The following is a 72,089-nucleotide window of genomic DNA, read 5'->3' as shown; positions in this document are numbered from 1 at the left end:
GTAAGCATAATGGTAAGGGCATGCATTGCTACGAATTAACAAAGGGAACTGCAAGGTATTTGTAATGAGTAATTGCTTTGACCCCGCCAAGTATTTCTAACTGGTCATACCTTTGGGTAAGGGCTTAGGACACAACGAAAAGTGGTTGAACTAGCCTTGGGGTAACAAACCACCTCATGAGTGGTATTATTAGTAATTAAGTGAAATGGTTCTTAGAGCCAAAAATATGTTATGTTATAAAACATGGCTAAAATGAGTTTTGAAGTAAGAGAACATTAAAAATCTTTATGTCCTTAGGGATATAATTAATCTTAATGGGATAACGAGCTAAACGTGTCCACTAATTTTCATTTAAACCTAGAAAAGTCCTCCGGTTTGGAAAAAAGGATTTAAATTGACTAAATTGCCCTCGGATAATGAGTTTAGGTAAAATGCCTAACCAAAAGAAAGCTTTGGAATGCTAAGCTATTGTCCAATGAAACAAACCATAATATCAGTTATGGTTGGGAGTTAATGGGGTAAACACTGATAAGTAGTATAGGAGGTTTGAACTAGAAAGCTCAATGCCTTCTTAACGGGTCGGTTGGGTAAAACTTCAAACTGAAAGAATTTGTGATATTTACGTATAATTGTAGTTGGGGAAAAGAAATTAAGAATAAGAATAAAAAAAAAAGAAATGAAAGTATTGAGCTAAAATGCTTAATGCCTTCTTAACGGGTCGGTTGGGTAAAACGCTAAACCTAACGAAAGAATTGGAAATTCAAGAAACCGGATCCAAATTGTGGATATCGGATTTGAGAATTAAAAGGAAAAGTTAGCAAAGTGCGCATCTCAGCAAAGTGCACACTTCAGCAAAGTGCATATATTAGGAAAACGCACATATTAGTGAAGTGCATGCTTCAGCAAAGTGCAAATATTAGTCGTCGCAACACGCGACGTATGAAGACGTTTCTATCACGATACGTGACAGAACCTTAATTGAAAAAAAAATATCTTTTGTCATTTTTCGATTTGTTGTCAGAAAAGAAATATCAACACTAACCGTTTTTGGTGTTTATGACAGGTTTATAAAAGGGCTGGTACCGGACGGACGATCAAGCACGCGAAGAACCGAACACTCTTAAACCGCCACCTCCTTTGGAACATCTGTTCAAAAAGATAAAATATGCTCACGCGTGACAAAGTTTTCGAATCTAAAAACTTAATGTTTTGGGCTGCAATCTATGTGTAATAAAACGTTATGTTGGCTTGTTTGGGTTATCAATTAACCCAGGCTACTAAGTTCTATGTAAAAAAAGAGCGAAATATGAGACCTAATCATCAGAATATTTAAAATTTTCGGTACAAATGAGACGAGTGTTACAAATTTGAACCTCAGATAAGTTTCCATCACACCTTAAGGTACTCACGGTGGTTCGTGATGGAGGGTGAGTGATGGGTGATGGTCCATGATACACCGCCGCAAGCGGTGCATCACCAGTGAGGGGGAGGTTATAGGCGATGAGTATCACGCTGTGATGGTGTGTGTGGGTTTGACTTTGATGTTGAGGTGTTAAGTTGTGATTGAATGTGATTAACCATTGCAAGTGTGATAGAGTAAAATATGATGTAATGATGTGTCAAATGGTGATTGGAATACCCAAATGGCACTAGACTACAACGAGGTAATGGTGGAGTGGTTGTGGAAAGACTTGGTGTTCCTTGGACCCAGGTGAAGGGCGAATACGAGTGGCGCCGGTTCGTCTTGGATGGGAGACGAGGTTTTACCGATTATTCCACTGTCGTGCCTTCGAGCGGTGGAAGTTGGGTTTCCGCGCATCTGGGATAGCCAATGGGCTGGTGGCGGTCGAGTAGTCGACTTTGGCCACAGCACCCGATGTCACGGTGGTTGACACGTCGTTCCTTGCCGTTCAGAAAAAAAAAAAATCTCATAAATTACCAGAATAATGTCGTGTTTGAATATATCATAAAAACAATTATTGTAACTTGAGTTCCTTATAATTATTTTTTGGGTGCTTGACAGCAATGGTTATGGTTGTGATACTTTTATCTTTCAAAATAATCAAACACGCGAAATTGTGAAGTATATATTAAATTACTTAACAATTTCGTTTTTGTTTGGTTAATCATCAAATTACATCAAAAGATAATTACTTTTGATCCAATCATATTTCAATAATGAAGAATGTTTTCGTCCATTTAAAATGGTCGAATTAGAAAAATCAGATTTACTGAAATTTCATTATGGTTTATTTACTATTGTATAGTCTATAAGTTATATAAAAAAAGAACTGCCTTTAAACTTTAAAATTGTATAGTCTATAAGTTATATAAAATAAGACCTGCCTTTAAACTTTAAAAAAAAAATTATCCAATACTTTCATTACACTTAGTTTGAACATAAAGTGTTGATACGGCAAAACGAATTAATGACAAATAAAGAAATATATTGCCAACTCGTCGTATTTGAAACGTACACACTTTTTAGTGTCTATCTGCCTTTTTTTAAATGAACTTAAACTTCAAGCACGCTACATAGAATATTTGATTTAAGATACCTTAAGTCTAAACTGGGCTCATTTCAAACATTCCAGCAAAAGCTCTAAGCTAATCTCATAAGTAATGTTATAAGCTCAAGTTATGCTACTTTATTATTCTAACCCCGTGTTTTACACAGGTCGAATAAATTTAATTTTACATAATAAGCAGTATAGTTATATCTTTAAAATACTTCGTGTATTGCACGAGTTAAATAAATATTATGTAATCGATTAAAACATATAGTCGTCAAGATATGTATTTGAATGATAAATTCGATGTACTATTTACTTATTAAAAATTTGATTTTTTATTAGGTTCGAAGCATGTGTAGTATATATTATAGAACCAATGAATTATTAGATTATTATTAATAAATAGAAAAAATAAATAAATAATAAATAAATAAGAGAGATACATGAAATTTGTGTAAGATTAAATATATATTATTATAATATTTAATCTTGTAGCCATTATAATCATTTATATTATATAGATCAAAATATATTAATAACCTATTAATAATTAGTTGGTAATTGTTGATTGATCATATTACCCTTATTAACTAATTAGGTTTTTGGTGTATATATAAGAAGATTATTAGAGAGTTTAAGGGTTAGACAATTACAAAAACCCTAATAACACATAACATCAATTCGGCTCTCTCTCCATTTCGAAACCTCCCTTGTTTCGATTTCATCACCATCATAATCTTACACCCTAAGGAGGAACGAGATCATCCTGACAAGTATGTCAAACTCAATGGCTGCATCTCTGACTGGATTCTCTACTGGCCTGTCTGCTGTAACAGGTATGTTATTTATGTTTTCCATTATATTTAAACAGAACTGATCAACAGTTTGTGATTTAATATTATTTTCTTATTTCTGTATCCTATTAAATATTAAATAATAATAGTTTAAAAAAATTATTTAATTGGATCTAATTTAAATGAGAATAAAAATTTATATATTTGTCTGTTTCTACAAAGAAAAAAAATAAAACTTCTTCTATCTCCTATGGAGAAGGAGAAAATACAAATTACATATTATTATTAATTCAAAATTTAATAAAAAAGTTATTATCCTTATCTAAATTATATTTAATTAAACTATTGCTTAATAGGAAAAAAATTGAAAAATATTAATTCAAAGTTTAATAAAAAAGTTATCATCTTATCTAAGTTATATTTAGTTAAATTATTGTTTAATATGGAAAATAAATTGAAAAATAAGATAAGAAAGGCATCAGAAATTGGCATGTGTCAAAAACAAAGATTTTTATTTATTAATATATAAAGATTTATAACTACAACCACATATATAACATAATATATAATATAGGTTAGTTTTAAAGATACATATAATATATGTTATTTATAAAGCATTAGTTATGAAGTTACTTTACCTCACATATACATAATTCTATGTGATTCTGTTGTTTTTATTGTACCTCATTCATTACTTCTCTATATTTTATACTCAGTGTTATGCTTATGGTACAGGCACTAACTAAGGTTACCCCATTTGATTGGTTCTCGCTGACACTGCTCCGTCGACATCGAGCCTGGAAAAGGTGATTTCGATTACGAAAAAACACAACCACCAAATCAGAAAAATACCATGACGACGGTGTAATGGAGGAAGTAATGTCAATAGCGACAGAGAAATAAGTCTGATAACTGTAAATCGAAGATGGAGACGTTGATGAGTGAAGTGTTTAAAATGGTGTGTCTATAAAGAAGGTGTGTGTTACTATTGTATGCATTTATCTCATAATAATATGAGTATCATATTGACATATTGTACCTGCTCAAATCTTCTATTTTCTATCTTCTATATCTAATAAATAAAAATAATGGAGAACATGTAACAACAGCTTGGCTTAAAAACTGGTTTTCCTACCTTTTTCTACTATTACATATTGGATGTCATATGTCGACTTCTTGTGGTTAAATTTAGATTGAAATTTTCCATCTCACACTATTAAATAGTATATTTTTTTTTAATATTTCGTAATAATATGTGTAACACCTCGTAAAAACGTGTCCAATTATGTAAAGACACGTGTTCTAAACTCTAAACATGTAAAAGTTTGGGTTTGAAGGATTAAAGTTGACAAATGATGAAAATATGTATGCGAATGGACTAAAGTGTCAACATGCCAAACTTGTGCCTCTGAATGACCACACACGAAGAATATATTCTTAAACGAGTAATTATTCGGATATAAGAAGCCGTTTGTAAAAGTAATCGAAAGATTATAAACTACAGGGGTTGAACGTGTCAACATGTTAATTCTTACATCTGAGTGACCTTTTAACGAACCCGGGGCTTCGTAATGTTCAAATATACTCTCAAGAATAAGTGATATCAAATTCACGAGGTTTCGAGATCATTATGTATTATTTACGCAAGTTCCCAAGAATAAGGGTTAAAAGCGTCAATGAGCAGAAATTACTGTTTTCGGTGATCGTTTAACGAAACCGGACCTAACGGTGTTTGGATACACTCTCAAGATCCTCTACAAACTACCTACAAGCATTAAAAGTGCCAAAAAATGAAGTTAATTAGTTAAATTAAGTTATAAAGGACCAGGGACTGAAACTGCCAAACCTGAAACATTTTTAACCTGAAAAGAGGTTTGTCGCGAGGTGCATAAACCCTCCCTCCTATCTTACGCGGGCCGCGAGAGAGTGCCCAGCGCAGAAAAACACTGCCAGCTGCAGGTTTCTGCATTTAACTGACTCAAACACCTGAATTTCGATACATGGAGCTTGTTGATGGTTTAATTTACCACCAGGACACCTATGATCATCCGGGAGCATCCCTGTGATGATCTTGAATCTTGCTCCTCAACAATAAATAGGCCCCCTTGGTGCCCTGTTTCATTGCTCATATCAATTTTATCACTTCTTCTCTCATTTCTGGAGATTCCTGATCAAGGAGGCTCTTTCTAAGTTGAAAAGATTAAGCTAGGACCCTTTTATAAGTGTCCTTAGCCCCCCTTTAGTTCAGTTTTGTTATTTAAAAACCGCAAAGTCAAAGTTGTCGTAAAATGGCTATGACCTTCGGTTTAAACTCAAATGGCCCAGCCATTGTTCGAGGCGAATATGGCTATGTGACCATAATTAGGTAGGTTTTAATCCCTTAAAAGGGCACCTCCTAATTTTCTCGTTTGCTTAGTTAATTGTCGGGTCAAACTATTTGATTAAAAAGTCAAACGTGTCAGATTTGTAAATAATAATGAAAACTAATAATGCAGAAGGTATAAACCATATTTTATCACTTAAATAACTGGGTAAATAATATTAGAACATGTCTAAGCATGTTCAACCCGACAATTCTGAGTTTAGGGTCGGTTCGCAACCGAAAGTCGCAAAAGCTTGACTTTTGCTTTGACTTTCAGTTCTGACCCGATTGAGCTTAATTCTTCTATGTTTTAAGCTTCCATTAGGACCATATTATGTTGTAATATAACCCTCCAAAGTTATATTACCAGGTCATTAATATTCTGAATTATATGCTAGTTTCCGTTATTATGCTTATAATTGACCATTATGCCATTTTTATTTAAAATGAGATTTCTGGAATATGTGAACATTCAAATAGGTTAAGTACTGATATGTAAACATGTTTAAATTAATTTGACATTGTTTTCTGGTCTCAAACTGATGTAATGCTAGATATCGTAAAATTGAACTTTTTATTATTTAAATTACGCCTTTGTGCATAATACATGTTCAAACATAGAATTTGACCCAAAACTCATTACCTACTGTTAAGATAACATTTTTAAGAATTTTTGGAGTGTTGGGTCAGATTAGATACTAACCATAACTTAGAGTTCTCGTATAAATTCCTTAATTGACGATAATGCCCTTTTGGCTAATAAAATGTGATTTACATGTGATTAGCATGCCAAACCTTTTTCTACTGATTTGATATGAAATATAAAATATTTTAAACATTCAAGGCTGATCAAAATCTCAGAATCACATAAACATCTTAAATATCGTCAATTATCGACTTTTACGCTAATTAGGAGCATAGTATGGTTTAAAACCATATTTAGCACCTAAGACTTGTTACCTACTGAATTTATAAATAAATTTTAATATTTTTACAGTAGGTATAAGTCATGAACTCAGACTTCCAAATATGTCCTTAAAAGCATATGTGAAATGACTAAAATACCCTTTCGGGGCATAGTTTGGCCATAAATGGTAAATCACACATATGAATGATATCCTACTGTTTTAACATCATAAAATAAATATTTTTACTGGTTTTAGACCAGAATATCAGTTTACTTTAAAACCTCTTTTATAAATCTTAAAATGACCAAAATGCCCTTACGGGACTTAAATTGGTTTTAAATACTTTTTGAGCATATATGTTAACATCCTGCTGATGTATTAACATATTTTAAGCATAATAACATATGAGACTTGTATATGGTTCATTTGGTTACCCATTATGCAATTATGTGTTCGGTTCGGTTTATATAACTAGTTTACATAAATTAGCCGAAATGGATTTAACCTTATCATTAAATCTTCAAAATCCAGAATGTGTTTAGTTTACCCATATTATACAAGTATCCAAACTTGCCGGGTCTAAATCACATTCCATTCCGGTCTCCGCTTAATCTAGCGTTTCGAACCGTAAAGTATCTCTTAACTAATCGGTCCAAGTCTTTGACTTAAATAAAGACCCGTTAGTATCCTAATAGGTTAATAAACCTTCCATACAGATTGAGTAGCTTCGGTAGAAGGTATTTACATAAGGCCTTAGGAAACATACGGCTGCGTAACATCTTTCACATCTAGCTCAGGTAAATACTTTTAACTTATTTTCCCTTATACGGGCTTAGGATACGGTATTATAATAATACCCCTTGGTCGGGTATGAAATAACTTAATCGGATTATGATTAATAAATTTGCATAACCCGTTTTAATCTGTTTTGTTTGATAACATAAACATTGAGGGTTAATACGACCGTGTCCTGGATATCCTCTGCTCATTTCATTTGAAAATGGCCACGACCTATGCACGGGGTGTAGGCATACACCTGACAGATGCAAATGCTAAATAACCCACATATTGGGGATAACTCCTTCGTGGGTTTTATAGTGGTGAGTCGGTTAATCATGACCGACTTCCAAACCGGCCCCATATGTATGACAAACATGTAAAACTGTATACAAGATTTTATTAAAGATTGTCCCAAGTTATAAATGGCTTTTTGCCTTGTGCGCCTAGATCAATTTTTATAACTCTTTTCAAATGAGTCGGTTAATTGTATTTAACAGTGAAAACTGACGTATTTTTCAAAGACTAAGTGACAGGTACCTCTCGAAATTAGGCTAGAGTTACTTGGTGTCAAATAAGAGGAGCTTGCAAATCCTTATATGCCTGAAGTCTGTTATTTCAGTTTTCTTGTACTTGTTTTATGATCCGCCTGTGGATCTCTATTACAACCAGTCTGTATATTCTTTTATTTGGACACTCGGACATTATGGTTTGTAATAGTAATTATCTACCAAGTCTTCCGTTGTGCTATAATATTGTGTATATTGACTATGATGATATTAACTACGTCACGTACTCCCCACCGAGCCCACCGGTAATATGTGGAAATATCGGGGTGTGACAATATGATTGTACCATTTGTTCTATTCTTAAAATTTTTTTTTACAAACTCTTTAAGAAATATATGATTGATTTTTTTAATTAGTAATAATAAAATTGTTCCCTAGTTGTTCTATTCTTTATTTTTTTACAAAGTCTTTGAGAAATTGTAAGACCCATCTCATATACATATAGATATAACGTTTTAAACGAGCGAATTTAAACAAAAAGTTACATGTGCGATAGTATTAAAAACGTAAACTACTATAAGTGATGTGTGCAAAATGCAACATATAAATTACATCAAATGTGACATAAAACTAACCATTTTTTAGTACTAATGTTGGAAAAAGTGTGCTTTTGTCTTCCTTTTGTATTTTCAGGATTAAATGAGCTCAAATGAACAAAATAAGCTGTAACACCCCAAAATTTATTAAGAAGGGAGTAAAATGAATTAAATTAAAAATCCCAACTTGGTTGGTAAAATGTGTGTAAATAATTAGTTAGTAATAGAAATGCTTAAATAAAACAAATACATAACTAGAGTTGGTAATTTGGTAAAGCTTAAAAGTGAAGGTATTAATGAATAACAAAACCCAAACACACACATTCTTGTGCGTGACTGGGATCGAACGAACAAAGGGGGAACAAGGTGAAACCCTTGTTTTGCAAATCCAGTAAATTGAAGTGGAAATTCAAGTGTAATCTGGTGCATGAACTCCGATTTACTCTCATCTAACCTCGATTATTAAAGTGGTAAGTTTAATTTTTCAGAAATCATGATTTGTAGAATGAGGGGTTTAACCCAATCTTGAATTTTTATGTCTAAATGTGAGAAATCTGAGTTAGGGTTACCTTCTAGAACAAGAATCATGTTGATTTTTAGGTTATTTGAAAGATTTTGGTAAAAACCCACTTTGTGAAATTATGGTATGAATAGGAGGATCAAAGTGGTTATAGTCATGTGGAATCTTGAAATATGGTGATGTTGTAATGTTTGAATCTCAGAAATTTATGTAGGATGAAAGAAAGATATGAACATGTATGTATTGTCGTCGAATTATATGATGAACTAGTAGGAATTTATGCCTTATATGCTTGTACCGTATACCTTAATTATGATGCCTACCAAGTGTTTGATGAAATACTTAAGAGATAAATGTACGTGTGATATGGAAAAATGGTTGAACGAATTGATGGACTATATGAATGAATGAATGTTGTAATGTAGGTGTGAAGGAAGAAGGTACAAGCACTAAGAAAACGGAAGACACGCATGATCGAGGTATGTTCCGTTGCATACAAAACCTTACTTAAATTTTGTTAATAATTATGAAGAACAGCCCTTGTTATAATGAATATGGTGATTAGTAAGTGGATAGCAAATCCCTTGCGGATTTGGTTATGCTAACGAAGGTTATGATAAGCTATGCAAGTCGACCGGTTCAAGTTGAAGAAGTCGAGCAAGGATAAGGTACCATCCGTTTAGAACGGGTGGACGTGAATGCAATAACGAATGTATGAAGTTCATTCCGTTATACGGATAGAGCAAAAGATTCATGTTGAAAGCAATTAACCCGATGTTACCGGGTCGTAAGTGGTATGCTTGAATCTTATTATGAGAGTATATGCCATTACCCATTTGATTGGGTAATCGAATGCGTAAAAGAAATGAAAATATGTAAGCAAATGGAACTAAAATGTTAGTATTGTAAATGAAATAGATATTATGACTAACTTTTAAAAGCTTTGTTGTTGAATGTATGTAAATACTTAATTTAGGCGACTTGGCAATTTGGAGCGAGCATATGCACACTTGATGGTTATCAAGCGCTTCCGCTATTACGTATTAATGTTCCGGGTCAAATACTCGTTCATTTTTTTTATAAAACTTTGTTAGTGCTTACACTTTTTTTAACACTTTATGTATGATTCTTAGTCGTGTCTAGATGAACGGGTTGTATACTTGTTGGTTTTGTTGATGGTTAAAACAGGGATATACTCGTCTTATGGACGGGTCATGCCCAAATTTTGTTAAATTAGCGCCCAAATGTTATTGATGTCTTTATGTTTAATTGCGAAAAGCTTGGACAATTTTTAAGAAGAATTATGTTACTAGTGTCCTTTGGTCGTCATTTTATTAAACGAACAAGACGGGCATTACAACTTGGTTTTATGTTCCGTTTTGGGTTTTTGTCAAGGATGTTTTACATTGAAATGGTTTACCATATAAAGCAGGTGTTAATGGTCTATTTACGTACGGGTCATGCCGAAATTTCTAACATCTATTAACCACGTTATGATCTTTTGAGAATGATGAGTTAGGGGCGTAACAAGTTGGTATCAGAGCCAAGGTTTGAGGGATTCGAGCATATGATCTGGTGCTCGAACTCAAACTAATGGCTCGATCGAAAGTGTGCTCGCTCCAAGATCGCCAATGAGGTAACAATTTACGTTTTTGGTAAAATGCTAGTATATGTAAGGTGTTTGGGATATAATATTTAAGTTAATTACGTGAAGGAGTAAATATGGGGGGCCATACGGGGAGTTCCAGGAACCGTATGGCTGAAAAAGAATCCGGGAAATGGTCGAGACAGCCAAAAATTAAGTGCAGCAGCGGTTCAGCTTTCGGGAGGCCGTCGCCGACGGGCTGCCAGCCGTCGCCGACGCCCCCTTGGGCCGACGCCCTAAATTGCTGCTTACGGACAAAGTGGCCGACGCCACATTTCTGGGGCCCGTCACCGACGGGGTGTGAGGCCGTCGCCGACGGCCAGCGGAAATCAAATCCGTTGAAAAATTCTTGTTTTGCATTTTTTTCACATTTCGGGTTTCCGAATGGTCCGAAAGCCTACTAAATGTTTATTTAGGGTCCATAAAAAGGCTAATGAGATATATGTAACCATAATTAGTGATTATGATGGAAAGAAATTCGTAAGAGTCGAAAGTAATGTGTCGAATGACACGAATGAATGATGAGAATTTAAAAGCGAGTAAAGTTTAAATTGTAAGAATGTGAATGAAGTAAATACGGACTAAAGAACTACGATGTATTGAAAGCTTGTGAATATTGATTTAAGTTTCCATACTTCTCAGAAATGGCCGTTTTATGTTCCTGTCAAGTTATAAGAAGATATAATAAGTTATGTAAAGTTATGTAGATCGTCGACGATAAAGTAAAAATTTTAAAATTCGAATGTAACGTATGGAATGGTATGAAATAAATGACGAATGTATAAAGTGGAGTTGGGATTCATATGAAAATTCGGATGAATGTATGCTTTGATAGAATTATGCATTAGAGGCTTGTACCTCGTACATGAATGGTGTGATGCTTACGTGTATTTAAGGATTTGCTGTAGTATGATTAAGAGGCGGATATGTGCTAAATGTGAATCATATGAGCTAATTAGTAAAGGATATGTTGAAATTATGTTATATAGTTGTTTCGAATGAAATTTACTAATTGTAGAATCATGGAACATTAACATGTGAAAATACGTGTTTGTGAATGTATATGTGTATTGTTTAGAAGATCACGTAAATTGTACATGACGTACAATACGAGTATGAGATATGCAGGATATTATTATTATGACCTACCATATTTAGATGTATACATGTTCAAAGGTTTGAAGTGTGTAAACGAGACAGTTGACTTTCTGAAGGTCAACAGTATAGGAATATCATGAGATGGCCGTTAGACACAATTGTTTAAGTAAAGAGTTAATGTGTTACGTACTAGATGAATTAGGTGTTATGATGGATGATAGTTTAGTTGTATGAATTTGAAATGAGATAATTATTAATGAACGTCTCACTTATACGAAAGTACTGATATGCAAGGATGGGAATCCTGTCAATTTACTTGAGTATGGATGGCAAAAAGGGTTAAGAGGAAGTAATAAAGTAAGCATGAACATGGACGCTAAAGGAAGGTGAATTTGTAATCAATTCGAATGTATTTACATAAAGATGTATGCGTGTTAGAATAATTGAAATTAATTGGAACGTATAATAAATGAGAACTTGGTAATGTTAATGAAAGGTATGGAAAGGATAATAGTTCAGATGTTAGCTAAAGGCGTTTTGTAAGTGTGTTCGAATTGAAAGTAAGAACAACCCGTACTACAATACTTATATACAAAAGTACTGGGTGGTGGTTGACCTTAAAAGGTTATATTGTAGAAGTCATTGAATAATAATTACTTACAAATGCTGGAAGTATTACGTAAGAAATACAACGTGTTAAGTAGGATACCCACTAGTAAAAGACATGTTAGAGAACGTAGGTGAATTAACACCTAATGCGGTGAACAAACAAATGGAAATGGTATATTAAAGGATGGTCACTCATGTATTGACCGAAGCTCGAGAAAAACATGGGAATCACCTCACTTATGTCCGGTCAAGCTAGCAAAAAGGGGGCTAACGATTCTTAAAGCAACGGATCAATATAAGAAAGAAAGATAAGAATGAAAAGTTTAAGCTTATGATTGAATGTAAAACAACTTAAGAAAGAAGAGTGGGAACACCACTAGAGATAGGATGTAAAGTGTCGCGCTGAGACGCGCTACATGAATTAGGACATGGAATTAAGTGTTAGAACCCGACACTTGATGTTGAATGTAGAAGATTAATACGAAAACATATCATAAGAAATGACATGGTAAATGATACGACCGAAGAACGAAAGGTACGAATGAAAATGTTTGAATATGAGAAATAGATTCAACCATGTAAGGAATGAAAGGTTGGGTCCGTAAGCAAGCACGGATCAACCAGTAAGAATGAAAGGTAACAAATTAAAAGTTCGAATCCGTAAATGAAGACGGATTAAGCAAATAAAAATAAAAACTAAAAACGAAATTCAAATGAGTCATACGGGTCAAATCGCGATCGCCATTTGAACCCGGTTTTTAATGTTCAATTTGTCAAGTTTGTTATTTGTAGGGGAGCATAATGTATGGGCATGCATTGTCGCAATTTGGAAAGTGATAACCGTCGCAAAGTATGAATAACTAGTCAAGGGATTTGACCCGCGATAGGTATGAATAAAAGATCATATTTTAATAGGAGCTTAGGGCTCAACTAGAGAATGACGTGTCGGAATAGGATAACTGATTCACATAAGTAAGAATGTATCTACAATTAGACTTCCGAAAGGTCAAACGAAGTGAATGAAGTCCTTGCAAGTATGCAAGTATAAAGTACGAACGTATACCTCGATACGACCACAATAAGTAGGGGGTGTTAGTCTGACCTTTCAAGGTCAAACTACGAAAGTTGGCGAAATGACTAATAAAATTAAGGGATAGTATATAAGAAATGGAATGTATGATATATTTTAGCATGTACGTGAGGAAACTGTGAAAGAGACAATAGGCGAACAAACACAATGCAGGACGCAATTATGAAAGGTTGTGTGCTAACTATTTATTTATAGATAAATATGAAGGAATTCTTAGTAAGGTTATAGTTATGAAGCTAGTGGAAGGATGCTCATGAATGAGAGCATATTTCATGAATGAATGAGACCAATTCTGGTACGGAAGGTACACTTAAGGAAGTGGATCGATCCGGCATACGGATAACTGATTTATCCAATAAAGTCAAGATCAGTATAATAAGTAGTTCATGCAAAGAGTTAATAATAAAGTGTTGCGAAGGATTAAAATTTGAGGCTAAACTCAAAAGTTGTAATTAGTTCAAGTAACAGTAGTAACCGTAGAACGATGCTTTATCCTCATAGTAAGCATGAAAAAGTAATTAGGAAGAGGGTAGCTTTGTTTTAAAACTACTAAGTTATTAAATGTTTATAGTATGCGTATAACGATATGCTAAGCCCTCATATGAATAAGAAAGTAATTAGACGAGTGTCAGTAATGGGATGATAGGGTTTTCTCATAGTTACAATAATGAACTATATCGTGTATGATACGTGAGTGGAATGAAATAAATCAATTTATTTTGTTAGCAAATGTATGAATATGTTATGTTGAATTAGAAAGATAGAAACAAGCCGTAAACATAGGCTTGTACGACCAATAGTATACATTTGAAATACATTTCAATGAAAGAACCGCTAGTGATTATGTAAGCTAGGAACACGCATTATAAGGTGAAAACGACACTAATAAGAGCTCTGGATCAGATTCTGACTTATATGCGATTATGAAAGAAATTTACTAGATTTAAGAACGGAGGGACAATGCGTACAAATATGTTTGTGCATAAATGAAACTTTTTGCCAAGATCCTGAATGCATTTAGGTTGTAGTAAGCCTCGTGAATGAATAGATAAAAAAAGTAATGGTAGAATTGGTCTTGTTGAAATGAGAAAGGTTTCGGGGACGAAACCTCTTTTAAGGGGGGTAGACTTGTAACACCCCAAAATTTATTAAGAAGGGAGTAAAATGAATTAAATTAAAAATCCCAACTTGGTTGGTAAAATGTGTGTAAATAATTAGTTAGTAATAGAAATGCTTAAATAAAACAAATACATAACTAGAGGGGGTAATTTGGTAAAGCTTTAAAGTGAAGGAATTAATGAATAGCAAAACCCAAACACACACATTCTTGTGCGTGGCTGGGATCGAACGAACAAAGGGGGAACAAGGTGAAACCCTTGTTTTGCAAATCCAGTAAATTGAAGTGGAAATTCAAGTGTAATCTGGTGCATGAACTCCGATTTACTCTCATCTAACCTCGATTATTAAAGTGGTAAGTTTAATTTTCAGAAATCATGATTTGTAGAATGAGGGGTTCAACCCAATCTTGAATTTTTATGTCTAAATGTGAGAAATCTGAGTTAGGGTTACCTTCTAGAACAAGAATCATGTTGATTTTTAGGTTATTTGAAAGATTTTGGTAAAAACCCACTTTTTGAAATTATGGTATGAATAGGAGGATCAAAGTGGTTATAGTCATGTGGAATCTTGAAATATGGTGATGTTGTAATGTTTGAATCTCAGAAATTTATGTAGGATGAAAGAAAGATATGAACATGTATGTATTGTCGTCGAATTATATGATGAACTAGTAGGAATTTATGCCTTATATGCTTGTACCGTATACCTTAATTATGATGCCTACCAAGTGTTTGATGAAATGCTTAAAAGATAAATGTACGTGTGATATGGAAAAATGGTTGAACGAATTGATGGACTAAATGAATGAATGAATGTTGTAATGTAGGTGTGAAGGAAGAAGGTACAAGCACTAAGAAAACGGAAGACACGCATGATCGAGGTATGTTCTGTTGCATACAAAACCTTACTTAAATTTTGTTAATAATTATGAAGAACAACCCTTGTTATAATGAATATGGTGATTAGTAAGTGGATAGCAAATCCCTTGCGGATTTGGTTATGCTAACGAAGGTTATGATAAGCTATGCAAGTCGACCGGTTCAAGTTGAACAAGTCGAGTAAGGATAAGGTACCATCCGTTTAGAACGGGTGGACGTGAATGCAATAACGAATGTATGAAGTTCATTCCTTTATACGGATAGAGCGAAAGATTCATGTTGAAAGCAATTAACCCGATGTTACCGGGTCGTAAGTGGTATGCTTGAATCTTATTATGAGAGTATATGCCATTACCCATTTGATTGGGTAATCGAATGCGTAAAAGAAATGAAAATATGTAAGCAAATGGAACTAAAATGTTAGTATTGTAAATGAAATAGATATTATGACTAACTTTTAAAAGCTTTGTTGTTGAATGTAGGTAAATACTCAATTTAGCCGACTTGGCAATTTGGAGCGAGCATATGCACATTTGATGGTTATCAAGCGCTTCCGCTATTACGTATTATTGTTTCGGGTCAAATACTCGTTCATTTTTTTTTTTTATAAAACTTTGTTAGTGGTTACACTTTTTTTAACACTTTATGTATGATTCTTAGTCGTGTCTAGATGAACGGGTTGTAGACTTGTTGGTTTTGTTGATGGTTAAAACAGGGATATACTCGTCTTATGGACGGGTCATGCCCAAATTTTATTAAATTAGCGCCCAAATGTTATTGATGTCTTTATGTTTAATTGCGAAAAGCTTGGACAATTTTTAAGAAGATTTATGTTACTAGTGTCCGTTGGTCGTCATTTTATTAAACGAACAAGACGGGCTTTACAACTTGGTTTTATGTTCCGTTTTGGGTTTTTGTCAAGGATGTTTTACGTTGAAATGGTTTACCGTATAAAGCAGGTGTTAATGGTCTATTTACATACGGGTCATGCCAAAATTTCTAACATCTATTAACCACGTTATGATCTTTTGAGAATGATGAGTTAGGGGCGTAACAGAAGCAAAAATACAGCTAAATCTAACAAGAATACAAGAAAAGGAATAAACATGGCATGTCCGACCCCTCGACAGCATCTTGCTAAGCAAAAACAAGAGAACAGAAGGCTGAACACGCCCCGTGCTCAATGAGCACGGGGGCTTGCCCAAGTGTCTGCAGAAAAGACAAAGTTGTAGAAGCTTCTATCACCCAACACGGGGGCATGTCCAGCGGACATGGGGTCGTGGTCAACGCTAAGATTCACAGAATCCAAGCAAATCTTGATAGTACAGATACGCTTCTGCACACGGGGTCGTGCCCAGCGGACACGGGGGCGTGGTCAACTAATGCACAAGGAAAATTGAATCATTGCAATGCACTAGCCGACCTCGGGGCTAGCATCAACCTCATGCCCGCATCAATGTTCGACCGACTCGGCCTAGGAAAAACAAGCCCTACAAAAATGAGTATACAACTCGCCGATAGGTCCGTCAAATATCCACAATGTGTCGCTGAAAATCTATTGGTCAAAATCGGCGAATTTGTCTTCCCAGCCGACTTTGTCATACTAGATATGAAGGAAGATATCGAAGTACCACTCATCTTAGGGAGGCCATTCCTAGCTACGGCCCACGCAGTGGTAGACATGAATGGTGGAATACTAACATTGAGGGTAGGGGACAAGGAAATGAAGTTCGGAGTTGGTAAGAGAGTAGAAGACGATGACCCGGTCAATTACATGAAAGTCATAGACTCAAGTTTGGATGATGCTCTCCGACGGTGCAACATGGGATGCAAAACATCCCACTTGGGTAACATATAACTGGCTTTAGGTTTAGCCAAGAACCCTTATAAATGTGGCGCACCACGGAGGCATTCCGCGGAACTATCCTTAGTTTAGTTTAGATTAATTTTTATGTTTTCTAGTTTAGTTTTAATTTTCAGGAATAAAACACACTCGGGATAGTGAAGGATACTAAGGGAAACTTGAACCAGCACCCCATGCACAAAAACAGAGCCTCCCGACAAACTTTCTTCATTACAGCAAATTCAGTATGGGCCGTGTCCAGCCAACACGGCCCCATGCTGAACAATCTGCAGAAAATCGCCCAGTTCAGGTAACTGGACACGGCGCGTGTTCGCTGAACACGCCCCCGTGCCCGGGCTTCTGTTACTTTTTGTTACTTTCTGTTACTGGCAACCTGAACACGGGGCCATGCCCGGACACCACGGGGCCGTGTCCAGATGCCCAGTAACATAAAATTTTGCTTTTAACACACCTTTTACACATTCGATCAACTTAAAAACTTATTTTTGGGACACATTGAGGACAATGTGTAATTCAAGTGTGGGGGGATGCTAAAACCTTGAATTTTGCAAGTCCTAATTACAAGCCTTACACAAAACTCTATTGGAACAGCTAAACATCCCAAATTTTTTCAAAATTTTTTTCATTTTTTACTTGTCTTGGTTTAATTTGGGAATAACAAGTTCTAAAAAGGTTATATTTTTACGAATTTACAACCGATAGCGTCGTGATAAAAAGAACCAACATAAGAAAATTATGAAACGGCATGACAAATCTAGTTAAAATTTGATTATATATACTTGATCACATTAAAAAACCCATTCCCACAAAAAGTGAGTTTTGAGCCTTTATTGAGCATACAAATACACATCTTTAAAACTAAATGCTCATTTTTCGTTTCTTGTGTGAATAGCCGCTTGGTTTCTTATGACTCTAGAACTTGCCATGACGATACATTCCTGGTCCTTACCAACTTAAACCCAAATAAGTAAATGATGGAGGCATTAGGACTAACCCTTTTTTCTTTCAACACCATTATTTTTCCTTTTTTTTACCACCTACCCAAAATCCCTCTTGTTAACCCCTTTGAGCCTAAACCTTTTCATTTCTTAACCCACAAAACAAACACCCTTTACCCACCAAAACCCTTTTTTCATTTTAAACCCTTTATTTTAGTAAAATGTTCAGTTTTTCATATGATGTTCCTTATGAGAAAAAAAAACTTTGATGGTGAAGTAAAAAAAAATAAACAAACAAGTTCATCAAAAAGAACTTTGTTTGATGGATTGCTTCATTAGAATAAAAAGTTATAAAAAAAATAAAAAAATAAAAAGTTTTACGAAAACCGATGCTTTTTACGCCTTTCGCCATTTTTTCTACTAATCACTAACCCAACCACCTACCTTTAACCCAAGCCTAACCCTTCCCCAAAAGTCATCTTGATATTTACAAAGGTTTATAGTTAAAAAGGAAGAGGATTGATTGCTTAGCAAGCTTATGGTAGAAGTAAGTTCCATGCCGCTCTCGAGTGTTTCACAAAAATACATCTTCGGCCGAGTGTTGAGTGATCTCCCGTGAGGTATGTAAACTTGTATATAAATGGAATTTTAAAGAGGCATGTTATGCCCAAATAAGTAATTTATCTTATGTAATGTTCTAAATAAATCATGACGAATAGGATTGTAAATAACACAAAAATAAAACCTAATAAAAATCCTGGAATCCCGACACTCAAGACAAGCCCAAAACCTTCTCTTCTACCCATTCCATTTGGGAGTGTAAGCCACATTATAAAGTGTTTTGCTTGAGGACAAGCAAAGATTCAAGTGTGAGGGTATTTGTTGTGTGCAAAATGAAACATATAAATTACATCAAATGTGGCATAAAACTAACCTTTTTTTAGTACTAATGTTGGAAAAAGTGTGCTTTTGTCTTCCTTTTGTATTTTCAGGATTAAATGAGCTCAAAAGAAGCAAAAATACAGCTAAATCTAACAAGAATACAAGAAAAGGAATAAACGTGGCATACCCGACCCCTCAACAGTATCTTCCTAAGCAAAAACAAGAGAACAGAAGGCTGAACAGGCCTCGTGCTCAATGAGCACGGGTGCGTGCCCAAGTGTCTGCAGAAAAGACATAGTTGTAGAAGTTTCTATCACCCAACACGGGGGCATGTCCAGCGGACATGGGGCCGTGGTCAACGCTAAGATTCGCAGAATCCAAGCAAATCTTGATAGTACAGATACGCTTCTGCACACGGGGTCGTGCCCAGCGGACACGGGGGCGTGGTCAACTAATGTAGACAAACTGCAATTAATGAAGAAAGAGAAGATGGGTGGACACGGGGCCGTGTCCAAGCTTCTGTGCAGGCTATAAATATGGGTGCTTAGCTCACTTGCAACTCATCCCTTGGCAAACCACCTCTCTCACACTTCACCCACCCACCACCACCATCACAACCCACATCCACTACCATCATCCATCATCCATCATAGAGTGTGTGTAGTAGTCTCGGAATCCAAGATTGATAGTAAGAGTTCTTGATAATCAAAGGCCATGTTTGCCTAAGTCTCTTACATCACTTGGTGAAGACAAGCATTTAGAGTAATACTTTTTATTTTTAATCTTTTCGCACTTTTTATTTGGTTATGTATTAATGACTTTAATAACTAGTTTCTTATGTTGAAGGTGAATCTTCCTTATCATTTGTCCGTGGTGTCTTGGCGTTATTTTATTGTCTATATAAAATAAAAGATTTACACCATTCATATCTCCACGGTCTATATGGAGATATGTTGGCTACCTGGTCGGGGGGTTAAGGGAATGGTTTGGTAAGAGTCTTGCCTTGTTCAGTGTATAGATCCTGCAAGGACCTAGGTCAAGCTTAGTAGAACCTCCTTCAATACCCACTGGTATTGGATGGCGGGGGTCCGAATTTCTTGATCCCCTCATATGTAAACTACTATTAAAACATTAACCCGGCTACTTAGGATTGTATCCCTGCTGACTCAAACTACTTAGCCGAGGGTAACGTCACATTCAAAAGAGGGGCCTACCACATTACGCATTAATAACTTAATTAATTATCTATCAATAATCCAACCCTTTAGGATTGTATCCTTGCTGGCTCAAACTACTGAGTTGAGGGTAACGTCACCTTCAAAAGAGGAGCCTACTACTATAACTAAGATAATCTCTTAAAAAGTGCAAAAGTGCGGAAATAATCAAAGGTTACACTAAAGGCGAGTCGGATCCAAGTGATTCATCTGGTCTATCTATTCTTTTTTATTTTTATTTTCAGCATTTTTAGTTTTTATTTTCATGTGTAAACATTTTCTCTAAAATTTTGATTTGATTAGACGTTGAGGATAAACCGGTATTAAAAGCTCTTGTATCCTTGGACGACCTCGGTATCTTACCAACGCTATGCTATGCTCACGATGGGTGCACTTGCCCATATGTGTGTTTAGTGTTAGTAAAATATCGTGTTTTATAAATTTAAAACTTGAATAAAGTGTAAAAAGGGCTAAAAATATACATAAAAACCTATAACACACGACACGCATCAATAAGGTAGAATTAATCCTATCCACTAGTATTAGTTTAAAAACGTAAGTACAAGCCCACTAGTATTAGTTTAAAAAGACTAAAACAACAATGGAAGCTAACTAGCTTTTGGGTTCGGTTCTTAACATGGCTCGATCTTCATCCAGGGTTTTAAGTGCTTAGTTACCTATCATACAATTTCATTCAAACAATTAGAAATCAAAACATTTGAACAAAAACATTAAAGACAAGAAATATATTTGTTTTCAGCCCCCTTACCCGGCCAGGTCAGGTTCCACTCGGCTGGGTCAGCTAAATATATCTTCTTTTCAGCACCCTTATCTGGTCTGGTCAGGTCTCCATCCGGCCGTATCAGCTGGAATGTGTCATCTTTTCAGCACCCTTACCCGGGCAGGTCAGGTTTACACCCGGCCGTGTCAGCTGAAACGCGATTTCTTTTCATAAACTTTTTTTCCCTTATATTAATGAGCCGGAATACACTACCCGCATCCGTTTTTCAATGGGTTTATCACATAATTTATTCGGTTTGAGTTTATTACTCATTTGACCCGTTATGAGACTTTCAGTGTTTTAACTCAAGTCTTCTGTATTCTTGTCATTTTTTCCTCAACCACAACCAACGTCGTGGTTGGTTGTTTTTAGAAATAAACATGACGTCTAAATGCCATCCTTTCATTCTGTGTCTTATTTGTTTGATCCATTATGAGATTCGAGCTATATGGCTCAGTTCAACCTACATCCTTTGTTAATCCTTTTATTATTTTCCAACCATGATCTATAATCGTGGTTGGCATCTTGGACAACACCTCGGCTTCTACAACCCCGCAGGTCATTTATACCTTTGTTTTACTTGTCCATAATCTGGTTTATAGTCTTATAGACCATGAAGACCCATTTACTTCACCCATGTGACTCTCATCGTTTACAAGCGGCGCTTTCAACTTTGTCATTTTTCCATGGTCCTTGACCATGTTCGTTTGCGTTAGGCATAACCTCCGCTTCTATGACCTCACGGGTCATTTATGCTTCGGTTTTACATGCTTTCGGCACGGTTCTTTTGGAAATCCACCGATCTTTACTTATTTTATAAATCTCCAATTCAAATCTTTTAACGATATATTAAATCAACATTAATGCATTAACTACTAAAAACAATGTAGCCACAATGCTACGTATCTTAAAGCTTCTCCTTGAGGCGATCGTCTCTTTCGTCTTGGCTTCCCGAAGTGTCACTTGAGTTTCCTATATAATTAACCCATGTGGTCATTAACATACATATTATCCGTATCCTTTTCAAATGAAGGTTTCATTAGAATTCCTTCATATCACTATCACCAAGTTTTAAAGCTATATACAATTTAAGTTTCATTTAGGCATTTTATCGAACACCTAGTGGGCGTTGTATTTAAGTTATTCTATTAGCAAAAATTGAACATCCTCCAGCCATGTAATCTCAACTCCACAAGTTCATACTATCATTATAATCAAATTAGCACATAGATTTTAGTTTATTATGTGTTGATACATAATTTGACCAACGTGATTTCATGGATTCTACTTTCATCAAAAACCCATTTCTTCATATAATAGGTGATAATCCGAACACCTTGTTTTGGTCCAATACTTCACAAATTCAACAAGCATGATAACCCTAAGCACCTATATACTATCAATTTTATCATACAATCTACAATCCATCCAAGAATTTGCAAACAACCAGGTTCATTCTCATTCACTACTTTACCAAAAACAAATTTATAACATATTTTAAGATCACCAAGCTTAGATGATCAAAAATTTATGTTCATGCATATGATTTAGCCCCAATTCACCATTCAATTTGCTATATTATGATGAACTAGGTTTAAGTGTGTGCTCCTTCCCCTTTTTACATACATATGTGTGAAATTTTATATTTCAGCTTTTCATCTATTTAATTTTCATTTATCCAACTTTAACACCTTAGGTTTAGTTAGTTATTTAGTTAGAGCAACACTTGCATGTTCTATTTTCATAAGGCAAAGGAATTAACTAGGTTTAAATCTCACCCTAGTGTCACAGGCCAAATATTTGAAGGCCGCAATACTATGGGCTGAGCTTGAACGCTTGGGTTACTGGCTAGTCCTGGACTTTACCGGGGGACGGAGTCAGTGTCAATGAAGTGGTGTACGTGCCTAGTCGTATCTACAACGAACGCACCACTGGTCGAGAGCTGGTGCCGCTCTCTTGATAAGTCCAAGACAAGACGAAACCAATAACCTACACAAAAAGCGGGATTGATTGGCTTGTTCCCAGGTATTTGTGGACGCCAAGACAGAGTCCAAAGCTATCCATGTGACACTAGTCTTCCTAAATTTAAATGCCAACTAACAAAAATACTTTATATTCTCGAGGTGTTCGAGAAACATATGATATGTTACTTAGGGTATCGGCAGCACTAGCGGGGAGTCCCTTCGGGGACCACTTTTGCCGAGAGGGGAAGTGTCGCCGTCAAGGCAGGGAGCCAAAATCGGGGACCATGATCGGTGGGAAGTCACCGAAGAGAGGGAGGAGATGGACCAATGAAAAAAAAAATTTAAATAAAAAACCAAGTCACCTAAGAAGGTAGTGCCGCCATCAATTTAGGGTGTTAGAGGAGTTTAAGATGGGAGTTGACGTGGCACACGAGGATTGGTTATGCGTAAGAGAGGGGACTCCCCTTTTAGGGGAGTGCCCCTTACACCCTTATAAATATTAAAATGAAAATACTTTTAACTTGTGTAACACACATATTTAAGCATTGATAAACAAGTTGATAGGGAATTCTAAACAGTATATAATTGTATGAGACAACAAATCTGTTTTTATATTTATTTCATACAATGAGTTTATTTCCATCCCATCGTAATACCATATACAACATTATTACGTTATTTATTTATTTTACAAGTAGACCACCATAAGAATATAATTTACAAGTGACCCCCATGAATCGAAACAACCGACACTTCCTTTACAATACCATTATTATTTTTTGGAGCCACAATTCCCTTGACGTTATTAGAAAAACAATCCATTTATTGCTACTATTTTTGTTACTATTATTATTAATATCAATAAATCCAATCTTGTGGGAGCTTTGGGTCTTGATGGTCCACTGCTACCGCCTCTTGTGTTTGCGTCTTCTCCTTGTTAACTGTAGCATAAACATTCACTAGTATTAATTAATAGTTTAAAGAGAGAGAATAATAAAAATAAAAAATACCATACCATGATGAGTCTGAGGCGCTAAGTTAAACGGCGAAAGGGACTCAATGTTGTTGAAGTGTTGTTCTAATGCCTGTAACACTCTGGTTGGAACAAGTACTGTCGAGCAACCTACAGTTGTTAACATGCTTCTTTTAGAAATAATATATGAATTTACATATTTACCCAGATACTTGCTAGCTTGATTTTGACAACACAACCAAATAACACCAACTACCTACGACATATTAACCCTTTCTTTGTTTTCTTTCCCAATATAAAACAAACTACTTGTCTTATTATCGAGTTTGTATATATAAACACCGGTTACCGGTCTAAACGGTCATTGAATTAGGATTTGTAATTGTTTGTTTACCGCTAAGTGAATCCCAGTGATATATAAAAACCAATAATAAATTGCGTTAACGAGAGTGAGAGGCTCGGATTGTGAAGCCAGACTCAACTAATAAAACTACTCAACTCACATTTTTATAAAAAGAAAAAAGATCAAAAAATAATTGTGGTTTTTTTTTCTTTTTGTTAAACTACACATACTTTAAATTTTGAGTAAACTTCCGTTTTGCTCCCTGTGGTTTGGTCACTTTAACGGTTTTGCCCCAAACTTTTAAAAATAGCCATTTTCCTTCAATAGTTTGCTATGGTTTTTCCATTTTGCTCTCCGCCTCTAACTCCATCCAAATTGTCTGTTTTTCCATTTTGCTCCCTGTAGGGAGCAAAATGAAAAAACCATAGCAAACTATTGGAGGAAAATGACTATTTTTAAAGGTTTGAAGCAAAACCGTTAAAGTGACCAAACCACAGAGAGCAAAACAGAAGTTTACTATCAAATTTTTAAGATAAGAATCAGTGTTATAAATATCCCATAGTAACTTTATGGTTTTGTTAGTTCAAAATATTCAACAACTATATATGACTTTGGTTTAACCCAGAAATTTTGAAACTAGGCGAAAATTAAATTAATAACAAAGACAAATGATGACGAAAGAAAATAATAATGAGGGTGTGGGGGGCCACCATAGAGGGTGACAACAAAGCAAATAAGAAAAGAATCTTGAGCCAAATGAATGAATCTTGAATATTTCAGAATATACATATAGGAATCAAAGTCAATGGTTAGTATCCTAGCCGCACATGGAATCCAAAGGACAGAAAACTCTCTCCCTCTTATCAACATTCTATTTATCAAGGTTTAACTTGAATTTAAAAAATCACACTATTAAAACTATCATTTAAGTTTATGATTTGTTTAAAAATCGGTCTCCAAAATTAACTTTCTGTCTGATACCTATTTAAAAGGAAACAAGAAACAAAATTGTAGAATAACAAACAAATTTGAGTAAAAATTGAAGAATAACAAACAAATTTGAGTAACATATGCACACACACCCCCTATATATCTCTGAATTAGTTAATAAGCTTTAGGAATTAAGCTACATACATATAAAATTAACAAATTTTGAAACTTCGTAGTTTTTAGAGAAAGTTTTTATTAGTTGAATCAAGTAAATTGTGTTATTTCATATATAGTTTCTTAAATATCATATTTTTATTTTATTTTAAGCAATACAACTATTTATATAATCATTAGTTTTGTCCTTACATTCAAACTTGGTATATTCTAATGCAAATTTATATGAAAAGGCATCAATGTTATAAATATAAAAGTTAAAAACATCCATATATGATATCATCTATTTTCTTGGACAAATATGCTATTATGTTGTGATACATAAAATCATCCCATTTAATGAATATCTTGTTATAATTAATGAGCTTTATTATGGTTTGACGATATTTATCCTAGAAGAAAGCAACTAGGTTTAGTTTAAATAGATAAACTTATGATGTTGAGCTGTTTGCTGTTATACCATTAATAACAAGATATGACATTTTTAACCCTGGATTATTTAAATTACCAGCAAATTAAAAAAAAAAAAAAAAAAAAGCAATCCCAAAGTGACGTACCTGACTTTTTGCGGCTATGATCGGTTGCGTCTGTAGATGACCGAGGCAAGAAAACACCGGTCCCACTCATCACGTTTCGTGAACCCGACCCGCCTAGAAATATGGCTCTCATACCCGACCCACCATTAACAAACTCCTTACTCCCTCTGTAACTTCTGTTGCTATACATCTGCTCGTGACGGTGAGCCTTCACGTGCTGAGTCGACTCACTCATCTTCCCCTTTCTTCCTCTTCCTCCTACTCGCGGTTGGTTCTCCACTTGATACAACTACAAATCACAAAACATACAAAACAGATCACTTGCAAATTCAACTGTCTCAACATATTATCTATCCTTTCATATTTTATTTGACATTACAGAAATAAAAAATTAGAGTTTACAAACGCTAATTCGTACTTGAATCGGAGGTTGTAACTGAGGCTGTGACTGTGACTGTAACTGTAACGGTTCATTTCCGGTGAAATTTTGCTCCGATTGAGCTCCGGCGAGCGATTTCTTCACCGTATCGGCGTAGCTCCGGCGAGTCTGCTCGTGATTTTTGTTCTCAACTGGCTCCTAATTCAAAATCACAACAAAAACTAAACAGTAAACACACAAATCTCCATTAATAACTAGTAGTAATCGAACCTAGGGTTTCCAAAAAACCTGGAACTCGCGTTTCTTCAAACTCGTGACGTCATCGTTCTCTTCAAACATGTAATCTGCCATTCGCCGAGTTAACTCAGCAATGAACTCGTCACCGTCACCGGTGTCATCCAGATCTGCATCGTTAGAATCAAGTTCCGATCCAAAAGAAGTGGTTAGAAACGAAGAGGAAGAAGACGAGCTCCACGAGCCGATGAAAGCCGATTCAGAGCCGGAATCAATCGGCTGAATGGACGTTTCATTGTGTGTGAAATCAGTAGACATGATTGTGAGGTTGAGAATTTCTGGATTCAGTTGTACGAGAAGCAAAAAGATTTGTGTGTGTATGTGTGTGTTTATGGTGTTTGTATGTGAGGGTGAGGGTGGTGATATGGTGGTGGGTGGGTCAGTATCTGAAAAGGGGGTGAAATAGAGGTGAAGTTGTACGTTGTGGATAAGGAGTTGTACAGTGTGTATAGACAAACTTCAACTGACCCGCCACGAGACTCAACTGCCATTTGTTGGCTGTGGACAAACACAAGCCGATCTTTATCGCTAATTTAGTATCTATTGTATTTTAGGTAAATTCGTATTTCGTGTTTACAAGCAAACTAATGGTGGACAATGATAGGAGACCCAGGGAAACCTGGATTGGATTCTTGAGTCCAACGGGTTTTACCGGTAATTTCACTGTCATGCCTACGGCCGGGTGGGTTACCGGGTTTTCCCCGGAATTGGTGGTGGACTCGGGTTACTCTCGGAGTACTCCGTTTGTCCAGTGGGTGTCCCGAGAGTGCTCGGGATTGAGTTTGTTGGCCGTTCAAAAAAAAAAAAAAAACAAGCAAACTAATGGTAATTGTGATGTATAACTATTTATTAATTACAATTTTGTATTCATTGTCAAAATATCTTTGTTATATGTTGTGAAAATTGAATACGAGAAAATAATGAAAGTGGTCACTTTCTTATGTGGCTTATGTTTTTATAATAACCATCGGTAAACAATTACACATAAACAAAATTTATTCATTTTTCTAATTTTATATCATATATTTAATTTGGGAGTTAAATGTCATTTTAGTCCTTGTATTTTTGTTATTTTGTCGGTTTAGTTCAAAGGTTTGAAACGTTGCAATTTTAGTCCAAATAGTTTTAAACGTTGTCATTTTAGTCTACTAGGTTAACTTTATCCATTTTTCTGTTAACGAAAAGGGCAATTCGGTCGTTTTATATAGCTGAATTGCCCTCCTAGTTAACAGAATTGCATAGAAAATGACTGAATTGTCCTTCTAGTTAACAGAAATAATAGATGAAGTTAACCCAGTGAACTAAAATGACAAAATCTAAAACTATTTAGACTAAAATTGCAACGTTTCAAACCTTTGGAATAAACTGGCAAAATAACGCAAACCACAAGAACTAAAATGCCAGTTAACTCTTAATTTGGAGAATTTATATGATTGAAAAGTAAATAATTCAATTTATCATGCGTTTATATTTATTGTTCTACATCGAACCTATAAATACACACGTGTGTGTGCGCGTACACACACACACATATATATAGGGAGGAGCTCATGCGAGAACCACCCTTATTGTGAGAACCTTGAGAACCAATGTGAACACAACCTAAAATAGCTAAAAAACCTAACCTCCCCCCCCCCCCAAAAAAAAAAAAAAAAAAAAAAAAATCTAACCCCCCCCCCAAAGCTAAATGCTAAAAACTAAAACCCTCAAAAAAACCTAACCCCCCCCCCCCCAAACCTAAACACCCCCCCCTCCCCCAGCTAAAATGCTAAAAACTAAACCCCCAAAAAACCTAAAAAAATCTAAAAAAATCAAAAAAAAAAATTGTGTGATTTTTAGCTATTTTTAGGCATTTTTTGGTGTGTTCACATTGGTTCTCGCGGTTCTCATAATAAGAGGTGGTTCTCGCATGATCTTCTCCATATATATATATATATATATATATATATATATATATATAGGGGAAGGTTCAAATGAAAACCACTACTTATTGTGAAAACTCGAAAACTAATTAAAAAAAGCCAAAAAAAACATACAAAAAAATTTTTTTTTTAATTTTTTTTTTTGCAATCAAAATTTCGCAGGTTTTTTAATATAAAAAAAATTCAAAAAAAAAAATTTTGTGTAGTGCACATGTAATACTGCACATATGTATGTGTACTACACATGTGTATTATTACACATGTGCACTACACAAAATTTTTTTTTTTTTTTTTTTGAAAAAAAGTTTTTTTTATATATAAAAACTAGCGATTTTTATAAAAAAAATTGAAAAAAAAAAATTGTGTGTTTTTTAGACTTTTTTTAGTTAGTTTTCGAGTTTTCACAATAAAAGTGGTTTTCATTTGAACCATCCCCTATATATATATATATATATATATATATATATATGATATGTGTGTAGAGAGAGAGGGGGGGCTAGTATGCGGTAGTGGTTTTATTTATTGACAATGATTATCCACATATATTGGAAGTCTTTATAAATGTAAATTGTTTGTGGTTGATTGATAATGTATGATCAATTCCCAATGATGTTATGTAATGTTCTTAACTAATTAGAATGTGAGAGCATGACTTGTCATTACAAATGATAGAAATGGATAATGTTTTAGTTTTGTTCGTAGGATTAGTTACGTGATTGCAACTATATGATACATATTGGGGTGTACGTTCAAGGACAATAGAATATTAATATAAACCTTAGCATGTTCTTCCTACATTGATGGTTCGTCCTACCAACAGAGTAGCGGTCCTAGTTTGATTGAACTTGAGCGGAGATCAGAGTAAAAAGATGATCAAAGTAAAAAAGATCATTCGGCATATTACAAATTACAAAACTATAAATAAACAACATCTTTATGCATAAAGTAGTTGTATTATTAGCCTTGGGAGTTTTTCAAAAAAAAAATGAAATTTCTATTTATAACCTTAAAGTTTCAATATTTGACAATTTAAGTCTAAAGTTTCAATCTTTAGTAATTTAACCCCTGTAACTAATTTGATTTTTCACTTCTACTTCAAAAGTTTTCATGTTTTGCATTTTAACCCCTTGATTATTTTTTGTTTTTAACCCAAAGTTTTTCATCTTTTACAATTTAACCCCAACACTTTTTTACATTCAATTTTGATCTCTTGTACTTTACATCTTTCGCAGATTTTCCGTTTAACGTTTCGTTCTAAATTTTCCGAGTTAACACACCGCAACGTGCATGTGTGGTTCAACGTTTTTTCATCTACTTCCCCGTTTGACAGGCCCATCGCAGTGCGTCTATTTTTTCCTTTGATAGGTCTGTCACAACGCGCGGGTCAGGGATCGATTTAGTTATTCTTGTCTATGTTTTACACACAGGCTCGCGATCATGTAAAAAACATTTGCATTTCATCTAATATGATATATAACTAATGAATCCCCGCCGCATTGCGGCGGGTGGTAATTCTAGTTAAATATATAATTCAAAACTCACATACAATGAACTCAACTTACAAACAAGTAAAACACATATAAAGGCCATATTTTGTGATCTATTGTAGAACTCATAATAGATATGTAGAGTGCTAATCATATCGGTTGAACGGGCTTAACTAATCAACTCGAATATAATGTTGGAAATTTAGATAGTACGAATGGATATTAATTTAGTGAAATTATAATTATTTAATAGACTTTTCGTATGGATAATCAACTATTAAATAGAGTTTTTATGTCAAGTTATTAGTTTTTATTAGAATTTACATCTTTAATAAAATCTCTAATTAAGTAAAACTTTTCTCCACACCATGTCTTTTGTATGAAAGTAGGCTATGTGACCTAACTTGACAAGACTGGCTAGTTACAAGTAGAGAATTACAAAAGGAATTTTAGAAGAGAAAAACTTAGAAGAGTTCTTTGATATACTTGAAGGCTCATGTGTTGGGTATTTAGAGAGATAAGTTTTCTCTACTCGATTCCATCACTTTCATATCCTTATTTTTCCACAAGTACTAACACTATAATTTTATCCGACGTAACATCGGGCACGTGGCCATTTCTGGTAGTACAGACAGCTTCGGCTGTTGTACTCTGGGAGATAGGTGTGTTGTCTGTTTTTTGGAGACGCAAAATGTGTTTTAATGGAAGCGTGTTGAACACGTGCCTCAGCCACAACTGTTAACACCCGTTTGTTCTTTCTTGCATCAAAATCTGTTTGATGTAACCGTCGTAGGCTAATAAAAAAAAAAGTGAAGTTGTAGTATATGAACTGGGCTGTTTGTTTACCTCTTAATGAGGCTCTTAATGGTTCAGACCTCTTACTGGTTCAGCACTTAATGGTTCAGACTGTTTGTTTCACGAGCAGATGTCTGAATGGTTCAGACATTTGCCTCTGAATGGTTAAGATTTATACAAAGTCTGAATGGTTAAGATCTCAAATCTGAATTGGTCAGACATTTGCTTCTGAACGGTTAAGCATTATACAGGCTTTTAATAGTTCAAACCTCTTACTGATTCAGCACTTAATGGTTCAGACCTCTTACTGGTTCAACACTTAACCATTCAGATATTACCAAACAGCCCCAAAGTCAAGTTTTCTCCAAATGGAATTTGTGGTCAATTAAGTTTTCTTCTTATTAACTAACCACTAAAGCAAAATATGTTTGTTTATTTGTCGGTTTAAAAGAAGGCAATTAAAACTATGTGAGAAAAAGATTATCCGACTAAGAGACGCAACACCCACCTAGGATTCAGATTACAGGTTTCACACGAAACTTAGTTTAATTACTTAAGTACCACATAGACACGATCACAGAATTATTGAATTAGAATAACAATTAATGACAATTTTTAATAGTAACCGTATAATCCAATTGTCTGTTCACAAATACCAATTACGCACTGAATTACCAACCCGCTAATGATGTAAGAAATCACAAATACGTTTGATAAAAGACAAGTTTTTCAAATATAAGCAAATGTTTATCAGATTCAAACACAAGTAGTCAAGATATACTAGTTATAACGTAATCAAACAAAGTCTAACGTGCAAAACCTAACAATCTTTTACCCGGGGGAAGTAAAAAAGGTTTAACCGCTTGTCAAATACCCAACTCCCGGATGACGTTAGATGGATCTTCATTGACGTCAAGAGCCTTTATCTTCGTTACTACAAAAGAGCAAACCGTTAGCCTCGCCACGGAGGACCCCGGGAGGGGGATCCGTGACCAAGCTCCGGCGTGAGAGTAAGTAAACTTGCCAGAAAATGAGAGAAGTTTCCTCCGATGAGTGTAATCACCGGAAGGTTTCCCCTTTGGTGTGAATCTAGTTAATATGTGTATATTAATTATGGGAGAATGTTGGTCGGAAGTTAATGAGAGATGAGTAAATGAGGGTGTAGTAAATGAGAGGGTGCCGGAGATGATACCTGCTTTGGCTCCTTTATGCCTTCTCTTATATAATAGCCAGCTCCTATCTCATTAGAGATTTCCCACACGTGATCTAACGGTTTCTGATGGTTCTCGGGGGGTGCAGACACGTGTCTGGCCCCCAATGGTGAGATGCTCCCCTTAATTAATGTCCAGCCGGAGAAGTACAGTAATTCAGACGAGATCCTTTTCTTATCGAGCATTAAATGAGCTCTGTTCCTTTTGCTAGTTGTTTCCCGCCCGTTACAAAAGAAGAGAAGCCTTAATGGACAAGGCAGCTCTATCTTGTGGGCTTACACGTAACTGGGCCTTCAGAAAAATAGTCCGAAGCGGGTAAAGTGGGCTTCCCCACTGGCCCGTCGTCAAGTCATCTTTAGTCCCTGGTTCTGAGACCCGAGGCTCATGATCCGGGGCTGAGTCACAACCGCTTAAAAGGATGGTTTTCTTTCTGTGGGCCCACTCTAAGTCAGTTATAGTCATCGTCCCCACTAATCATCACGTCGCCGAGCACCTATAGCGGGAGTTAATCCCCTAGTAACACGTGCCCCTTTTTTGAATTTTGAAGAGACCCTTGACATGACGGTTACCTGCATGTCAGTTGTATCTCTTTAAATACCCTGTCCCCCTTTCCGGTTTCTCATTCAAACACTTCAATTCCTCTTCTTCCTCGTAGCCCTTTTTCTGAATCATAGTTTCTTCTCCGATCATGAGTCGTAGCGGCCGTTCATTGATAAGATCCATATTGTCGGCAAAGGATTTGAAATCCTTCGTCGAAGCGTACAACATTCCTGAACAATTTTCTCCTTCTTTGCCTGGCCCTAATGAGCCGGCGGAATGCACACCGGACAAAATACCTATCTATACACTGGCTTTCTCCTCCTGTGGGGTTCGGTACCCTCTTTCCACTTTCAAAGTCTCTCTGCTCCATCACTTTGGTGTCCATTTTTCTCAGATTCACCCTTTAGGGTTCATGAGGGTGGTTCATTTTGAATTATCCTGTGCAGCTATCTCGGGGGAGCCCTCTATTCCTTTGTTTTGCATGTTTTACAGGCTTGTTTCAGACGGAGATTGGTTTACCTTTGCGAAACGACAGAACAATGTCTCGAAGCCCTGTTATAGTTTCATGCCCACCTCCACTTATCCAAAGGACTGGAAGAGCAGATTCATCTTTGTTTCTGGCGCTATGTTGCCGGAGTCCCCTCTGCCGAAGGATCTTGATGCTGCAATTGAAGACGTTGTTCCTACTCTGTCTGCAGCCGAAACCGTTCAGTGGAAACGGATGTGCGAGAATACGACGAGGGCATTCACTTTTTCTGAAGGGATGCTTGCTATGGGAGGGTTGAGCCCCTCCTATCCGGTTCGTCCGAGGGCTTTCTTCGGAAAAAAGGGTACTTCTTTGTTCCTGATTTGTCACTTATGGTTACTCCCTTTTTTTATGTTTTTAGAGGTCATGCAGTCATCTTTAGTGTCCCTTTCTTTTGTGTAGAGATAACTTTGTGGAGGCTACTTCAGGGTGATTCCAAAGATGTTAAGTATGTGGTTGACAACGAGATTGATCCTAGGTTGAATGTGGAGGTACAGGTTACTGGGGGATCCACCCAGGCCGGGGGCTCTACTGCAGTGGGTGGTGATGAAGAGAATCCCTCTGATGAGGAGGAAAGTTCTCCTGACTTTCCTCCTGTTCATCCCTCTGGCCAAAGCGACGATGAAGATGTGGAAATCCAGCTAGTTCGTAAGAGAAGATATGCCAGTCCTCAGCCAGCCCCTGCTCCCCGTAACATCCGTCAAAGACTTCGGAGTGCCAGTGGTCAAAAACCTCCTCCTTCATCGAAAGCTGCTTCTGATCTCCCCCCTGCTGGGGTTAAACGTTCCCTGTCCAAGCACTTGAGGTCTTCGAGCCTAGTGAGTGCTCCTTTGCCGGTAGGCTTTATCTTTTATTTTATTTTTTCTGTTCTTTGCCTTGCCTCTGATGTTCTTTTTCTTACTTCTCAGGGGAGTTCCCGAGAGCCCATTGAGATTCTTTGTAACACCCCAAAAACGGGCTTGTTAATTAAAACTCTGTTAATACTAAAAGACGGGTAACGTACCATTATTAGTAAAAATAACCCGGCAAATATATGGATTTAAATAAGAAATCCTAATATTAAATAAAAACGAATCAAAGTTTTTAAGGAATTAAGTTTGTAAGAGCCTGAGTTAACGGGACTTAAAATAAAATGGGTTATGACTTCCCGAACCCAGTAAGCTAACTAGGAATAATTAACCTAGTTAATAAGTGGGGAATATTGTTAGAAATAAGTAGGTTGTGCCCTACTTAATTAACTGACCAAATTAGAGGGGCCAATGTTGTTAAAAATGAAACTTATATTATTGGTTTTAATTAAAAACAAAACCAAACATCTCAATTGAGATGTCTGGTCGTACATGGGACGCAAGGGGGCGACCTGAGCTCCTCACCAAGCCCTAGTTCATCACATATTTCACAAAATTGAGGGCTCAAATCAAGCTGAAATCGAAAATCGAGCATAGATTATTGATCCTCATCACAAGAGGATTTCAAGGTATGTAAAATTTGATGAAAACTCTCAACTCAAAATTCTCATGAAATTGGGAAAATCTAAGATTCATGGTTGCATGTTTGTTTTATGATGATTTAGGAACAATATAGTGTCTAGGGACAAACCCTAGACAAATACAAATTGAAATCATGTGAAATTTTAGTAAAATCCATGAACACCGTTGTAGGTGATTAGTGGGTTGTGTAGAACTTGATGAACACTAGGATTTCAAATGTTGTTCTAGTGTAATTGGATATTTATGAAGCGATTTCTGATTTGTTGATGTTAACCTTTATATAAAATAGACCGATTGACGTTAAATTTGGCTATATGACAAGTTGTGAACTTGAATATGAATCATGTAAATTTCTGCCCATAAAGTGTTTGTTGAAATGCCTCAAAGAAGGCTCGAAATTAGAATTTTTGTAGTTAAAACACCTAATTGTGATGTTTTGGCTATTATGCAAAATGTGATTAAAAAAGAGTTCTAAATGTGATAAAAGTGGTTAGAACTTTGGGTAAAATGGTGGTCTAAAGACAACGCCTACCGGGTAATTAAAGAGTGCTAAAACTAGTTGACGAACTCGATTACACAATTAGTATACTAACGGGCATTTGACTTTTAGAAAAAGTCAAACTGACCTACGATGTGATGAATGATAATTAGACATAGAAAATAAGTGAGGTGGAATAGTCGTGATTGTTATTGACTAATTTAACCGCTTTGTAAATGATGAATAATAATTGGTGCTTAAACAAGCCAGGTGAAGCTTGGAGTGAAAGCGGGTCAAACGAGTCAAGCATAGAAGAAAAGCGTAGCTCGGATGCAAGGTAAGTGAAACTTACACACTTATGTAGAATACTTGTTTACCCTACAAGTAATAAATGTGATAACGATAATAACGAAAATATGGTTTCCGACGCGGTTGGTACGAGTCGGAACATATAAGGATGATAAAAACCATGGTTTATGGTAAAGAGGGCGAATCGGTAAATTGGTCATGTAATGACTAAGAGGTTATGAGTTTTGATAAGATTACCTTGTAGTGTAATCTAATATTGAGACAATGGGTAAAAGTGGAAATTTAATCTAGTGTTGATTAATGTAAATTGACAATAAAAGGATACCCATGGCGTAAGCCGAAATAGGGTCAAAATTGTAAGAAATGAGTTAAAAAGAAAAGAAGGGGTCAAGAGGCAACATCCGAAATGGGTCGGATGTGTAAATTGGAAATTTAAAACCCCGTTTTACTACACATGTAAATGTTCGGTCATATGAGCCAAACGGGTCAAATGGTGGTGATAACACCATTTGACCATAATGACTAATGTTGGTTGTCAAGTCCTATGTAAACAGGAGTGAGTAGCAATTTTGGGATAATTGCGACGCTATAGAATATTGGTTAATAAATGCGAGGTGTAAACGGGTCTATACGTTGATCCGAGCCAGGTACGCATAAAATAAGTTGTAGTAAGATGTGCAATTTGGTCAAATATTAGTAGAAGTCCTTCATCGTAAAAAAATGAAGGATTAAATGTGACCAAAAAGCCCTTGATGGGTAAACCGGGTAAACAACCCTTAGAGGTTGTTTAGAAACTTATATTATGATTATTGTAACCTTTAGATGCGTATAAAAGTTGTAGGCGTGACTTTCAAAGGTTAAATGCCTTAAAATGCTTCTTGCCGTAAAATCTCTTATCCGAGGGGTAAAACTCGGAATATATAGATATCCACATTAGATCCAACACACTTACAGTTGTGGTGGGAGATTTTAGGATAAGAAATGTGGTGATGGAATGTTAGAAGCAATCGAAAGCGATTTTAGGTTTGAAAGTGCTTAAATACCCTTAACGGGTCAAAATAAGCATACGAGCGAAAACGGACTTAAATGGTGTAATAAACCTATGATTAGAACCTAATATAGTAGGTAACATTAATTTGAAGAAGTGTATGAGGTATAGGAATCAAATAAATACGTTTGTTTGATAAAATGCATAAACGGGTTAAAATTCGGTAAAAAGGTAACGAGTCGAATGTTTAGAAGTCTCAAAATTTCTTATGTTGAATGTGGGATTTTAACTCCATAAGATGGAGGATTAAATTACGGACGCGTAGGAAAAAGAATCGGGTAAAACGGATCAATAACGAAGAAGTTATGGCCGTTTCCGTAAAATCCGGTCGTGCTGAGAATATGCAGCAACCAGCTGCAACAATCTGTCAAAAAGAGACCGTGGCGTAGCGCCACGGCCATGGTCGCACGTGGCGACGACCTAATTTCTGAAAATATTGATTTTTTTTGTTTATTTCGAATATTTGACCCGATTAACTTGTTGTACTTGTTATTTAACTATCAAAACTGACTTCTAAGTTGGTTTTGATCATAGGTGAATGTCGAGAGTGCACGGATGAAGATCAAGCGTCGAGCAAGAACCGAACACGATTACGAAATAAGCTTCCGCACTATGTATCGTTATTATGTTAAACGACGAACGTACACGTGATATGTTGTATACTTTTAAATTGTAAAAAGTTTTTAACAAACCCGTAATTTCCAATGCATATATAATCTTAATTACATGATGGTTTTCGTAAATGATACGTAAAACCTTAATATATAAGAACGGGTGTTAGAAGTTGGTATCAGAGCCTTGGTTTAAGAGATTCAAGTATGGCGGGAAAGTTATGCTTGGACTTAAACCTTACGCTCCTGATAAAGATTGGTGTTCGGTTCGAGGCTTGATCGCAAATCCGGTAAGTACATGTATACCAATGGTTTAATATGATTAAAGTGTTGAGAACAACACATATGGTTATCGTGTAATACACGTTACACCAATAAAATCGATATAGAGTATATATAGTCAACGAAATTACACGCGTTGATGCGTATAGTAGAAAAGCCTTGTATTATAATACGGGCATCCTTTAATGTTGAAATTATTAACCGTTGTATATGTTTTAGTTGAAGGACACTCGCATATGAGGATAGCGAGAGCTTAACAAATTACGGATATGATAGAAGAACGGTCCGAAGTATGACAAGAGGAGCATGCTCACCAAGGACTAAATCGCGTAACGACCGCGGATAAATTTAATGGCAAGAAACGCCCGTCGGGGCAAGCATTACCAGGTGCGTGCTTTTAAATATAATCGCACAAATGACAATATGCAACAAACATGTAGAGACTGATTGTTGCATATGTAAGCTAAAAACTTGGAAAACCTGAATAGAATACCTATCCAGGATATTACTTCCAAGAAAACTAAATAGAGGCGTTACTTACATAGGGCGTGATGTGAAAACTATAAAAAGGTCATGCGTGTCATGTGTTAATCGCTTACTCTGGCCAAGTAAGTAGTGGCATATGGTACCATGAACTTCTTGTAGCGGACACATTTACGTCTGACGTAGTAAGGGCGGGGTGAATGGGACTAACTTAAAAGGTACCCAAAAGAATCAAATGTGCAAAATATGTGATAATAATGTAAACGCACAGCCGGGTGACGAAAGCGTATTATATTAGGATAATGAGCCCGAATGAAGGGACAAAGAAACACGTAAAATGATTAGGATATGTATCAGGAGGGGGTGTACTTACACTCGAACCCGGAAAATGCAAACATGTAAAATGATGTAGACATGTATTGGGAGGGGGTGTACTTACACTCGAACCCGGAAAATGCGAATATGTCTCTAAACGGATCATTTTTGTAAAACATCAAACTCGAGGACAAAGTCAAAATATAAAAATGAAGCGAGGTCTTAATGCATACCGGGAGGGTTGCAATAATAATGACTTCGGTAAAACACCCGGTTGATGGGTAAGAATTAAACACATGCGTAGACCGAGAGACGGGAACTCGGATGGAAAGTTAAAAGACTCGGGTTTTGAGTCATAACTAAAAGATGACAAGATAATGTAAATTGAAATTGTGAATAAATTATGTTAAACTATTTTAAAGTTGAACGGATCGAATATAATATCATGCCGGACGGCATGAGTAAACGCAAGCGGGATAATAGTAACGTTAAAAGCAAATGAATAATGAGCCCGGTAATGGGACATAATCAAATACGAATGTGTGTAAACTAGATAATGGTGAGCATAAGATAAACCGACGCATAAATAACGTGAGAATTCATAAAGTCGAAAAATGTGTCCGAAAAGAAACGAATGTAGCCTTAGACTACGGTCAAGGTCAAAGAAAATATCAAGGCGAAACTAAATAATTTTTAACAAAAACAGAATGCCTTGACACCAAACATGTATTTTAAGGATAACATGAGTAAGAAAATGATCTACGGGATCAACCTAACCTTTGGGGTTATAAACAATGGAAAGGTCTACGAGACTAAAACGACCCACGAGTCATGACTAGAAAGAAGTAGATTTTAAGGACCTCGCCTTAAAGAGGGGAAGGTCTAATAAAATAGCCCATAGACTAAGTGATAAAACCTACGGGTTAATTAGACAAAGCGAGGGAATAAATGGAGAATCCCCGCTGAAACTAGACTGTAAAAGAATAAATTGTGGACTGTCAATATTCATAATTCTGACAAAAGTTAAAGGGAAGATCCTAAAACTAAAACTTTGGTTTTAGCAAGAAATAACATTTTTACAAATATAAATTTTCTGATAGGAATTTAAATAATAAGCATGTAGGATACAAGTCTGAACACTAATAGGCGCAAGGCGATATATTCGAAAAAGTGATGTTTTCGAAAATGAAAGGTTGATATGAATTAAACATGAGGTGACACGATCACGGTCAAGAATTGCAATGTGAGGTAGAATCACATTATAACCAAGTGAGAGGTAAAAGTAACTGGACTAATAAGTCTAGTCAGTGAGACCGGTTAAGGTCCGCAATCCAAATCAAGAAATTTGGTTGCTTGTAAGAAGTAGATTCGGTATAACTGAACCGAATAAATAAATTTGAAAACAAAAGAATTTGTTGCTAAAAGTGAAAGATTTCACTAAAGACCTTTAAACGGATCAAAGTAAAGGATTCATAAAGAATTCGATAGTATATGAAAGCGATGAATATCGCTAAGTTAACTAAACTAGTAGAAATAACGGAATTACGTTATTTCAAGTTACATTATGTCGTATGAGGTACGTAGATGTTCTGTAACCAAAAAGATATTACCCTAATTTTTCTGGTAATACTAACAATTGGTTAAAGTATGAGTAATGCTCAAAAGATTACTCGGGTCAAATGCATTGAGTTTAGAACTCGATGAATTATGTAAGAAAGGTTTCGAGGACGAAACCTCTTTAAGGGGGATAGACTTGTAACACCCCGAAAACGGGCTTGGTAATTAAACTCTGTTAATACTAAAAGACGGGTAACGTACCGTTATTAGTAAAAATAACCCGGCAAATATTTGGATTTAAATAAGAAATCCAAATATTAAATAAAAACGAATCAAAGTTTTTAAGGAATTAAGTTTATAAGAGCCTGAGTTAACGAGACTTAAAATAAAACGGGTTATGACTTCCCGAACCCAGTAAGCTAACTAGGAATAATTAACCTAGTTAATAAGTGGGGAATATTGTTAGAAATAAGTAGGTTGTGCCCTACTTAATTAACTAACCAAATTATAGGGGCCAATGTTGTTAAAAATGAAACTTATATTATTGGTTTTAATTAAAAACAAAACCAAACATCTCAATTGAGATGTCTGGTCGTACATGGGACGCAAGGGGGCGACCTGAGCTCCTCACCAAGCCCTAGTTCATCACATATTTCACAAAATTGAGGGCTCAAATCAAGCTGAAATCGAAAATCGAGCATAGATTATTGATCCTCATCACAAGAGGATTTCAAGGTATGTAAAATTTGATGAAAACTCTCAACTCAAAATTCTCATGAAATTGGGAAAATCTAAGATTCATGGTTGCATGTTTGTTTTATGATGATTTAGGAACAATATAGTGTCTAGGGACAAACCCTAGACAAATACAAATTGAAATCATGTGAAATTTTAGTAAAATCCATGAACACCGTCGTAGGTGATTAGTGGGTTGTGTAGAACTTGATGAACACTAGGATTTCAAATGTTGTTCTAGTGTAATTGGATATCTATGAAGCGATTTCTGATTTGTTGATGTTAACCTTTATATAAAATAGACCGATTTACGTTAAATTTGGCTATATGACAAGTTGTGAACTTGAATATGAATCATGTAAATTTCTGCCCATAAAGTGTTTGTTGAAATGCCTCAAAGAAGGCTCGAAATTAGAATTTTTGTAGTTAAAACACCTAATTGTGATGTTTTGGCTATTATGCAAAATGTGATTAAAAAAGAGTTCTAAATGTGATAAAAGTGGTTAGAACTTTGGGTAAAACGGTGGTCTAAAGACAACGCCTACCAGGTAATTAAAGAGTGCTAAAAGTAGTTGACGAACTCGATTACGCAATTAGTATACTAACGGGCATTTGACTTTTAGAAAAAGTCAAACTGACCTACGATGTGATGAATGATAATTAGACATAGAAAATAAGTGAGGTGGAATAGTCGTGATTGTTATTGACTAATTAACCGCCTTGTAAATGATGAATAATAGTTGGCGCTTAAACAAGCCAGGTGAAGCTTGGAGTGAAAGCGGGTCAAACGAGTCAAGCATAGAAGAAAAGCGTAGCTCGGATGCAAGGTAAGTGAAACTTACACACTTATGTAGAATACTTGTTTACCCTACAAGTAATAAATGCGATAACGATAATAACGAAAATATGGTTTCCGACGCGGTTGGTACGAGTCGGAACATATAAGGATGATAAAAACCATGGTTTATGGTAAAGAGGGCGAATCGGTAAATTGGTCATGTAATGACTAAGAGGTTATGAGTTTTGATAAGATTACCTTGTAGTGTAATCTAATATTGAGACAATGGGTAAAAATGGAAATTTAATCTAGTGTTGGTTAATGTAAATTGACAATAAAAGGATACCCATGGCGTAAGCCGAAATAGGGTCAAAATTGTAAGAAATGAGTTAAAAAGAAAAGAAGGGGTCAAGAGGCAACATCCGAAATGGGTCGGATGTGTAAATTGGAAATTTAAAACCCCGTTTTACTACATATGTAAATGTTCGGTCATATGAGCCAAACGGGTCAAATGGTGGTGATAACAACATTTGACCATAATGACTAATGTTTGTTGTCAAGTCCTATGTAAACAGGAGTGAGTAGCAATTTTGGGATAATTGCGACGCTATAGAATATTGGTTAATAAATGCGAGGTGTAAACGGGTGTAATACCCTGAATCTTAATGTGCTGGTTATAAACGTGTGAAATATGTAATTTATATTTCATATATTGTTAAACGAGTAAGATAATTGTGTGAAAGGTGAAATATCTTGACAAACCTTGGCTAATATAGGAGACCGTTAATATTAATAATTAAATATATTATTTTATTTACCTTACTCTGTTTTTAATGAAACTTAGGTTAAAACGTAGATAAAAATATGCTCGTTCTAATGACATATTCGTCGTTTTATAAAACGTCATATTTTAAAAGTTATACAAGAAAAACGAGTTAAGCAGCTGAATTAATATATATAAGCAAGCAAGCTAGCAGGTCAAGCAGGCAGGTAGGCACGTCACTTTTATCCCACATCGCCCCAGGTATAATTTGAGGTGCCTGCTTGCTTCCTTTAAATAAGAGTCTCAGTAGTTTGTTTAAGTACCAGTTTCTTTAACGGGAATGCTCTAGTATAGAGAATCCTGAGTATACGATACCCCATTGGGTGTTGTTAATAGTCGTTTTTGGAGCGCGAGTAGGAGCAGAAGTAGGGAAACTCTACATCAACGTGTCGTAGATAGTTTTGAGGTACACTCTCGTTTAAGTTTATGTTTAGTTATTTATTATTTATTTTTAGTAGTTAATATTAGTTTTATTATTAGTAATAATATATTAGTAGTAGTAGTGTTAGTATTATTTTTAGGTACTAGGGTTATTGTCAGGGGCGGGTATTGGGTAGCCTAGCCTTAGTTAGGCATGGACTGATCACCCATGTTTAAACAAGGCAGTGTTAACCAATATCCAACCATGATAATGACTAGTTAGGTGTACCATTACCTAACCTAGGATTATGTAATTGTGTCAGGACCTTGAGACATAACCCAGTATTACTAGCGGCTGTTAAGCAATTGCTAATCAGGTGAGTCATCATACTTGTCTTTTAAACTGTGATAGTATACTCGTCCATAACTGGTAATAATGAGAATGCTGCAGTATGCATGTGTCAGTAGGGGTATATGGGATCCTATTATGCTTAATGAGGTGTGTCACAACGGGTCTATACGTTGATCCGAGCCAGGTACGCTTAAATAAGTTGTAGTAAGATGTGCAATTTGGTCAAATATTAGTAGAAGTCCTTCATCGTAAAAAAATGAAGGATTAAATGTGACCAAAAAGCCCTTGATGGGTAAACCGGGTAAACAACCCTTAGAGGTTGTTTAGAAACTTATATTATGATTATTGTAACCTTTAGATGCGTATAAAAGTTGTAGGCGTGACTTTCAAAGGTTAAATGCCTTAAAATGCTTCTTGCCGTAAAATCTCTTATCCGAGGGGTAAAACTCGGAATATATAGATATCCACATTAGATCCAACACACTTACAGTTGTGGTGGGAGAATTTAGGATAAGAAATGTGGTGATGGAATGTTAGAAGCAATCGAAAGCGATTTTAGGTTCGAAAGTGCTTAAATACCCTTAACGGGTTAAAATAAGCATACGAGCGAAAACGGACTTAAATGGTGTAATAAACCTATGATTAGAACCTAATATAGTAGGTAACATTAATTTGAAGAAGTGTGTGAGGTATAGGAATCAAATAAATACGTTTGTTTGATAAAATGCATAAACGGGTTAAAATTCGGTAAAAAGGTAACGAGTCGAATGTTTAGAAGTCTCAAAATTTCTTATGTTGAATGTGGGATTTTAACTCCATAAGATGGAGGATTAAATTACGGACGCGTAGGAAAAAGAATCGGGTAAAACGGATCAATAATGAAGAAGTTATGGCTGTTTCCGTAAAATCCGGTCGTGCTGAGAATATGCAGCAACCAGCTGCAACAATCTGTCAAAAAGAGACCGTGGCGTAGTGCCACAGCCATGGTCGCGCGTGGCGACGAACTAATTTCTGAAAATATTGATTTTTTTTGTTTATTTCGAATATTTTACCCGATTAACTTGTTGTACTTGTTATTTAACTATCAAAACTGACTTCTAAGTTGGTTTTGATCATAGGTGAATGTCGAGAGTGCACGGATGAAGATCAAGCGTCGAGCAAGAACCGAACACGATTACGAAATAAGCTTCCGCACTATGTATCGTTATTATGTTAAACGACGAACGTACACGTGATATGTTATATACTTTTAAATTGTAAAAAGTTTTTAACAAACCCGTAATTTCCAATGCATATATAATCTTAATTACATGATGGTTTTCGTAAATGATACATAAAACCTTAATTTATAAGAACGGGTGTTACATTCTTACTGGTCCCTCTTCTTTCCGTGTTCGGGATAAGACCTCTAAGGTGGGCGTAGCTCGTTTTTCCTCGGCTTTCGAGCTTTCGCCGTCCCGTGCCACTGGGACCAGTAAACCCACCCTCCTCGAATGTCTTGCTCATCGATCTCCTCTTGCTCCTTTGTTTGCCGATGCCATCCCTCCTGTTTATGTCCCAAAATGGAAGGTGACTAGCTCCTCCGTGATAGGGACTCCTGAAGCTGCCAGGGATTTCCTGAACCATGCTGTCCTTCCTTTACATAAATTTGTAAACTCTGCTCTGAGGGACGATCTCTTCGAGGATCAATACAGCATGTCCCTGTGTGAAAGCTTCTTTAGGGGTGCTGGGATGTTGCAGAGAATCGATGATCTGAGGAGGGCAAATGAAGGGCTTAAGGCCTCCCAGTCAGTTGTTGCTGGGCTTAGGTGCCAAGTGGTTGATGCCGAAAGGAAGCTGCAGGAGGAGAAGGTACATAGTCCCCCCCCCCCTTTTTATTTTTTATACTTACTGATCTTTTGTCTAGGGGGCTGGAGCTATGCTTGAGAGGAAAGAACGGGCTTGGGAGCGGGGGATGGCGGCGTTGGTTGAAGAGAAGGAGGAGCTTGCTGCTGAGCTGAAGCATTTGAAGGAAGTTGGCTCCGTTTCCAAGGAGCAACTCAATACCATGTATGCAGATTATGGGATAACTTCCGATGACAACCAACGATTGGCGGGGGAGAAGCATTGGCTGATTATCGAGGGCTTTGGTGCTTTCCTTGCTGTTGTTGCTCAGTTGGAGGACTTCAAGAGTGGCTTGGAGGAGGTGTACAGGGCATACAGGGATGTTGGCTACCAGTCGGGATTAAAGGATGGCTATGCTTATTCTGCTCAAGGCCTGGGCAGAAAGGAGACTCCTCTTTACAATTCTAAAGCAAAGAAGAGGTTGTCCAAGCTGAATGAGGAGTTTGGGCGTAAAACCCCGGCCATCCTTGGGAAAATCCTGGAGCATCCCCTGATCTCTATTAATGAATTGAAGGCCCTGTTCTCCTCTGCCGGTCATTCGTCTCCACCATCTCTTTCTGGGGGTGATCCCCAATGAATTCCAAACACTTAATACATTTCGATATGGTTGTAATAACTTTTACTTGCCCTAGGATACTTTTGCGTTTTGCTTGACTGCTTGGGAGGGGTCCTTTGTGTCGGGGACCACCTCAACTTCTAATCGCATGGGTTATGATTGTATATTGCTTCGTTGTTTTGTTTCTTGTTTTTTGCTGTGGTTGTTTGTCTTGCAGGGGTTCTTACCGAAGATCAGTTTGGGGCTTCCCCGTTTGGCGAGGAACCGCGTCTTTATTTCATCTTGTTGTATTTGTAATTTTATTCTTGCCAAAGTTATTGAGGCCTTTCTTTGTATATGTACTTTGTATTAGTAAAGCAGATTCCCTTTCGTGGTTTTGTATGTACGAGTGTATTTGTATTTTTTGTCTGTTTGTTAAACTATGATTGTCTGTTCGAGGCCAATTAGTGGATAAGTTTATAATGTGGCATTATGTTTTTAACTCGTTCTGTCCGTTTTGGGTTAGCTAGACCCTTATTAGCCCCACGGCCGGGCTTTTGGCATGTTTTGGATGCCTTGTACACGTGTGTTCGTTTGTTCTAGTTTAGATTTAATGGTGTTCCTGGGCACGTCTGCCTAGGTATAATGTCCATTGTTTTTTCAAAAGGGGACGTGTTCCGTCCGTTCTTCATTTAATCTTTTGGGGGTTTACACTTCCCCTCATAGATTGTTACAAAAGGTCCATCTTTGGGGGATCCCCAGACTAACAGTTAGTTATTACAAAAGTGGCTCTTGGCCGTTTTCTTTGGGAGTGAACCCCTTACACGTAATACTTCCTGAGCTGCATGAGATTCCAGGTCCTGGGGACCTCCTTGCCTTCAAGCGTTTCCAACTTGCAAGTTCCCTTGCCATTTGCCCATGTGACTCGGTAGGGCCCCTCCCAGTTGGGGCCTAACTTTCAAGTGTTTTCTTGCAAGCTGGCTTCATTGGCTCTAAGGACTAGATCCCCCGGGACGAGGTTGAGCTTCTTCATCCTGGTGTTGTAATAACTCTCCAGTAGCTTTTTGTATTTGGCCTCCCTGACAGCTGCTATCTCCCTTCTTTCCTCCAACAGGTTCAGGTTCATTCTGAGGTCCTGTTCGTTTTCTTCATCTCGAAGCTTCATCCGGGCAGTCGTGGATCCTATCTCGGCGGGGATGACAGCTTCCGTCCCGTAGGTAAGGCTGAACGGGGTCTCCCCGTTGCAACTTTTGGGAGTGGTTCTGTATGCCCGTAGCACAAATGGAAGTTCTTTCAGCCAGCCTTTTTGTTTTCTTCCAAGCCTTCCTTTCATTCCCTTGATGACGCTTTGGTTAGCTCTCTCCACCAATCCGTTACTCTGGGCATGGGTGATGGATGTAAACACTTGCTGAATCCGCATCCGCTCGCACCATGGCTTGAAAGGTCTTCCGGCAAACTGGACCCCGTTATCGCTCACCAGCTCCTTCGGGACCCCATACCTGCATATGATGTTGTCCAATACGAACCTCCTCATCTGTTCTCCAGTAATCTTTGCCAGGGGCTTCGCTTCGATCCATTTGGTGAAATAATCAATGGCTACCACCACGTATTTGACCCCTCCCGGGCCCTCCAGGAAAGGCCCAATTATGTCGATAGCCCATTTTTGGAATGGCCAGGATGTTGATACCGGTACCATGGGGTGTTTGTGCCGGTGGGTCATTGGTGCGTGCACTTGGCAGTTATCACATTTCTTGATTTCTTCAGATGTCGTTTCGTACATTCGTGGCCAGTAAAACCCTGCATTCATTGCCTTTCTCACTATCGTCCTTGGTCCCGAGTGCATTCCGCAAATCCCCTCGTGCATTTCCCTAACCACATATTCAGCCTCTTCCACGTCAACACACTTCAGGGACGGGCCCAGATATGATCTTCGATATAGCTCTCAGTCGATTAGTTCATATTGCAGGGCTCTGACCCTTATCTTTCTGGCTGCCCATTCCCCCTCGGGTAGGATTCCGTCCTGGAGGAACTCAATAATTGGTGTCATCCATGTTTCCTGAGTGCCCTCAATCGCAGCAACCTCCTTTGCGAGATGGTCGAATGCTACTGAGGCCAGCTTACTGAGGGCATCAGATTTCCTGTTTCTTCCGCGGGGGATATACTCCAGTTTGAAAGTTTTGAATGCCTTAGCCATCTCTTTTACTTTCGCCACGTATTGGGCCATGGTGCCATCTTTGGCTTCGTATTCTCCTTGGTACTGTTTCACTACCAGTTGTGAATCAGTGCTAGCCTCTACGTGTATTGCTTTCATTTTTAGTGCCAGCCTCATCCCTGCTAAGAGGGCCTCATACTCTGCAGTATTGTTGGTGTTCTCGAAATCCAACCTTATGGCATATGTTAGCTCGACCCCTTCGGGGCTTACCAATGTGATTCTTGCCCCACTCCCTTCTTCACTAGATGCTCCGTCGGTGAGTAACTTCCATACCGCCTCGTCTTCCTTCTCTCTTTATTCCTTCTCTAAGGCTTCCCATTTTAACAGTTCATTCTCTTCGTCCTCAGGGACCTCTGCCAAGAAATCGGCCAGTATCTGTCCCTTCATGGCCGTCCTGGGCTTGAACTCCAGAGAGTGTTCCCCTAACTCCACGGCCCATTTAGCCAACCGTCCTGACAGCTCCGGCCTCCTGAGTACCTTCTGAAGGGGTCGATCGGTCATCAAGGTAATCTTGTGCCCTTGGAAATACCTCCTCAGGGGCATGTATCGTTCCTCGGGCCCCTTAAGCGTTCTGCTGATGAAATATATGGGGATCTGTCTCCCCTCCCGTTCTACCATCATGACCGCACTTATGGTCGTTTTTGAGGCGGATAGATACAGGAGCAACGGGTCCCCGGGTACCGGGGTGGCCAACGTCGGGAGCTTGCAGATGTAAGATTTCATTTCTTGGAAGGCAGTCTCAACCTCTGTGGTCCAGTTGAACTTGTTTGTCTGTAGGCAGTCTTTCAATACTTTCATGAAGGGAAGGGTCTTGTCGGCTACCTTTGATAAAAAAACGGTTTAACGCTATTAGTCTCCCGTTTAGCTGCTGGATATCCTTCAGGGACCTGGGAGACCGCATTTCGGCTACAGCCTGGGTTTTTTCCGGGTTTGCTTTGATTCCTCCTTTGGTGACCACTACTCACAGGAAACTCCCTTCCTCTACTCCGAAATAGCACTTCCCGGGGTTTAGCTTCATGTTCACATCCTGCATAGTGTTGAGAGTTTCGGCTATGTCATCTATCATGGCCGTCTCCGTCAAGCTTTTGATAACAATGTCGTCAACGTACACCTCTAAGTTACTTCCTCGTTGCTCCCTAAACAAGGTGTTCATGAACCTCTGATATGTGGCCACAACATTCTTGAGGCCGAAGGGCATCTTGGTATAGCAGAATGTCACTTCATCTGTGATGAAGGCGGTTTTTTTCCTCGTCTTCTATTGACATCTGGATTTGGTGGTACCCCTTGTAGGCGTCCAGGAAGCACTTCAGGGGATATTGGGACAAGGAGTCCACCTGGGTATCTGTCTCCGGGAGGGGATAACAGTCCTTAGGGCATGCTTTGTTTAGGTCTTGAAAATCGATGCACATCCTCCACCCCCCGTCCTTCTTCTGAACCATAACAGGATTGGCGATCCAGGACGGGTATTTCACCTCCCTAACTATCCCTGCCCTGAGCAGTTTTCGGGTCTCTTCACAAGCAGCCCTTCTTTTATTAGGTCCCATGCTCCGCTTTTTCTGCTTTACCGGCTTCGCCCATGTGTAAGTGTTGAGCCGGTGTTCAGTTAGGCTCCTGGGGACTCCCGTCATGTCCCCATGTTGAAACGCAAACACATCTATGTTATGGAGGAGCAACTCCTTCAGGGCACTCTTGCATTTGTCACTTAAGTGGCTCCCCACTTTGACTGTTTGTTCTGGGAACCTGTCATAGAGGACCCATTCCTCTACTCCCTTCCCCTGGGGTTTCTCTGGTGCTTCTTCTTTGGATACGGAAGAGACTACTTCATAAGCGGATTTAACCCACGCAAGACCCTTTGGTGTTTGAAATACTAAAGCCCCGTGAGGGGTGGATGCCTGTGCCTGCAAGTCTCCAATTCCGGGTCTTCCTAAGATCGCATTGTACTTTGAGGGTGCCCTGACCACTGTGAAGGTCAGATTTATCGTTCGGACTCGATCCCCTACCCCAACTATGAATGGGAGCCTGATCTTTCCCAAGGGGTGTGACACACTGTTGTTGAACCCTACTAAGGGGATGGAATCTTCTTCCAACCTGTCTCTTACATCCCTGTCGAATCTGAGGAAACAATGCTCATATATTACCTCGACACCTGACCCTCCGTCCACATGTATTTGAGACACCTTGTGCCCAGCTATTATGGCTGAGATGTTCAGGGGGAGTCGTTGCACCTCATTTTCTTCTAGGTATGGCATAAGGATGGGAGCTTTCATGCAGTTCGGGGAGCCTAGGATCCTGGCCTTTACACTTCGGGTGGTATCGAATTCGTTCCTCCTTCTAATCATATCAACATCTGCCCTCCCCGGCTCCCTTACATCTCTTCCCTTGCGATCCCCTCCCCCCTCCTTGATTTCCTTGACCAAGTGGGCTAACCTCCCTGTTTTCACCGTGGTTTCTATTTCCCTTTTTAGGTACATGCAGTCATCGGTTTTATGCCCAAAACCTTTGTGAAAATCACAATACTCATTTGGTTGTGCTTTCGGTCCCGGTTTTATGGGTGGTGGCCTCGGGAAGGAGCTCTTTATCCTTTCCGTGGCCAGTATCTCGCTTGGGGTCTTGGTGAGAGGGGTGAAGCTGTCGGAGTAAGGAGGGGGACCCCTCCCTCGGGGTCTATATGGGGAGTATGAGGGCCTTGTCCTATCGTGTACATTCTATCAAAAGCAGGTTTTCGGGAATAGGGTGTACCTTTATCAGGGGGCCTTGCAGCTGGGGTGGCCCTCCGAGGGGTGACATCCGTCTCCTTTGCTTTGCTGACTGTGTCTTTTCCCCTGACAAAGGCCCTGACCCTGTCCATAAGATTGTCAAATGAGTGGGGGAACTCCTCCCCCAGCTTTTCACACAGCTGTGCATGCTTCAACCCGTTTATGAAACTTCTGATCTTCATGACCTTCGGGACGTCTTTAATGGTCATGCTTTCCTTGACAAACCTCTCCATGTATTGGTCTATTCGCTCGTTATCCCTTTGTCTGATGTGAAGGATCTCGTTCGGATTTTTAACCACTTTTCTCTGTTGGCCAAAGTTCCTGAGGAACTTCTCGCTTAGCTCTTCATAGCTATCTATTCTCCCCGGGGGGAGGCTGTCAAACCAAAGCCGAGCTCCCTCCGTCAGGGTTTGCACAAACATGTGGCACCATACTGGCATGGGCCATCTTTCTAGTTGTCCCGCTCCCCGGAAGGCATGCAGGTGGTCCTCGGGGTCTCTTGTTCCATCATAACGGTCAAAGCCCGGGGGTAACTTCGTCTTGGGGGGCATAGGTGCTTCCGCGATTCTTCGTGTGAACTTTGAGACCTCGGCTAAGTCTCGTGGTAGATATGGCTGATCCAAGCCACTATCACCAAAGTTGTCTTTCTCTTTCCCTTTCTCCTTGGACTTCTGGCCTGTGATAAGATCCTCCCTTTCTTCTGAGGACATTTGCCTCAGAGCAGTCATAAACGTTTCCAGCTGGTCACCATTGCTGTTCTTGTTTTGAAGATTCGTTCCTTCTTGACTGGAGGGTGTGTCAAAAGAAAGTCTAGCCCTGAGGCTGTCGAGTTTTTCCTGTCTCTTTAAATCTTCAAGGCACTTTGTTAACTTCTCCCTGTGCATGGCCACAAAGTGAGGAGTGATATGCTCTGCTTTTTCCTGGTTCTCGACCTGGTTCTCGTTACCCTCTTCATGGGTAATATCTTCTACAGTGACTTTGTCCAAATCGTTTTGTGTCGTTTGAGTGACATGTGAGTTATGTGGGGTTGCCATGTTGTTCTTGACGGGATAAGCTGCTATTTAGACGTCGGGTTTTGATGTGGGAACACCGGGCAGGCTGATGTCCCACGGATGGCGCCAATGTCGAATACCCAACTCCCGGATGACGTTAGATGGATCTTCGTTGACGTCAAGAGCCTTTATCTTCGTTACTACAAAAGAGCAAACCGTTAGCCTTGCCACGGAGGACCCCGGGAGGGGGATCCGTGACCAAGCTCCGGCGTGAGAGTAAGTAAACTTGCCGGAAAATGAGAGGAGTTTCCTCCGATGAGTGTAATCACCGGAAGGTTTCCCCTTTGGTGTGAATCTAGTTAATATGTGTATATTAATTATGGGAGAATGTTGGTCGAAAGTTAATGAGAGATGAGTAAATGAGGGTGTAGTAAATGAGAGGGTGCCGGAGATGATACCTGCCTTGGCTCCTTTATGCCTTCTCTTATATAATAGTCAGCTCCTATCTCATTAGAGATTTCCCACACGTGATCTAACGGTTTCTGATGGTTCTCGGGGGGTGCAGACACGTGTCTGGCCCCCAATGGTGAGATGCTCCCCTTAATTAATGCCCAGCCGGAGAAGTACAATAATTCAGACGAGATCCTTTTCTTATCGAGCATTAAATGAGCTATGTTCCTTTTGCTAGCTGTTTCCCGTCCGTTACAAAAGAAGAGAAGCCTTAATGGACAAGGCAGCTCTATCTTGTGGGCTTACATGTAATTGGGCCTTCAGAAAAATGGTCCGAAGCGGGTAAAGTGGGCTTCCCCACTGGCCCGTCGTCACCGCTCATGGTTGTCATCACAATTTTAAACTTCAATTTAGAATGATCTTGCATTAAGGAATCAAAAGAACTTGATGTTGGAACCTAAAAATTGCCTATGGGAAGCCTTAAAGTCGTCTGGGGGGCGAATAATTGCGAATAATCTTGATCCCCAAGCTTCATTAGGTTAAAACTAATTTTTCCTGATTCAACACCCTCCCCCCACCGCGTCTCGCGGGGGATCCTCTTCTCTTTCTAGCGACACGCGGGAGAAACCAGATTCCTTGTGTCGGCCAATACACTAGAAAAGTAGATACGCACCAAAGGGCTTTTGTCCTAGTAGTTCCGCATGTGTAAAATGGTGTTCATTTCCAAGAGGTTAAGGGTTCGAGTCCATAAGTGGACATTGATGTAGAATTATGAGAAGATTAGCTAATTCTTTAAAAAAGTAGATGTGCAACTAAGGGTTTGCTTATTAAGGTTCGAGTCCATCAGTGGACATTAATGTAAAAATAGGAGTGGATTAGCTTATTGTTTAAAAGAGTATATACATAAACCAAGAGTTTGCGTTTTAAGATATGACGAATGGACGTGTATCTATGGAAACGTGTTAAAACGAGTTAGACCAATATATATTGTTTCTTAAGAGAGTCCAAGTGGGTCGGGTCAGGGGTGGACATACATATAGCCCAAGGTGGGTGGGCGCACCTTCGGGAAAAAAAAAATTAGTGCTATTTTCCGTTGAAAATCCCGTCTGCACCCCTTAGATTTTTCGTCCGCACCCCTTGAATTTTTTTATCCGCACTCCTTAGAATTTTTCGTCCACACACCTTAGGTAAAAAATGTTTTCGATTTATATTTTAAATTTTTTTAGTAAACTCTAATTAAAAAAACTACCTAAATTATATAAACTTATACTACCCAACTTAACCCAAATACCTAATACCTTAATCCACTATTTCATTAAACATAATTAGCCCACTAATTACTAGCCCATTAACCAAACTCAACCTAAGTTCAAACTATAATAATTAAAATAAGCCCAATAGTCCCTTAGAATTCATCCCGCCCTCCCACTCTTGGGTCGTCTCCTACCAGCGATCATCGACCACAACAACAACCACAACAGCACGTCATCAGCAGCCGCGAACCACCGCCGTCCGACACCAAAGGGTAACAAAATTCTTAAACAGGTTTGAAATTTCATGTGTTTTGACGTTGTTTATGGTTGTTTAGATGATTTTTAGGGTGATTACGTTGTTTAGATGATTTTTAGGGTGATTACACACGATTTCTAGGGTTGAAAATTAAAATTGAAACATTATTTTATGGAGCGATGAACTTATGCATCAATTTGTTTGTGATAGGAACCATGAGTAGGGACGTTATGACGCAATTTCTTTTGTTTTATATGACCCGACCCGAACCGACCCGATACGAACCGATTTTTTTACTTATATACCTAGGGGCCTAAAATTTTTAAAAATGTTTCGCACCCCCATGGAAAAATTCCTGGGTCCGCCACTGGGTCGGGTTAAGTTGGGTCATTAGATTTTGTCACGTCATTTTTTAATAGATTTAAATGGCCTGAGTGAAAACGAGCTTGAGGAAGTTGTTTCATTAGTTTTCATAGATGTTATAATCACACTCTAAGGGGGTGTTTGTTTTTTCAGAAAAACCTCTTCTAACCTCTTATGTCTGCGCCGTGCAGATCACGCGCAGACATTTAGCTCTGCAGACCGTTTGTTTTTTAGAAGACATTTCATTAACAAATATCTTCAAACGTCTGTGCGTCCTCTTCTCCACGCAGACATAGTCCAATGTCTTCCCACCTCTTCTAACCCCTTCCAACCCTCTCTCCTCCTAATCTCAAATCTCAGTCACTTGTCTATTATCATCCATCCTCTACATAATCTCAAATTGAAAATCAATTTCACCCATATCCCTTTAAAACTGAACATAGAAAACATAGCACTAAGGGGATTTTGTTTTTTCTTCAAACATCTTCAAGGGAACCATTGTCTGCAGGCGCGCAGACGTTTCCCTTGAAGACTGTTTGTTTTTTTTTAAAACAGATCTGAAAATGGCTTATATCATCTTAAAATAAAAGCTATGAACCCTTGCTTCAAACATCTTCACACAACTCCTTCAAACATCCTGCCACCAACATCTCCAGCATCCTCTTCTTCTTCTTCTTCTTCTTCTTCTTTTTCTTCTTCTTCTTCTTCTTCTTCTCAATTCCACACAAAACCATGAAGACCTCTTTCAGAGGAAGCTACGACGCCGGTCGTCGCCTCCGTCTGCCACCACCACCGCCCCTTCACCCACCACCGCTCCCTCTCCTTCCGCCCCCTAAACCACCACCACTGTAGCGGCTGCCATCAACCTTCAACATCATCATCGTAACCGCCTTTAGGGCCACAAACGTAAAGCAGCAGGAGTCATCCTTCGATTCAAATCACCCTACTTATTACGGTAGCTGACACATCTCCGACGAACGGAGTTTCGGTACCTCCAAATATGGGAGCCAATCCCGAGCTTGAAAGCCTGTTTCCTGAGAAAAAGCGAGTCAGAAATCCTTTTGTTCCAATCGGTATCATTTCTATTCTAAACCCTAGTTTTTCTCACTTCAAATCCATGTTGCTGTTTATCTTGTTTAATTGGTTGTCTTTTCAAATTACAAGCATTTTGTGGCAATCATGATTTACCTGCCAATTATATGATAGTGTTTTGGTGATATATCTTTATTAAAATCTTTTAATTTTAATTTGAATATGCTGTGTGTGTGCAGTGTCTGGAAATGATTAGATTATATGCTTAACCATGTAAAGTAACGTTTCTAATTTCACAAGTTAGATGTTTGCTGGAGCACTGATGGTGCAGTTATTTTGGTTACTGGCTATTACTGTGAAACTTAAGATTATTTTTCTGTGTTTATTCATGCTGATTATAAAGTCAGTACCAGCCATAAAACAATTGGAATGTGTAGTTGAGGTAATTAGTTTAGGATGTTTTGATTTAGAAAATAAAACAAAGTTCATGTAGTTTGTACAGACAGTATCAATTTATAAAAACAAAAAGTCTTATATATTCAGCTTGAAGAGCTTCAGACCACATCTTCAGTTGCAGACATGAAAACAGATGAAATCAGCTTGCAGAAAGTTTATGTCTGCAAAAACAAACAGCACCTAAAAGAAACTCACCCAAATCCACTTCCACCACCAAAAAAGTCGTAATCAAAAGTGCCGGATATGAAGGAAGATATGCAAAATGAAGCCGTCAATATCGCCATTTCTGTATTCCTCTTTTTCATCAATTAATCTGTAATACATAATCTGTTTGAAATTTATTATCGTTTATATAATAATCGGAGTTTGTGCAGGAGTTTGAGAATTGTTGTGTGGAGAAGATGTTGCGGAACAGATTTGATAAGAATCACGGTCCTACGTGGCACTGTATCGTCGGAAGAGAAGACGATGTTGATAACGGTGGGTTGCCGGAAGAGAAGACGATGTTGTGTAGGTTACCAGAAGAGACGAAGGTGGGTTGCTGGAAGGGGCGATAGGGATAAGAAAGAGCAATCTATTTTTTTATTAATAAAGGTGAGCAGAGGAAGGGGTAAAGAGGTTGACATAATCAAACACTCTTTTTATTACACTCCGCAGACATTTGGTCCACCTCTTCTCGTGCAGTTATTTGCAGATGTGGTCCACAGACTGCAGACCTTTTACATCTGAAAAAACAAACACCACCTAAGTGATTAAAACACTTTAACTATTTTAAAATATGTAGCATTCACTACTAACATTCATATACGTAGGTATGTATGCGTATGATATCACGATCAATCATTATAAAAAAACCAAAAATTAAGAATAATATAAATATTTGGTCGGAAAATGGTCGGAAGTTTCCAACTAGTTTCCGACCATTGTTTTTTAATTTTCGTTTTCGAGTTTTAAACGTTATTTTTTTGGTTCCCCCTTTGCGCACCGTAACTACACATGAAATATTTTTTATTTTACCAACTTATATGTATTATACATATACGGACGTATGTGTATACTATTAGGATCGGTAGTATAACAAACGTTTTTCTATTTTTTATTTATTTAAATTTTCCGACCACTTATTTTTTGCTTTTATAGTTTTTTTTTTTGTCGGAACTTCGTCCGAGCTTTCCTACAAAATTCCGACCATATTTTTATTGGTCGGTAAATTGTCGGAAAGCAGTCGCTAAAATTTGTTTATTCTTTTTGTTGGTATTCTGTTGGAAAATGATCGGAATTTTCCGACCAAATTTGTTTTGTCGGAAATTTTGGTCAGAAATTGCCAGATTTCTAGTAGTGATTAAAATAAGTCTTGTTATTTAATTAACTAACTACTTAAAGTGTTTGGAATTAAAGTTATTACTATGTTTAAAGGCTAAGCTCAACTTCAGATAATCTAATTATATATTACTTTTGAGAATTGGCTTAAAACATATCATTATATATAATCTAATTATATATTATATATTAAAGAGATCGAATGGTTGTGAATCAACATTAGCCTTCCACAGGTTTTTTTTTATCAAATTAGGTTCTTGGCCCAGTGGACACCAAAGGCAATGATAAGACTTGGGAACCGGTCTTGGTCTGGGGTTCGAGCTTTGGAGCCATCAAGGTTTTACACATAGGTGGAGGTCACTCCCTATTAATCACTCGCGTGAGTACTTGTGTGGTTTTTCCTTGAACGCCTAGCCAAACTCTGATGCCAGTGTGGGCCCGGTTAAGACAACATACTGACCAGAGTAGGGTGATGAGTTTCCCATTGCAGGAGATGCGACCTTGGTTGCATAAATTGAAAGTCGTCGTTCTATTTTTTTTTATCAAATTAGGTTAAATAAGCTAAAGGCTAGAGTGAGTGAGTGGGTGAGGTCAATCTAGGTATCAGGGGCGGACCTAGAGTGATAGAAGAAGTAACCTCCGTTGCTCCTTGGCGCTCCGGCAACGCTCCGACGGTAGTGTAAATTCTGAAAAAAATGACGTTTTTGCGATTTCGTTACCCCTTTTTATTGAAACGTTACCCCTATATGGATTTTCTAGATCCGTCACTGCTAGATATGGCAAAAATATCCGAGCCTGATGGGTATAGCCGAAACCCGAAGAAATTGGGACTTGTATACTTGATACCCGACAGGTATTGGGCCGGGTATGGGTATGGAAAAAATATTTTGCGGTTATAGGATGGATATGGGATTAGATGATACCTGGCCCGACTATCCGAAACTATATACCTGTATACCCGAAAACTATTAAGTATTCATATTTGTTAGTAATGTTTCATTCTTATTATTTTATTATTTCACAAAATAAACTTTTATTTGACATATATAGTTTGATGACATTATTCATATTCATATGTTATGAAATACAAAATTATTTTTGAGTAAATTACTTTTTGAGTCCCTGTGTTTTATAGGTTTTAACTAGTTGAGTCCAAAAGCAAAAAGTTTAATGACCTGAGTCCCTATAAGCATTTTCCTTAACCATTTGAGTCCAAATTTCTAACACCATCCATATTTTCTGTTAGTTTTCTATTAAAAGACTAAAATGCCCCTGTATCTTCTTCTTTACCATTATAAAAACCTAAAAGTTCTACATCTCTCCCAAACTTACAGCCGCACACAAACCCACTCTCTGTTTTCTCTCGAGTACACACCGGAGATCGGAGCTCCGGCTATCTTCTCCGACAAGCGCCACCCTTACAACCCGTTCATCTAAACCCCCTATTTCTCTGTTGCAATTCAGGCGACCGAAGTCGCACCTATGGCGATTTCCGGCGTCTTCTCGTTCACCGGCGACAACCACCCAAACACCTCAGCTGCCCTTCTTCTTCTCCGGTGAGCCACACTCCACACACACCCCTGTAAACCCCCAACACCTCCCTGTTACCCTCGGTTAGACGGCCAACCACCACCAACCGGCGGTGGCGTGCGGCGACAGTTAAGCGCATGAGAGAGAAAGAGGGTTAGAGAGAGAAAGATTGGAGGAGGAAGGAGAGGGACCGAGCAATTCTACGGCAACACTAGTAGCGGCTATTGATGTGTTTGTAAGTTTTGAGATTGGGAGGGTTTTGATTTCTGTGAATCGTTACTGATTGGAGGTTGCAGTTTGTGATAAGAAAGAAGATTAGGGTTTTTACTTTTTAGTGTTTAATGTTTGATCTGAGTGTTTGGTGTGTCAAAACTTAAATATGTGTTTCTTTCTGGATGTTTTTTGTTTGAATTTGGTAGCTGTGGTAGTGACGGTGGTAGTGTGGTGGTGGGGATGCAGGGGGTGTAGAGAGAGAAAGAAAGATGAGAGAGAGATGAGAATGTTTAGAGAGAGAAAGAGATGGTGGTCTGGAGGTTTATGGTTGAGGTGGTGATTGGAGACGGAGGTGGTGGTGACGGTGGTGGTGTTGATGGTGGTCTAGAGAGAGGAAGAAAGATGAGAGGGAGAGATGGGGGTGAGAATTTAGAGAGAGAAAGAGATAAGAGGATATAAAAGAGATACAGATAAATATTTTTTTTTTTAATTATAAGGGTATTTTGGTCATTTAACAATACTTAACCAAAAAATTCTAACAGTGTTAGAAATTTGGACTCAAATGGTTAAGGAAAATGCTTATAGGGACTCAGGTCGTTAAAGTTTTTTTTTTAGACTCAACTAGTTAAAATTCATAAAACACAGGGACTCAAAAAATAATTTACCCATTATTTTGAGATTAATATTATAATATATATAATAAATATTTTTAAATATATAAAATATTATTATGGTGATAATGATATGTAAAAGATGAAAATAAAAAAATAAATAGATTTTATGTTAACTAAGAGATATAATAAAAAGATGAAAATAAAAAAAATACATAGATTTTGTAAAATTGATTTAAACTTAAACAAAATTAGGTGTTAGTATCCAAATGTGTTACGTTGATAAAATTAAAAAATGGAAGAGTATTTTTGTCATTATATTGATAAAATTAACTAATTTTGGTGTTAGTACCCAAAAGGTGTTACAAAATTAAAACCATAAATCCTAAACATGTTAAAAAAAAGTTAGTACTCAAAGATGAAACTACCTATAAACCATAGGGTCCATAAGTGTAATTAACTCTTTATACAATCTAAAAGTTAATAGAATTTGACTATTTAATTAGCTAATGAACGTTGGTATATTTGGAGTAACTCCAAGTTTTATAATGTATGTACCTCTATTCGTTGAAGATCTACACTTATTATTCAAAATTTAAACCGTTAATCCTAAAGAAAGTATTCACTTTATCTATCAATAAAATTTAAAATGTTACTAAAAGAGTATCAATTGAATTGTATATTATACTTTTTTATTACAAGGCTATATATGCGCATAAACACATGATATTAGAATTTTAAATTGCCAAGAGGGGTCAAGTTATTCTACAAAGGCTTCTAATTGTAAGAAGTGTAAGAAGGATTTATAGAGTGACAAGTGTCCAATAACCTAAAACTAAACCCACTACATCACCACCAAAAACCTAAACACCCACCCCCACCCCACCACCACCCAAAAACCTAACCCCCCCCACCCCACCCCGGCAAAAAAAAAAAAAACAAAAAAAAAACTATACCTCATCAAAAAACCCCAAAAAACCTAAACCCCCTCCCCCCACCCCCACCCCCCAAAAACCTAAAAAAAACCTAACCCCCCCCACCCCACCCCCCAAAAACCTAAAAAAACCTAACCTCCCCCCCCCCACCCCCCAAAAACCTAAAAAAAAACTAAACACCCACCCCCACCGAAAAACCTAAACCCCCACCCCCACCCCCTCGGCTAAAAAAAAAAAAAAAAAATTTTTTTTTTTTGTAGGGTGGGTGATGTGGTGGGGGGGGGGGGTGGGGGTTTAGGTTTTTGGTGGTGGTGGATGTTTAAGGTTTTTTTTTTTTTTTTTTTTTTGTAGTGGGGTTTTTTTGTGTAGTGGGTTTAGTTTTAGGTGATTGGACACTTGTCACTCTATAATTTCTTCTTACACTTCTTACAATTAGGATCCTTTGTATTTGATCCTAATCCTTACCAAGAGTATAAACTATTAAATTATCGGGTCACACATGAGATCTATAAGAATCCCAAGGCTTCTCAAGCCCTAGACGGCTAGACCATAAATCAACCCATCATTCGTACCAAATTTGTTTATGTTCGACTTAGGGGATGTTTGGCAACTTTTGAATGGTTAGTGCTGAACCATGAAGTGTTGAACTATTAAGAAGTCTGAACCATTAACAGGCAGTATAATGTTTAACCGTTTAGAGGCAAATGTCTGGTCAATTGAGACTAAAGGTCTTAACCATTCAGACTTAGGGGCTGTTTGTTTACCTCTTAATGAGGCTCTTAATGGTTCAGATCTCTTATTGGTTCAGCACTTAATGGTTCAGATTGTTTGTTTCACGAGTAGATGTCTGAATGGTTCAGACATTTGCCTCTAAATGGTTAAGATTTATACAAAGTCTGAATGGCTAAGACCTCTAATCTGAATTGGTCAGACATTTGCCTCTGAACGGTTAAGCATTATACGAGCTCTTAATGGTTCAGACCTCTTACTGCTTCAGCACTTAACCATTCAGATGTTACCAAACAACCCCTTAGTATGAATGCTTAATCATTCAGATGCAAATGTTTGAACCATTCAGATATGTGCTCGTGAAACAAACAGTCTGAACCATTAAGTGCTGAACCAGTAAGTGGTCTGAACCATTAAGAACCTCATTAAAAGATAAACAAACAGCCCCTTACGCATACTAACCATTTGATCTGCTCTCGTGTCCTATTCGGAAACCAACTCAACTCTAAATATATCATCTGGGAGTAAGGATTAAAACCCTTTTGTTGTTTTGATTTTGATCATATCAATCATTTTCAGTATAAAGTGTTTGTTTTGATTCACAATTTTACCTTTGGCTATTTGAACCAATATTTTAATTTTTGACAGAGCTAGCCTAAAAATTCAGGGTCATCCCAATTTATTTTATTTGGGATCAAAGGTATCCTTTATATAAAATCGAAATTTTATATTTTTTTACACTACAAAAACGGTATGCAGACAATGTTGAAGGGTAGCCCGTTCTAATACACTAGCTCCGCGACGGAAATTTTTTGTTCCCTAAACTTCTAACTTTCTATTTCATTTTCTCTCAACTTGATCAACGAGCCCCATACTTTCATTTTCGGGACTAATATTAACCTAACCTATTTTCTAAAATTCTTGAGCCAAATATCGCTTATATACTTTTTTGGCAGCTTTTGAACCGTGGTTACGATATACAGTATTGAAACAATTTTCATTAGTATATGCTTTAAGAGGCTGTTTGACAACTTCTGAATGGTTAAGTGTTCAATCAGTAAGATGTATATGAACTATTAAGTGTTGAACTAGTAAGAGCTCTAAACCATTAAGAGCTAGTATAATGTTTAACCGTTCAGAGGCAAATGTCTGACCAATTCAGATAAGAGGTCTTAACCATTCAGACTCAGTATAATAGTTAATCATTCAGAGGCAAATCTCTGAACAATTCAGACATCTGCTCACAAAACAAACAGTCTAAACCATTAAGTGATGAACCAATAAGAGGTCAAAACCATTAAAAACCCTCATTAAGAGGTAAACAAACAGCCCCCTAAGTGATCCTACACATGACACAAATATACAAGCTGAAAGCTTATGATCGATGTCATGGATAGCCTGCCAAAGGTGCCAGGCAAAATCTGGTAGCCTTGGTAAGACACTACCCGTTGTTGTTAGCACCGCTTACCGCTCTTGATCCACCACCACCGGCCAGTCTTCGCCCGAGTCATCAGGGGCGGAACCAGAGGGGGGTCAAGAGGGTCAGCTGACCCTCCGATCAACAGAATTTATTGAATTTTTATATATAATATCAGAGTTTTAAAGAAACAAACATAAAATGAACCCCTAATTATAACATGTAAATAAAATAAGCTTATAATGACACTCTGACAAAAATATTCTGGTTCCGCCACTGCGAGCCACCACTGTCGACACTCTATGTCATAAAAGGAAATATAGTTGTTAAACCTGCTATGACCACCCTACTAAATTATAAATGTGTTTTAAAGGTTCATGTTGACACTAACTTGTTATACAAACGATCTGACCCCACATGTTTTTGTGACTTGTATGTATCACAAATATATTATTCTCTCTTAAATCTAATTATGAAAAGTGGTGTAAGTTTATATAAATGACCAAAGCGTTTATAAAAGTGGTTTAGTTCTGTTAATAATGAGTTTAAAGAAAAAAAATCAAAGGAAGTTTCCTTAAGAATAAAATTTACAAATTTAGAATCCTTGTCAAAAATGTGGTCTAATCAAATGGGTAGTGGTAAAATGTTTTGGAAAAATAAACTCTTTTCTTTATTATAAAAAACTAGTTATAAAAACCGTCGCCACGTTGCGTCGAACTTGTTTTGTTATTTAGTCTGTGTTTATATATGTTTGAAATCACTACAAGTGCGTTGCACACGGAATCGCTGAGAAGAATAAAAAGAAAATGTAGAAAAAAACACTAAAAAATAACCGAAAGAAAATCAACTAAAAAAGTTGTATGGTAATGATGTTGTTCGGTAGAAACCCGTAGTCAGAGATGAGCAAATAGTAATGGGTACCGGTACCGAACCGAAAGATCCTAAGTACCAGTTCGGTACTGACGTTTGTCGTTCGTTCCTGGTACCGGTTCGCTACCGGTTTTCACCTTCATATACCGATACCGTAACCGGTATTTTCGGTACCAATACCGATTCGGTATCAGTTGGTACCGAGCTCATCCCTACCCCTGAAACTAAAAAAAGTTGTACGTTGTTCGTACGGTACCCGTGATCAGGGATGAGCAAATGGTACTGGGTAGTAGTACCAAATTTATCGAACTAAAAGATTATCAAACTCAATCCCGATACAGTAACCGGTATTTTCGGTACCAATACCGATTCGGTATAAGTTGGTACCGAGCTCATCCCTACCCCCTGAAACTAAAAAAAAGTTGTACGATACCGTTGTTGTTCGTACGGTACCCGTGATCAGGGATGAGCAAATGGTACTGGGTAGTAGTACCAAATTTATCGAACTAAAAGATTATCAAACTCAATCCGGTACCGACTTTTGACGTTTTATGTACCAGGGCTGGTGCTGTTTTTCACCTTCATGTATCGATAACGAGCCGGTGTTTTCGATACAAGTAGTGGTTAACACCAAGCTTATCAAACTTAAAAAATAAAGAAGATAACAATTATTGATAAAACCATTAAAAATCTGTATTTAATATTTTATTGTATTTCAATCTACTTGTAACAACCCGCACTTTCGTGCGTTGTTACTACTCGATACACTCGTTACGCCTAGCACCGGAGATTCGGATCATAATGTAACTATATCAATTATATCGCTAAATCGAAGTATAATCGGATAACTACGCATATTCTATCGCTATTACAAACCTATTTCGCATAACACTCACGATGATGTCGAATATGGGCCTAAACTACCCTTCTCGATGAGCGTGAGGTGTCAAAATGTGAGTAATCAACGCTAACGAGGGTTATCGGGTGAGTACTATGACTCTAACCGTCATGACGATGATGGCAATATGAGTAAGTGGTGCCCCGATAATCATTGTGGCACATCACATCGTAGAACGCACTCAAAGGCACGCGTAACTCGATCACCGCACTGAGAATTGGATACATAAATACGTATATACGGCCCTTTTGTGATTAATAATAATAAATAATTTAATAATTATATGAATATATGAAAATATGGCTCAAACCGTCGAAATCGCACCAAAAACGGGATCAAAAGACTTCCGAACGGATCAATTCGATCAGGCTAGTCCAATTGGTCAGACCGGCCCAATCAGATAGGCCAGTCCGATCGACTGGGCCAGCCGATCGACTGGGCCAGCCGATCGACTGGGCCAGCCGATCGACTGGGCCAGCCGATCGACTGGGCCAGCCGATCGAACGGGCCAGCCGAACCAACTGCTGTTTTTCCTCCTTTTCTCCTTCCTTGCCTATAAATACCCCTCCACTTCCTCCCAAACACTTGTGTTGCTGCTCCTAACCGACCAAGACGTTCCAGCCCTCAAATCTCTCGATTTCTTCCGATTCTTGTAAGTTTTCAACCCGAATCTTGTACTTTCTTGATCCAAATGCAATTCTCCATCTTTCTATCTTTCAAAATCTGAATTCCAACCGTGAAATCAACGGATTTGGGCTGTTCTAAGGTGATGTCACCATAAAGTTCTTCAAAGGTGATGTCATCCCATGAAGAACAACTCAGATTCGGATGATTTACATACGATTTTTCATGAATCTCAACCAAATCAGTGTTTTCCTATCAAGATAGTCATGGATCTGAGATGTTCTGACTGATTTCATCACAAGTTCTTATGAACTTCAAGGTGTTGACCTCATGTCATCAAGAACAACTTAGATCTAGGGCATCTCCTAAGTAAAATCAAGGTTTTTACATCAGATCTATACATAAAAATGGTAAAACCAGAACTTAGACCAATCTCCTACACATTTCTAGTGATAAAATGATCGATTTCGAGTTAAACACTGAAAAACCGACAAAAACGACCAGTTCCGACGAACGGGGTGATTCCCGGCCGATGAAACAGGTTGGAATTGACGGGATTTCAGTTGCTTAACACCTCATCGTAACGTCTCGACCCAAAACGCCGAAAAACGCTCGAAAAATCATCGAAAACAGCCGAACAGGATGGCCAATCGAACAGCTAGTCGATCGAACAGCTAAGTCGATCGAACAGCTAGTCGATCGAACAGCTGATCGATCGAACAGGCCCATTCGATCGAACAGGCCCATTCGATCGAACAGGCCCATTCGATCGAACAGGCCCATTCGATCGAACAGGCCCAATCGATCGAACAGGCCCATTCGATCGAACAGGCCCAATCGATCGAACAGGCCCATTCGATCGAACAGGCCCAATCGATCGAACAGGCCCATTCGATCGAACAGGCCCAATCGATCGAACAGGCCCATTCGATCGAACAGGCCCATTCGATCGAACAGGCCCATTCGATCGAACAGGCCCAATCGATCGAACAGGCCCATTCGATCGAGTGGCCTGTTCGACTGGGCCAGCCCAATTTCAGCATTTCGTCCAATTTTAACCCAATTTCGCCCGATTTCGCGCAAATCGATGCCGTTTCATGCATAGTAATCTATCACTCACGTAAATTATCTGAAATCAGGATATTCTCCGGCACCGGTTCCGCAAACCTAACCGAAAACGCGCTGTGAGTATACTTGACCCCTTTTATCGAATTTTGGGTGTAACATACGTTCCATAAAAACCAAACTTATCAAACGAATGATTTAATTGGACTATTTATCACTTGCGAATAACTGTTTGCATAGATATACGTGATGCTAGTACATGTATGCTAGGACTTATACTCGTGACGTCCCACCAAGACTAGTATAGTACTATTTCGCCCGACGGGGTCTAGTTATGCCATCAAGAGTCGAGCATCGAGGACTTAGCTGGTAGTATCAGTTTTGTGAGTATATATGTCGTGTATTACGTTTATGCATGTGGAAATTCGCAGCACTTTTAATCTATCACACTATTACATATCAAACCTGTATACTCGCCAATACTTTTGTATTGACAAAGTTTTAACGTATGTTGCAGGTTTAGCCGAAGTTTACATCAAATCAAGCTAGGAAGTCTAGAAACTCATCTAAATTATAGGTTGTCGGATTTGAATTGTTCGAGAGAACAAGAAATCTGTGATAACTTATGTGATTGTATTGTTTGTTAGTATGGGATGACAAATGTAATAAATATTATCGCAATATAGTTGTTATGGATTCTCTTGAGCAATCTGATTCGCCTAGTGCCGCGCCCCGATGATTCCGCCATCGGTTGGGGTGTGACAGATTGGTATCAGAGCCATAACTATAGGGAATTAGGCAAAGTTTGAGACTCGACCTAGTCCGGGTCGATGTCTTAGAAAATTGACCTAGTCTATAGTCTAAGTACCAACAGGCCGACTCTTACGAACTCGTTAGGGTTTGTTTGAGCCAACTTGCTACTCTCGATCGAATTTGTTGAAAGTTACAACTATTGTGTGAACACCGCATACTATAGCATCACACAAAGAGCCTTTCCTAAGGCTAGAATATTACTTAGCCTTTCCTAAGGCTGACACAATACACATGTTTTCAAAACTACTCGCATAACAAAACCGAGTGATCTAGTCGAGACCAGGTGTGAAAACCAATAACTCTCGATAGGATCACTCACTCAGCGTATTTTTCTAGCACGAGAACTCTTTGTTGAGCTAAGAGTGACATCCACATCTCGACAAAAGGTCTCCATTTCGAAATTCTGGTGGAACTCTCGAATTTATTCGATGAGCACAACCACAAATGGGAACGAAGTTGTTAAGCCAGGGGTGAAACCCATACCTTAATCAACTGTTCCACTCCATAAAATGGTTTACAAAAAGCTCTCACCAAGGACACGACCATAACAACGACTCAGGCTGTGCGAAGACTAAAGAGACGAATGTTAGGAGCTGCATCCCAGTGGAAGCGTGAGTCCTCTAGGTCAACGCGTATGCCCGAACCTGTTGGTTATAGTCGGGTTACTTGGGTAGTCAACGCCTAAACACCCGAGGCATTCCATCTAAATTTTACGTGTATGGTATCAATTACGTCTATGAGTTTTCAAATTTAAGCTTTACGATTTACCGATTTCTCGATTTATCGAATTTACGAACCTCGATTTACAAAGCGCACAACCTGCACAGCCATCGCAATCTAAAACAAAGACCGAATGATCGCAACAAAACCAACGTCTAAGTACTCGAATTCGCTTACGCTATTTCTCTTGTCACGTCCTTGCAAATTCTGAATCAATATCTATGTGTGACCTACAACTATATCTATATGTATTAAATACAAAACGAATCAATTATGTGAGAGTTTAGGAATCTAGAATTTTCCTATGTGGCTCCTATATGTTTAATTAAATTCTATACCGAGTTTTGATCGAATCGAATCGTATCAAAAGTTTAAAAATCATTATGATCGAATCTCATTCCGAATCCTTCTGTCTAGATGCCTTCCAACAACTCGATCTCGAGACGAGTAGCTAGGAGAAGAGCCCAACGACGCGCCGATAAGAGGATTGCCTCGATTGTGACCAAAGAAGTGGTCAAGCTCATTCCTCAAATTGTCGCGCAAGTGCACTCTCAAAGCCACTCTCGAGCCCCGAAAGACGTCAAGACGGAATCTGCATTCCTCTACAAACACTTCAAAGCCTGTGATCCAATGCCTTTCACTGGTGAAGGAGATGTTTCCCAATTACTCCAGTGGTTCGATGCCATCGAGGTTACCCTTCGTCAGAGTGGGTGCCCCGAGGACCTTCAAACTACTTGCGCCACCGGAGTATTCCAATCCCGAGCACTCGATTGGTGGACCGCCGAACGCAACAAACGTGGGATCTCCGCAGCTTACGCCCTCTCATGGGGCGAGCTGAAGGAACTCATGAAGAAAGAATATTGTCCTCCTCACGAAGTCCAGAAGCTAGAGAACGAATTTTGGGAAATCAAGCAAACCGAAGGTGACAATGCGAGCTATACAGCAAGGTTCAAACAGCTCAGCATAATCTGCCCAAGTCAAGTCGACACTCCGAAGAAAGCTATCGCGAAGTATATTCGTGGCTTACCAGAGTGTGTGGGCGATTTTGTCGAAGTTGCAAAACCTGCTACCATCGAAGAAGCCTACCGTCTAGCCGCAGAGCTCAACAGCAAACGAGTCGTGGACGGATCCTTCTCCAAGAAGCCTGTCACACGAGCTCATCAAGCAATCATCATCCACACATCCGACGATTCCTCTGGAGAATCGGTCGATGGTTCATCTGACAGCTCCTCGGAGGATTCTTCTAAGGATTGCTCCGACAATGTCTCCGTCAAATCATCAGACGAATCCGAAGACGACTCTGCATCAACTCAAGAAGCCCAACCGAGCCGCAAACGAAAGACCGTGAGCCCAGACTCTTCAACAACTGGACTACCGCAACCCGAACCTCTCCGATCAGTTCCAGTTCAGTCTAAGCGTGCTTACAATGGATCTCATCCCCTGTGTTTCACATGCACGTATCATCACCCGCTAGAAGCAAAATGTCGCTATTGCGCAAATTGCAACTGGTATGGGCATTATACGTCGCAGTGCCGTACAAGACCGTAACCTGGAAGGAAGTCATCAGCAACCGCCGTCCCCGCAAGTATCCACAACAACGTTATTTTAATCCTAATGTTGTTGTAATAATGCGACTTAACGCTATCATTTCTGGAACTTATTTCATATATCATCGTGTGTGGATCCTATTTCTCTTACAATCAAGCACTATCTAGACGCTAGCACTATGTACTATATTATGTATTTTATCCCTATAACACTCTTAGAATGAGGTACGGTATACGTGCAAGGGACAACTAATCACGGGTGCACACGGGATTATCTTGGTCAGTGCACGGAGATCGTAGTGAAGTTCTAATGGTGCCATAACGTTTAAAAGCACGGTCAAGGGTCTTGGTCGTGTCAACAACGTGTGACACCAAAGCACGGGGCATAAGTAGTAGGGGTGACGCGGGGGTACGCTTTACCATACTACCGAAACTTCGTGAAGAAAGTGCCATAACGTTTAAGAGCACGGTCAAGGGTCTTGGTCGTGTCAACAAAGTGTGACACCAAAGCACGGGGCATAAGTAGTAGGGGTGACGCGGGGGTACGCTTTACCATACTACCGAAACTTCGTGAAGAAAGTGCCATGTGGAGTTGGACGTTATTAGACCTATTATACTATTATGGTTAATTTGACACTCTACCATCAATCACAAGGTGTAACAAAACTAAACCGCATCACTGCGAGGCTTCTCGTAAGTCCGCGTACACAAATTGCCACATCGATGAACTTAGGTAAGTTCACCCCGAAGAGCAATTGGAGCAACGCGAGACTGGACGTAAAGTCTAGAACGCAACTTAATCGCAGTTTTGCCGGATCAATCTCGCAATCAAATCAATCGATATATGGCTCGGAATCGCAATCGTATCATGTGTTTGTCTAGAAATCTCTAACGCTAGTTGTTGTCAATTGTGTGAACTTCTATCAGCTGGTGTGGATCGTCTATTGTGGATTCGCTAGACGAGTATCGAGAATCACACGCCGCCTTCCACTCTTAACGCGCCTCGCACCTAATCCACCAACTCGCTACTCTTATCATGGTTCGCTATTACTTATCGATGTACGCATCCTACGTGTCATGTTAGCGCACAAGACCTCGCTTCACGAGACGGAACTAATAAGGTTGAAACATGGTGATGTTTTGACCATATTAGTTGACTTTTGTGGAAAAAGGCCGTGTGGGCTAGCCTTAGTACTATTCGTGGTGTAATCAGTTCAATCAATCGTCTATCACTCGCAACGCAACAATCGACGCTTATCAATCTGTCGGAATCTATTGTCTATCGATGTTCGAATGTTACTTGGAAGTCATCGCAGGTGGTGTAATGTTAGGGTGCATGACATTGCTTCACAAGATAAAACTAATATGGAAACATGGTGTTTGTCATATTAGCAAGTCTTGTGGAAACGTGCCATGCGAACTTCGTGTGGAATCAAATCGAAATCTCATTTACCCGAATCAAAAATCGTGTCATTCGTTGTCCAACCAAGCATACCATATCAGCGTTGTGTGACCAAACTACTCGCACTCGCTGCCCATGCTTGACTTGCATCCAACTCACTCCCATCTTAAGGCTCGGTCTAGCACCCTATCGCTTGGACCAAGGGAATCGAAATTCTATCTGTGTCTTATCGGCACGCATGACACTGCCTCATGAAACAGAGTTAATATGGGTAAAGCATGGTGGATACGCCGCTGGTACTTCCTATATATAAGTGTTTTAACCATATTAACGAACTTTTGTGGGAAGGTGCCACGTGGGGCCCGATGTAAGTTATTTTTCCATAGTATTAAGGAAAACCTATTTTTATAAAATTTTTACTAAAACCGTTGGACAAATGAAATTCCTTACAACATGGAGGAAACATTGAATCAGTTTGGCTCCGTGCCCAATGAAAATTTCATAAGTCCAATTCTTTTCTTAAAAAAAAAAACCTTTGCAATGACCGACAGGAATCTTCCCGAGAACAAGGGTTCGGCAGTCGAGTTCCGCTCGAACCCACGTTGTAGGAAAGTTTTCTTAAAACTTATTTTGCCACCTGATTCTTTTAAAATGTAAAACTCAAAACCTATTATCAACTAACAAAAACCCTCCCCATAGCGCTGGGGTGGACATCGATACAGTCAACGCCGCGCCATGAGGAGATTTTCCTAAATAACTTCGAAGATTAATCGAGTATTGGTAAGTTTAAAACGCTATGGAATTGCTTTTGTGTGTTATCGCTTCTAAGTAGTCGAATCGTATGCTCTCTCTATTTTCACTCGCCAAATCGTAATCAATCGCTCGTTATCTAGACGCTAATAATCTCTACTCTCAATCGCATCAACTCTTACGACCCTACTATTGGATTAATTTCGGGACGAAATTTCCTAAAGGAGGGGATACTGTAACAACCCGCACTTTCGTGCGTTGTTACTACTCGATACACTCGTTACGCCTAGCACCGGAGATTCGGATCATAATGTAACTATATCAATTATATCACTAAATCGAAGTATAATCGGATAACTACGCATATTCTATCGCTATTACAAACCTATTTCGCATAACACTCACGATGATGTCGAATATGGGCCTAAACTACCCTTCTCGATGAGCGTGAGGTGTCAAAATGTGAGTAATCAACGCTAACGAGGGTTATCGGGTGAGTACTATGACTCTAACCGTCATGACGATGATGGCAATATGAGTAAGTGGTGCCCCGATAATCATTGTGGCACATCACATCGTAGAACGCACTCAAAGGCACGCGTAACTCGATCACCGCACTGAGAATTGGATACATAAATACGTATATACGGCCCTTTTGTGATTAATAATAATAAATAATTTAATAATTATATGAATATATGAAAATATGGCTCAAACCGTCGAAATCGCACCAAAAACGGGATCAAAAGACTTCCGAACGGATCAATTCGATCAGGCTAGTCCAATTGGTCAGACCGGCCCAATCAGATAGGCCAGTCCGATCGACTGGGCCAGCCGATCGACTGGGCCAGCCGATCGACTGGGCCAGCCGATCGACTGGGCCAGCCGATCGACTGGGCCAGCCGATCGAACGGGCCAGCCGAACCAACTGCTGTTTTTCCTCCTTTTCTCCTTCCTTGCCTATAAATACCCCTCCACTTCCTCCCAAACACTTGTGTTGCTGCTCCTAACCGACCAAGACGTTCCAGCCCTCAAATCTCTCGATTTCTTCCGATTCTTGTAAGTTTTCAACCCGAATCTTGTACTTTCTTGATCCAAATGCAATTCTCCATCTTTCTATCTTTCAAAATCTGAATTCCAACCGTGAAATCAACGGATTTGGGCTGTTCTAAGGTGATGTCACCATAAAGTTCTTCAAAGGTGATGTCATCCCATGAAGAACAACTCAGATTCGGATGATTTACATACGATTTTTCATGAATCTCAACCAAATCAGTGTTTTCCTATCAAGATAGTCATGGATCTGAGATGTTCTGACTGATTTCATCACAAGTTCTTATGAACTTCAAGGTGTTGACCTCATGTCATCAAGAACAACTTAGATCTAGGGCATCTCCTAAGTAAAATCAAGGTTTTTACATCAGATCTATACATAAAAATGGTAAAACCAGAACTTAGACCAATCTCCTACACATTTCTAGTGATAAAATGATCGATTTCGAGTTAAACACTGAAAAACCGACAAAAACGACCAGTTCCGACGAACGGGGTGATTCCCGGCCGATGAAACAGGTTGGAATTGACGGGATTTCAGTTGCTTAACACCTCATCGTAACGTCTCGACCCAAAACGCCGAAAAACGCTCGAAAAATCATCGAAAACAG

The 72,089-nt window shown here is 38.3% G+C and overlaps 1 protein-coding gene and 2 long non-coding RNA genes across 3 annotated transcripts; 2 read left to right on the top strand and 1 right to left on the bottom strand.

Annotated features, from left to right (window-relative positions):
• Window positions 1-14,764: 14,764 nt before the first annotated feature.
• LOC110870804 lies at window positions 14,765-16,218 on the top strand. Its single transcript, XR_002553248.1, has 3 exons — window positions 14,765-14,892; window positions 15,367-15,420; window positions 15,901-16,218. It is a non-coding gene; the product is annotated as an uncharacterized LOC110870804 (long non-coding RNA).
• A 7,433-nt stretch (window positions 16,219-23,651) lies between these two features.
• LOC110871976 lies at window positions 23,652-27,155 on the bottom strand. Its single transcript, XM_022120736.2, has 5 exons — window positions 26,685-27,155; window positions 26,436-26,594; window positions 26,039-26,306; window positions 24,077-24,184; window positions 23,652-24,002 (listed from the first exon to the last, which is right to left on the bottom strand). Exons 1-5 carry the CDS (start codon window positions 26,946-26,948, stop codon window positions 23,920-23,922), a joined length of 882 nt encoding a protein of 293 aa, XP_021976428.1. The 5' UTR covers window positions 26,949-27,155; the 3' UTR covers window positions 23,652-23,919.
• Window positions 27,156-40,353: 13,198 nt separating this feature from the next.
• Window positions 40,354-44,018, top strand: LOC118479896. Its single transcript, XR_004861343.1, has 3 exons — window positions 40,354-40,479; window positions 41,220-41,306; window positions 43,911-44,018. It is a non-coding gene; the product is annotated as an uncharacterized LOC118479896 (long non-coding RNA).
• The last annotated feature ends 28,071 nt before the right edge of the window (window positions 44,019-72,089 follow it).

This window comes from Helianthus annuus, chromosome 6, assembly GCF_002127325.2.
Source record: "Helianthus annuus cultivar XRQ/B chromosome 6, HanXRQr2.0-SUNRISE, whole genome shotgun sequence".
NCBI classification, from domain to species: Eukaryota; Viridiplantae; Streptophyta; class Magnoliopsida; order Asterales; family Asteraceae; genus Helianthus; species Helianthus annuus.
This window is presented reverse-complemented; position numbering and strand designations above follow the sequence as displayed.

Coding starts and splice junctions, on each gene's coding strand:
- LOC110871976 (XM_022120736.2), bottom strand. CDS start 26,948: ATGTCTACTGATTTCACACACAATGAAACGTCCATTCAGCCGATTGAT. Junction 26,595..26,684: donor TGAAGAAACGCGAGTTCCAG/GTTTTTTGGAAA, acceptor ATTTTGAATTAG/GAGCCAGTTGAGAACAAAAA. Junction 24,003..24,076: donor AGCGCCTCAGACTCATCATG/GTATGGTATTTT, acceptor TTTATGCTACAG/TTAACAAGGAGAAGACGCAA.